At 35.7% G+C, this 72,089-nt stretch overlaps 2 protein-coding genes across 3 annotated transcripts; both read left to right on the top strand.

The window, feature by feature from the left end:
* Window positions 1–19,607: 19,607 nt before the first annotated feature.
* LOC123528950 (muskelin-like) lies at window positions 19,608–47,773 on the top strand. The gene is made up of 20 exons (XM_053521467.1): window positions 19,608–19,708; window positions 25,933–26,002; window positions 26,535–26,677; window positions 27,300–27,388; window positions 27,723–27,832; window positions 28,182–28,374; window positions 28,806–28,880; window positions 31,729–31,797; window positions 32,507–32,619; window positions 34,463–34,576; window positions 35,182–35,339; window positions 36,020–36,161; window positions 36,444–36,648; window positions 37,344–37,411; window positions 38,230–38,306; window positions 38,789–38,900; window positions 39,394–39,471; window positions 39,851–40,015; window positions 42,978–43,050; window positions 43,776–47,773. The coding sequence occupies exons 1-20, from the start codon at window positions 19,635–19,637 to the stop codon at window positions 43,901–43,903; spliced, it is 2,256 nt and encodes a 751-aa protein (XP_053377442.1). The 5' UTR covers window positions 19,608–19,634; the 3' UTR covers window positions 43,904–47,773.
* A 1,796-nt stretch (window positions 47,774–49,569) lies between these two features.
* On the top strand, window positions 49,570–61,039 carry LOC123528952 (dentin sialophosphoprotein-like). Of its 2 annotated transcripts, none has more exons than XM_045309044.2 (6): window positions 49,570–49,621; window positions 51,109–52,186; window positions 52,845–53,083; window positions 53,605–53,688; window positions 54,854–54,930; window positions 58,685–61,039. In XM_045309044.2, the coding sequence occupies exons 2-6, from the start codon at window positions 51,166–51,168 to the stop codon at window positions 58,740–58,742; spliced, it is 1,479 nt and encodes a 492-aa protein (XP_045164979.1). In that variant the 5' UTR covers window positions 49,570–49,621; window positions 51,109–51,165; the 3' UTR covers window positions 58,743–61,039. The 2 variants fall into 2 exon arrangements, with proteins under 2 accessions (XP_045164979.1, XP_045164978.1); XM_045309043.2 differs by lacking the exon at window positions 49,570–49,621 and adding an exon at window positions 49,628–49,818.
* The last annotated feature ends 11,050 nt before the right edge of the window (window positions 61,040–72,089 follow it).

Genomic DNA, 72,089 nt, shown 5'->3' with positions numbered 1-72,089 from the left:
AAATATTTTGAGCTAGGGGGTCACGAACTCGGATGGACGGACGGGCGGGCGGATTGACGACGGTTTTACGGCGGGCGCACGCAAGACAAAACATATGCCCCCCCCCACCTTGGGGGGGACAATTAAGAAATTAAAAGAAATCTGAGGCCATTTCTAACAAAACACAATTTTTTAGTTTGTTGCTTCGAATATTTATTTACCCCACCCACTTTTCCCCCGTTTTGAGATGTACCACTCTTTCCCAAATTAATCAGAGTAACTGATAACGTCTTTTATTTTTTTTTGTTTACAATATCTTCTGAAAATAACACCTTAATATCTCAACTAAAAAAAATTTTATTTTTGTAAAAATTCGTCCATTTAAAAAACAGTAAATTTTATTAGACCCCTTTTGTGGCCTGTGCTAAAAAAAAATCAGTATTCATTTTTAAAAGCAACACTTTTTGTGAATTCCCCTTGCATATTTTTTTTAAACATGAAATTTCAGGAAAAAATTTGAACCATTTTTAAAAAAATAACAAAATTGTGTTCCGGCTGGTCAGATGCAATTACCCCCCCACTTTAAAGGGAAAAATCAAAGTATTCAAAACTGGGAACGTAAAACTTGTTAAAGAAAATTAATACATGTAATAATTTCCACAAATTATAAAAAAAAATTAAAAAAAATTTTGGCAACACCTAACGGGGCCCCCACCTTGAACTGGGTCAACTGCGTCAAAACTAGGGCATAGGTCTAAAAAATTTTTAAAAATTTTTGACCCCTCTAGAGGCCTATTTTTTTCAATGGATCTTCGAAAATTGATCTAGTTCCCTTGGATATCTAGGTCATTTCGAAACTGGGTCACGTGCGGGCAAAAAAAAGTAAAAAAAAAAAAAACCGTGACCCTCTAGAGGGCCATATTTTCTGAATCTTTAGAAAGTTAGTGAGAATTTCACCGATGTTATCAGGTAAAATTTAAACAGGGGCACTACCTTCGAAAAATAGGGCAATAGGTCAAAAAATAAAAAACCTTTGACCTATCAGAGACTATATTTTTCAATGGATCTTTATGAAAATTGGCAGAATTTTTTTCTTGATAAACTAGGTAACTTCAAAACTGGGGCACATAGCCAAAAAAAACTATCACTAGAAATAAAGAAAAAACCCCCACTCATAACCAAACTGGGTCATGTGGGAAGAGGTACGTTTTAGGACCTCATGGCCCCTTTTTTACTATTTCAGGGGGGTAAATCTGGAAATAGGTGGGAGATCCAGATAAAAAAGGAGGTGCGCAATTCATATCATGATTAAGACTCCCCAAGGTTTCAGAAACTAAATCAAATACTTTTTTAGCTAGGGGGGTCAAAGGGGAAAAAATGCATTTTTTTTACTATTTTTAGGGGCCAAACTCTAAAAAATGGGGGGGAGCCAAAACAAAAAAAAAGGAGGTGCGCAAATTCAACCATGATAAAGATTCTTTTAAGGTTTCATCAATTTTTTTTCAAAAACTTTTTGAGCTAGGCGTGTCACAAGGGGGAAAAAGGGCATTTCTGACTATTTCAGGGGCCTAACTCAGAAAAGGGGGAGGCCCAAATGAAAAAAGGAGGGGGCGCAATTCATATCATATTAAGACTCCGCAAAGGGTTTTAAAGAACTATATCAAAAAATTTTTGAGCTAGGTGTGTCACAAAAGGGGAAAAGTGCTTTTTGACTTTTCAGGGGGGCCCAAAAATCAAAAAAAGGGGGGGGAGCCAAACAAAAAAAAGGAGTGCACAAGTTCCCCTACCAAAGATAAAGACTCATGCAAGGTTTTCATAATTTTTAAAAAAATTTTTTTTGAGCTAGGGGTGTCCAGGTGAAAATTGCATTTTTGACCATTTCGGGCCATAACCTAAAAATAGGGGGGGAGCCAAGAAAAATAAAGGTGTGCAATTCAATCATGATAAAGACTATCAAGGTTTTTATTAATTTAATCAAATACTTTTTTGAGCTAGGGGTGTCACGATCTTGGACGGACGCAAAGGACAAGAGAAATCATATCCCCCCCACCCTCATGGGGGGGCACAAAAAGAAAAGTGTAAAAAAAAACTTTAACCAAGTAGGACGGGAAAACCCCGACGCCGGGTTTTGAGGGTACTGTCCAATATTTCATACAGTCGAGCTAAAAATGTAAAACAGCCAATTTAATAGTCTAACAATTCACTTGCAAGTTTTTTAATTTCTTTGGATAGACAACTCAACATTTTAAAAAAAAGAAAAATATGTCTTCTATTCTCGACTTCTTATGGTACTCTGAAAACGGGATGCTTTCTTTCTTCGGAATCTCCTGAAAAAAAAAAGGAAATTTTGTCAAGACCATAGGAATTTTTGTCAAGACCTGGGAACATCCTTCATTTTAAAATATATTGACGGTCTTCCCTGCTAGATAGCCTTCTGCATATTTTTTTATTGTAAAAAATTTTAAAAATATGTACAAGAGGGTCATGTTACCCTGAATCGCTCACCTGATATATGAGCCAAAATGTTTAAAAAAGGCAAAATGATGCTAAAATATTGGAAAGTAGGGGCTATTCAAGGTCAAAAAGTCAGTTTTGATCGGGTAAAACTGTACAATCATCCAAATTTCTTAAAAAACAGGTGGTCGTAGGTCAAGGTCCAGTCAATGCCCCCAATCGTGTGGGGTCATCAGGGAATTATATTTTAAAATCTAGAAATATGATCTGATAATTTTTGATGTATTTATTCCTATATAACAAGTGAATGAAGTATTGCCATGCAATACAAAGTCCCCTACTGGAAGGCACCTTATTGTTTCTACTGCAGTATAACATAATGAATTGATATAATATGTCAATAATGTATAAACAGTATTGTACTTTATATACAATATGTTATAACAAAACACTTGGATTAAAATTTTTCATACATAAAAACCTATAGTTGCTTTCATATGTATTTATTTTAGCCAATTATGAAAAAGTTATATAAGTTATCTATAGTAACAACAAGCAAATTCGATGAATTGGAATCCCCCCCCCCCCCCCCCCCGAAAGGGTCAGAGTTGAGGAACGGCAAAAAAATATATCCAGCAAAAAGTTAAGAATGTTACCAAGAAGCAAATAATTTCATTAGTCAAAATCAAATTAAAAGAAAATGAATGGTTTGTTTGGGTGGGGGGTGGGGTGAAGATACAACAGTTTACATGTTGATTATAAATATTGATAGAAAACGAAAAATGAAAAAAAAAAAAAAAAAAAAAAAAAGGGGGGGGGGGGGGGGGGGGAGGGGGACGGGGGTGACCAAGGTAAGGTGGTGACCAGGTGTAGGTACACAACATCACATGTTTATAATAAATGTTCATGGAAAAGAATGAAAGAAGTTTAATGAAATTCTTCCAATTGGTTGGTTTGTTATGTACAGATCTGTGGATTTTTAAACAATTAAAGGGCAATAACTATATGGAAAATTGACCAATCGAAAAAAAACTTGAAGGGCATCGTCGCAGTATCTTGGTTCATGTCTATTTCAAGTTTGATGAAATTCTACCGGCTAGTTACTGAGAAATGGCTGCAGACGGACATTTTTCATTAAATCAAGGGCAATGACTCTGAGGGAAATTGACCTATCAAAAAAAAACTTGACGGGCATCAGCGCAGTATCTTGGTTCATGTCTATTTCAGATTTGATGAAATTCTACCTGTTAGTTACTGAGAAATGGCTGCAGATGGACATTTTTTATTAAATCAAGGGCAATAACTCTGAGGGAAATTGACCAATCAAAAAAAAAACTTGACGGGCATCATCGCAGTATGTTGGTTCATGTTTATTTCAAGTTTCATGAAATTCTACCAAGTAGTTACTGAGAAATGGCTGCGGACGGACAGACGGACGGACGGACGGACGGACTGACAGACTGACGGACGGACAACGCCATTTCAATACCCCCCTCCCGATTTCATCGGCGGGGGATAACAAAGGGAAATTAATAAAAACAATCTATTAGAAAAATATATTACAAGTCCACACAAAACTCTTTACCAGGTAGAGATAGGTCAAAATACATCTAAAAATTCAATGTAACATGCATGTTGTACCACTGAAAAGTGGTCACGATTTTTCCCTACGGCCAGTAATAAACAAGAGGACCATGATGGTCCTGAATCGCTCACCTTTTTCCACATGACCCAGTTTTGAGTATGACGTCGTTTTTTCTATTATTTGACATAGTGACCTAGTTTTTGAGCTCATGTGACCCAGTTTTGAACTTGACCTAGATATTATCAAGATAAAAATTCTGACCAATTTTCATGAAGATTCATTGAAAAATATGGTCTCTAGAGAGGTCAAAAGATTTTAATAATTTTAGACCTACTGACCTAGTTTTTGACCGCAGTTGACCCAGTTTCAAACTTGACCTAGATATCATCAAGATGAACATTCAGACCAACTTTCATACAGATCCCATGAAAAGTATGGCCTCTAGAGAGGCCACAAGGTTTTTTTATTATTTGACCTACTGACCTAGTTTTTTACGGCACATGACCCAGTTTCAAACTTGACCTAGATATCATCAAGGTGAACATTCTGACCAATTTTTATGGAGATCCATTCACAAGTATGGTCTCTAGAGAGGTCACAAGGTTTTTCTATTTTTAGACCTAATGACCTAGTTTTTGATCGCACATGACCCTGTTTCCAACTTGACCTAGATATCATCAAGATGAACATTCAGACCAATTTTCATACAGATCCCATGAAAAATATGGCCTTTAGAGAGGTCACAAGGTTTTTCTATTATTTGACCTACTGACCTAGTTTTTGATGGCACGTGACCCACTTTCAAATTTGACCTAGATATCATCAAGATGAACATTCAGACCAATTTTCATACAGATCCCATCAAAAATATGGCCTCTAGAGAGGTCACAAGGTTTTTCTATTATTTGACCTACTGACCTAGTTTTTGACCGCACGTGACCCACTTTCGAACTTGACCTAGATACCATCAAGCTGAACATTCTCACCAATTTTCATGAAGATCTCATGAAATATATGGCCTCTAGTGAGGTCACAAGGTTTTACTATTTTTAGACCTACTGACCTAGTTTTTTACCGCACATGACCCAGTTTCGAACTTGACCTAGATATCATCAAGATGAACATTCAGACCAACTTTCATATAGATCCCATGAAAAATATGGCCTCTAGAGAGGTCACAAGGTTTTTCTATTACTTGACCTACTGACCTAGTTTTTGAAGGCACGTGACCCAGTTTCGAACTTGACCTAGATACTATCAAGGTGAACATTCTGACCAATTTTCATGAAGATCTTGTGAAATATATGGCCTCTAGAGAGGTCACAAGGTTTTTCTATTTTTAGACCTACTGACCTAGTTTTTGACGGCATGTGACCCAGTTTCGAACTTGACCTAGATATCATCAAGGTGAACATTCTGACCAAGTTTCATGAAGCTCTTGTGAAATATATGGCCTCTAGAGAGGTCACAAGGTTTTTCTATTTTTAGACCTACTGACCTAGTTTTTGACGGCACGTGACCCAGTTTCAAACTTGACCTAGATATCATCAAGATGAACATTCTGACCAACTTTCATAAAGATCCCATGAAAAATGTGCCCTTTAGAGTGGTCACAAGCAAAAGTTTACGGACGGACGCACGCACGGACGGACGCAGGGACGGACGACGGACACCGCGTGATCACAAAAGCTCACCTTGTCACTTTGTGACAGGTGAGCTAAAAAGTAATGAAATAATCTATTATAGTAATAACAAAGGGAGGTAATTCTTAAAACAAGGGTGCCTCATGGCAATGAACATTTGTGCCAAGTTATATCAAAATCTCTCCATGCATGGAGAAGAAATGCTCTGGACAAAGTCATTTTTAAATTTAATCTTTGACCTCTAAGTATGACCTTGACCTTAAACCTAGACCTGGTTCTTGTGTATGACATCTGTCTCATAGTGGTGAACATTTGTGCCAAGTTTCATCAAAATCCCTCCATGCATGAAGAAGAAATGCTCTTGACAAAGTCATTTTTGTGTCTGACCTTTGGCCTCCAAGTGTGACCTTGACCTTAGATTTAGGGCCCGGGTTTTGCACATGACATGTTGTCTCATCCAGGGAAATATTTGTGCCAACAGATATTTAAATCCTGCCTTGCATGACAAAATTATAGACCGGACAGGAAAAAAATCCTACTGACCTTTAATCTCAGTGTGACCTTGACCTTTAAGCCAGGGTTCTGGGTTTTGCGCATGACACATCATCTCATCATGGGGAACATTTGTGCCAAGTAATATTAAAATCCCTTCATGGATGGCAGAGTTATGGAACGGACAGGAAAAAAGCCCTGTTGACATTTGACCTCCAACTGTGACCTTGACCTTTGAGCTAGGGGTCTGGGTCTTGCACATGACATATCATCTCCTCATGGGGAACATTTGTGCCAAGAGATATTAAAATCCCTTAATGAATGACAGAGTTATGGACCGGACACGAAGCAGACCCTGTTCATGCCATGCTAACATTTGTCTGCCAAGTGTGACCTTGACCTTTGAGCTAGGGGTCTGAAAGTTGGGCATGACACATCGTCTTATTATGAGGTACATTTGTGCCAAGTAATATTAAAATCCCTTCATGGATAGGGGAGTTATGGACCGGACAGGAGAAAGCCCTGTTGACCTTTGACCTCCAATTGTGACCTTGACCTTTGAGCTAGGGATCTGGGTCTTGGGCATGACACGTCGTCTCCTCATGGGGAACATTTGTGCCAATTGATATTAAAATCCCTTAATGAATGACAGAGTTTTGGACCGGACAAGAAGCAGACCCTGTTCATGCCATACTAACATTTGACTGCTAAGTGTGACCTTGACCTTTGAGCTAGGGGTCTGAAAGTTGGGCATGACACATCGTCTGATTATGAGGTACATTTGTGCCAAGTAATATTAAAATCCCTTCAAGGATGGGAGAGTTATGGACCGGAAAGGAGAAAAGCCCTGTTGAACTTTGACCTCAAATTGTGACCTTGACCTTTGAGGTAGGGGTCCGGGTCTTGCGCACGACACGTCGTCTCATCATAGGGAACATTTGTGCCAAGTAATATTTAAATCCCTTCATGGATGACAGAGTTATGGACGGGACAAGAAATTCAGACGGACGGATGGAATGACGGAAAAGCGCATTCCTATAGTCCCCAAAACTGGTTTTCAACCAGTAGGGGACTAACAAGTGAATGAAGTCTTGCCATGCAATACTAAGTCCACTACTGGAAGGCACCTACTTTTCTCTACTGCAGTATAACATAATGAGCTGATATCTGTCAATGATGTATAAACAATATTGTACTACATATACAATATGTTATAACAACAAGAGCGCTATAATGGCCCTATATCGCTCACCTTTTATCATTGCACTTAAGGACAAGAATGTCAAAAAATCATGATCAAGATCAATCAAAAGAATCATGAGAAAATATAGTTGAAATTTTCTTAAAGTTACTTCAAATAAATTATTTTCAAATCATGCCCGAAGGATTACATCTGAGGAGGATAGGAGCAAAATTTTGACTGATGAAGCCTAAATGACAGGAACAACATAGGGAAGAAATTAAAAATAAATCTAAGTCCTCAGAAAAAATATTTAAGTCCAAAGGGAAAAAAAAAAGATTCTTACAAGGTACAGATATGTCAAAATACACCTAAAAATTGGAGGTACCATCCATGTTGACCCCTAAGTGTGACCTTGACCTTGAAGCAAGACATCCAAAACATGTGCTCTGCACGTCGTTTCAGTGTAGTGAACATTTGTGTCAAGTTTCTTTGAAATCCTTCTAGGGGTTCAAGATTTAAAGAGCGGACAGGAAATTGCTAACAGGCGGACAGACACTTATAGTAAAACAAAGGGACATAATTCTAAAAACAAGGGTGCCTCATGGTGGTGAACTTTTATGCCAAGTTACATCAAAATCCCTCCATGCATGAAGAAGAAATGTGGTCTCGGTTTTTCCCTATGGCCAATAATAAAAAAGTTACTAAATAAGCTATTTATAGTAACATAAGAGGGAAGTAATTAGAAAAAATTATTGTAAGTGAACAAATGAAGGATCTGCCAAATAAAAACAAGAGCACTGCAATGCAATGCAAATGCAGAGCTATATACACACAAAACAAAGTCATATGAACTTTGACCCCTAAGTGTGACCTTGACCTTGAAGTGAGCCATCCGAAACATGCGCTCTGCACATTGTTTCAATGTGGAACATTTGTGCCAGGTTTCTTTAAAATCCTTCAAGGGGTTCAAGAGTTATAGAGCGGAAGGGAAATTGCTAACCAACATCCAGACAGACAGACGGCCACCGAGGCGATAACATAATACATCCCTCCAGGCGTATAAAAAGGAATCAAGATCTTATGGTGATACAAGTTGTGTGCAAGTTTGGTTAAAATCAAATCATAAATGAAGCTGCTATTGTGCAGACAAGGTCAAAATAGCTGATTTTGGCCCTTTCAGGGGCCATAACTCTGGAAACCATTATGGGATCTGGCCAGTTCAAGAGAGGAACCGAGATCTTATGGTGACACAAGTTGCGTGCAAGTTTAATTAAATTCAAGTCATAAATGAAGCTGCTGTTGTGCAGACAAGGTCAAAATAGCTAATTCTGGCCCTATCAGGGCCCATAACTCTGGAACAGAGCGGACATGAAACAAACTGATAAGACCTTTGACCCCTAAGTGTGACCTTGACCTTGAAGCGAGACATCCAAAACATGCGCTCTGCACGTCGTCTCAGTGTAGTGAACATTTGTGTCAAGTTTCTTTGAAATCCTTCTAGGGGTTCAAGAGTTAAAGAGCGGACAGGAAATTGCTAACGGGCGGACGGACACTTATAGTAAAACAAAGGGACATAATTCTAAAAACAAGGGTGCCTCATGGTGGTGAACATTTATGCCAAGTTACATCAAAATCCCTCCATGCATGAAGAAGAAATGTGGTCTCGGTCTTTTCCTATGGCCAAGAATAAAAAAGTTACTAAATAAGCTATTTATAGTAACATAAAAGGGAAGTAACTAGAAAATGCTTTTGTAAAAAAGCGCATGTCTCCCCCAATGCAAAGTCCTATAGGCAAGAAGTCAATAGGGGTCAGGAGCGAAAGTCAAAGAGACACTGATGGTTGGCTGCAATAGGGATCATCTACTTGGCATGTCCAGTCATCCCGCTAAATTTCAACACTCGTGGCCTAGTGGTTCTCAAGTCACTGTTCAGGCTCCTGTGACCTTGACCTTTGATCAAGTGACCTCAAAAAAATAGGGGTCATCTACTCTGCATGTCCAATCATCCTATTAAGTTTCAACATTGTAGGTCAAGTGGTTCTCAAGTTATTTCCAAAAAATGATTTTACATGAACAGACCACTGTGACCTTGACCTTTAATAGACTGACCCCAAAATCAATAGGGGTCAATCATCCTATGAAGTTTCAACATTCTTGGTCAAGTGGTTCTCAAGTTATTGATCAGAACTGGTTATCAATGTTCAGGCCCCTGAGACCTTGACCTTTAACGGAGTGACCCCAAAAACAATAAGGGTCATTTACTCTGCATGAACAATCATCCTATGAAGTTTCAACATTCTGGGTCGAGAGGTTCTCAAGTTATTGACTGGAAATGGTTTTCCATGTTCAGGCCCCTGTGGCCTTGACCTTTAACAGAGTGACCCCAAAATCGTTAGGGGTCATCTACTCTTTATGATCAATCATCCTATTAAGTTTCATCATTCTGGGTCAAGTGGTTCTCAAGTTACTGACCGGAAATGGTTTTCAATGTTCAGGTCCCTGTGACCTTGACCTTTAATGGAGTGACCCCAAAATCGATAGGGGTCATCTACTTTGCATGTACAATCATCCTATGAAGTTTCAACATTCTGGGTCAAGTGGTTCTCTAGTTATTGATCAGAAATGGTTTTCAATGTTCAGGCCCTGTGACCTTGACCTTTGACAGAGTGATCCCCTAATCAATAAGGGTCATCTACTCTTTATGACCAATCATCCTATCAAGTTTCAACATTCTGGGTCAGGTGGTTCTCAAGTTATTGATCGGAAATGGTTTTCAATGTTCAGGCCCCTGTGACCTTGACCTTTGACAGAGTGACCCCAAAATCAATAGGGGTCATCTACTCTTCATGACCAATCATCCTATGAAGTTTCAACATTCTGGGTCAAGTGGTTCTCTAGTTATTGATTGGAAATGGTTTTCAATGTTCAGGCCCCTGTGACCTTGACCTTTGACAGAGTGACCCCAAATCAATAGGGGTCATCTACTCTTCATGACCAATCATCCTATGAAGTTTCAACATTCTGGGTCAAGTGGTTCTCTAGTTATTGATCGGAAATGGTTTTCAATGATCAGGCCCTGTGACCTTGACCTTTGACAGAGTGATCCAAAATCAATAGGGGTCATCTACTCTTCATGACCAATCATCCTATGAAGTTTCAACATTCTGGGTCAAGTGGTTCTCTAGTTATTGATCGGAAATGGTTTTCAATGTTCTGGCTCCTGTGACCTTGACCTTTGATCAAGTGACCCCAAAATCAATAGGGGTCATCTACTCTTCATGACCAATCATCCTATGAAGTTTCAACTATCTGGGTCAAGTGGTTCTCTAGTTATTGATCGGAAATGGTTTTCAATGTTCAGGCCCCTGTGACCTTGACCTTTGACGGAGTGACCCCAAAATCAATAGGGGTCATCTACTCTTCATGACCAATCATCCTATGAAGTTTCAACATTCTGGGTCAAGTGGTTCTCTAGTTATTGATCGGAAATGGTTTTCAATGATCAGGCCCCTGTGACCTTGACCTTTGACGGAGTGACCCCAAAAACAATAGGGGTCGTCTACTCCAGCAGCCCTACAACCCTATGAAGTTTGAAGGTTCTAGGTCAAATGGTTCTCCAGTTATTGCTCGGAAATGAAGTGTGACGTACGGAAGGACGGACGGACAGACGGACGGATGGACAGGGCAAAAACAATATGTCTCCTGAGGGAGACATAATTAAAAAAAATTATTGTAAGTGAACAAAAGAAGGATCTGCCAAATAAAAACAAGAGCACTGCAATGCAATGCAAATGCAGAGCTATATACACACAAAACAAAGTCATATGACCTTTGACCCCTAAGTGTGACCTTGACCTTGAAGTGAGCCATCCGAAACATGCGCTCTGCACATTGTTTCAATGTGGAACATTTATGTCAAGTTTCTTTGAAATCCTTCTAGGGGTTCAGGAAATTGCTAAAGGGCGGATGGACACTTATAGTAAAACAAAGGGACGTAATTCTAAAAACAAGTGTACCATGATGGTCCTGAATCGCTCACCTCTTCCCACATGACCCAGTTTTGGTTTAAACATATTCTATTCAACTATATACAGCTACATGAAAACATATTGAACACAAAAAAAATGACAAGGATTAAGCTGAAAGCAAATTAATGCTTATTGAAGCTTTTTCCAAGTTCCCAGTTTTGAGTATGACGTCGTTTTTTCTATTATTTGACATAGTGACCTAGTTTTTGAGCTCATGTGACCCAGTTTTGAACTTGACCTAGATATTATCAAGATAAAAATTCTGACCAATTTTCATGAAAATCCATTGAAAAATATGGTCTCTAGAGAGGTCGTAAGGTTTTTCTATTATCTGACCTATTGACCTAGTTTTCGAATGTACGTGACCCTGTTTGGAACTTTATCTAGATAACATCAAGGTGAACATTCTCAGTAATTTTCATGAAGATCTCATGAAAAATATGGCCTCTAGAGAGGTCACAAGGTTTTTCTATTTTTATACCTACTGGCCTAGTTTTTGACCGCACGTGACCCAGTTTCGAACTTAACCTAGATATCATCAAGGTGAACATTCAGATCAATTTTCATGAAGTTCCATTGAAACATATGGCCTCTAGAGAGGTCAAAAGATTTTAATAATTTTAGACCTACTGACCTAGTTTTTGAACACAGTTGACCCAGTTTCGAACTTGACCTAGATATCATTAAGATGAACAATCAGACCAACTTTCATACAGATCCATGAAAAGTATGGCCTCTAGAGAGGTCACAAGGTTCTTTTTATTATTTGACCTACTGATCTAGTTTTTGAAGGCACGTGACCCAGTTTCAAATTTGGCCTAGATATCATCAAGGTGAACATTCTGACCAATTTTTATGGAGATCCATTCACAAGTATGGCCTCTAGAGAGGTCACAAGGTTTTTCTATTTCTATATCTACTGACCTAGTTTTTGACCGCACATGACCCTGTTTCGAACTTGATTTAGATATCATCAAGATGAACATTCAGACTAATTTTCATACAGATCCCATGAAAAATATGGCCTTTAGAGAGGTCACAAAGTTTTTCTATTATTTGACCTACTGACCTAGTTTTAAATGGCACGTGACCCAGTTTCGAACTTGACCTAGATATCATCAAGGTGAACATTCTGGCCAATTTTCATGAAGATCTTGTGAAATATATGGCCTCTAGAGAGGTCACAAGGTTTTTCTATTTTTAGACCTACTGACCTATATTTTGATGACACGTGACCCAGTTTCGAAATTGACCTAGATATCATCAAGGCAAACATTCTGACCAATTTTCATGAAGATCTTGAGAAATATATGGCCTCTAGAGAGGTCACAAGGTTTTTCTATTTTTAGACCTACTGACCTAGTTTTTGACGGCACATGACCCAGTTTCGAACCTGACCTAGATATCATCAAGGTGAACATTCTGACCAATTTTCATGAAGATCTTGTGAAATATATGGCCTCTAGAGAGGTCACAAGGTTTTTCTATTTTTAGACCTACTGACCTTGTTTTTGATGGTACGTGACCCAGTTTCGAACTTGACCTAGATATCATCAAGGTGAACATTCTGACCAATTTTCATGAAGATCTTTTGAAATATATGGCCTCTAGAGAGGTCACAAGGTTTTTCTATTTTAAGACCTACTGACCTAGTTTTTGATGGCACGTGACCCAGTTTCGAACTGGACCTAGATATCATCAAGATGAACATTCTGACCAACTTTCATAAAGATCCCATGAAAAATGTGACCTCTAGAGTGGTCACAAGCAAAAGTTTACGGACGCACGCACGGACGGACGACAGACGACGGACACCGCGCGATCACAAAAGCTCACCTTTACACTTTGTGACAGGTGAGCTAACAAGGGTGCCTCATGGTGGTTAACATTTATGCCAAGTTACATCAAAATCCCTCCATGCATGAAGAAGAAATGCTCTGGACAAAGTCATTCTTAAATTCAACCTTTGACCTCTAAGTATGACCTTGACCTTAGACCTAGGGACCTGATTCCTGCGCATGACAATCCGTCTCATGATGGTGAACATTTGTGCCAATTTGCATCAAAAACCCTCCATGCATGAAGAAGAAATGCACTGGACAAAGTCATTTTTGTATCTGAAAGTTGATCTCAAAGTGTGACCTTGACCTTTAAGCTAGGGGTCTGGGTGTTGCACATGACACGTTGTCTCATCATTGGGAATATTTATGCCAAGTAATATCACACCCTATAAACGACTGTATTCCCCCTCTTCCTGTTGCGACCGATCAAAACAATAAACTGACAGCTAAAAGTTGAACAAGAGCTGTCTCCATAGGATGACACATGCCCCCGATGGCACTTTGAATGAATAATTATGGCCGGTGTTAGAGTTTAGGACCTTTGACCTACGGACCTGGGTCTTGCACGCAACATGTCGTCTTACTGTGCCACACATTCATGCGTAGTTATTTTAAAATCTATGCATGAATGACAAAGATATGGACTGGACACGTCCATCAATGCACTATCATGAAATATGACCTTTAACGTCTAAATGTGACCTTGACCTCTGAGCTACAGACCTGGGTCTTGTGCGCGACACGTCGTCTTACTGTGCCACACATTTATGCATAGTTACTTGAAAATCCATCCATGGATGAGGCCTAAATTAAAATTAAGTTTGTTTGACCTTTAACGACCCAGTATTTTTTCAGTGGGTAGGTAGGTAGGTAAATAATTTTATTATATTTTAGTTTTTTTAAATGTTTGTTGTCTCAGTAATAAAGTCCATTTATTAAAACCTATTGCTTGTAGATAATCTCTGAAGATGCTCTGTTAAATGTATGCTTGTAATAAACCCCTAGCCCTATTCATGCACACACAATATGGGCACAGACTTAATTTGCACATAAGGCAAAGTTCACCAAGTCTTTAAGTATCTTTCATGTCTATACTTTTTCTTTATATATATATCAAAAGTGTTTTCACTACATGTGCACTTAAAAGTACAAAACAATATAGTCGCGAAAATACGCGATATTTGGCATCTAAACACACTATTGAATTACACCTTATTTTCAACAAGTGTTTGATGCTTAATTCAATAGATAATAACTTTTTTATTAGTTTTAGAAGGCTTTTACAACGGTTATGGCAGTATGCAAGCAAAAGTAATGATTTTTTTTAGCTTCAAGCTACTTGCACGTATTGGTCATGTTACTAAAAACAGAAACAAGATTGGGTTTCCCCGACATCAGACATTTATTATACCCATTATGCCATTGTCCTGGCAAAAGAAGTATAAGAGTTTTATAGCTCTTTGTTCTGGCATAACAACATTAAAATATTAAAACTATCTACACTGTAATATTTCAACACATTTAGGTTCTTGTCAAATTCTTGAAATTCGAAAACTGAGATTTTCTCACTTCGAACAAATGCATTTCAAAACAATCTCTGATTAAAGACATTTTGAAATCAACAATTAAGTCAGTTTATAATATATTTTCACAGATAATTAAATTTCCCACCACTCGCCTGTCAATTGCCGTAATACTGTCGCTATTATGAAAGCAGTATTATGTACAAGCAAATTTCAAATATAATACATAGTAGACAAATAATATTCTCATGTACACTATGTCTCCTTTGTAATCAATCATATTTGTTCTTCTTAAATTTCCTTTTCACAGCAGACATTTTTTTTCCACTGTATTTTTGCAATCTCCACCACCTAGTTGCTCTCCATAACAACTGCATCGATAGTATTAATAATCACAGTCTAGCCCCTACCGTATTTTCCAAAAGTGTTAGGACTAGTTATTTTCACTTTCTCAAGACTTATTTCCCGAAAAATGATTATTTTGTAAAGTGTCCCAAAAATATGGACACAATAACCATTATCCACCCAATGTTGAAAGCGAAATAAAAAGCGTAAATGATTATCGGTAATTATTCTGTTGATAAACTTAGTCATTGTCCTTGTTTTCATCATCAGTTAACACCTCCCTCAAAGAGCTAAAAGAAGTGTGTCGGTATCATGGCATCTGAAGTGGAGATCAAAGCGGTATAGTTGCCCGAGATTGTCATGGAATTACGTCATGTTTATGCGCCATATGACACATCACTGTTTTATCGTACCGCCTCGGTTCTTTAAATTAATCAATAAAAAGTTTCTTCTTTAAAGCGGATTCAATATCCTGTATAAACTGACAGGTAAATGTGTCAAACGATAATTGTGGATATCCTACCTTTGTGAGCTATTTTGCCACACTAATATAAATCTGTTTGCCAAAGTCGTTTTACGCCATGTATATTTAAATTGCTGACGCTTTTTCATTATTTAAGTTTTTTTATTCGTTATTTTTGTACTTTCTGGTCAAAAGTCTGAACTGTATGCCCATAGAGTTTATCATTTATTTACTCTTAGAAAGAAATAAGTGATTAAGATCGCACTGTTTGAAATTTTACAAAGAACTAAATTTAAATTTGACCGTTTTTATAGAATTTTGCCTACATTCCTGTCGATATCTTATCAAAATCGTTATAGAATTCAAACTATATTAGTTCTTAAGCGGTGCTAAAAATATTGATGCAATAATAACAAGGCAGTCTGAAAGACAGCTAAATCCCCCACCACTGCTATGGATAGTGAAAGGGTAAAACCTTTGATTTTAGCTGTGACCTTGACCTTGAACTGACATGGCTGACTCATGAATTCTGCACAACGTCTTGATGAGGTGATCATTTGACCAAAGTTTCATGAAAATCCTTCAAGGGGTTTAGGAGATACAGAGCTGAAACCTTTGACCTTCAGTTGTGACCTTGACCTTGAGTTGACATGGCTGACTCATGAGTTCTTGATGAGGTGATCATTTGACCCAAGTTTGATGAAAATCCTTCAAGGGGTTAAGGAGATACAGAGTGGACAACAAATGGAAGGCTCAAACCTTCGACCCTTAGTTGTGACCTTGACCTTGAGCTGGCATGGTTGACTCATAATTTCTGCACATTGTTCTGATGAGGTAATCATTTGACCCAAGTTTTATAAAATTTGTTCAAGGGGTTTAGGATATATAGAGCGGACACAAAATGGAAGGCTCAAACCTTTGACCTTCAATTGTGACCTTGACCTTGAGCCGACATGGCTGACTCATGGGTTCTGCACATCGTCTTGATGAGGTGATCATTTGACCCAAGTTTTATAAAATTCCTTCAAGAGGTTTAAGAGATATAGAGCGGACACAAAATGGAAGGCTCAAACCTTTGACCTTGAGTTGTGACCTTGACCTTGAGCCGGCATGGCTGACTCATGGGTTCTGCACATCGTCTTGATGAGGTGATCATTTGACCCAAGTTTTATAAAATTCCTTCAAGGGGTTTAGGAGATATAGAGCGGACACAAAATGGCAGGCTCAAACATTTGACCTTGAGTTGTGACCTTGACCTTGAACCGACAAGGCTGACTCATGGGTTCTGCACATCGTCTTGATGAGGTGATCATTTGACCAAAGTTTCATGAAAACCCTTCAAGGGGTTTAGGAGATATGGACCGGACACGATTTTGTTACGGACGGAAAGACGCACGGACGGACAGAAGGACGGACGGACGGAAGGACGGACAAAGACCATTCCTATAATCCCTCCGCCATGGCGGGGGATTAACAAAAAATGAATGCACTACGCGCGTTTTTTGTGTATGTGTAAACAAAAGTAACGTCGAGCGATGGAAATTAGATATTACGATAGGTCGCACATGCTCGTGGAATGGAAAATTACCGGCATGACGTTTTGGTATCTTTACGTTCCGCGGGTAAATTAGATACTAGATTTTTAAAATTACGTCCTTTTGTCAGATTGCCTTCCGGTTATAAGCGGTTTGATTGTCGTCTGCATCCTATGGCCTTAGGCAACGTTATCGGCACAGTTGACAAGTTTTCGGAATACACGAGATAATAAACAGTCCGCTTTATCATTTCTCACTTGCTATAATTATTTATATGCATTTATTAAATAAAATAATCGCCAGTTTCAAGCACCAAAATAAGTTTTTTCCTCTGATAAGAAAATAAAAAATTTTTTTTCTCTGGAATGCAATAAAATTATTTGAGTCGGGGCAATTTTATCAGGTCGGTAGGTAAAGGTCAAACAAACTTAAATTTATTTTAAGCCTGACAAAGATATGGACCGGACACGCCCAACTATCATGAAAAATGACCTTTAACGTCTAAGTGTGACCTTGACCTTTGAGCTACGGACCTGGGTCTTGCTCGCGACACGTCGTCTTAATGTGGTACACGTTCATGCCAAGTTATTTGAAAATCCATCCATGGATGACAAAGATATGGACCGGACACGCCCAACTATCATGAAAAATGACCTTTAACGTCTAAATGACCTTGACCTTTGAGCTACGGACCTGGGTCTTGCGCGCAACATGTCATCTTACTGTGGTACACATTCATGCCAAGTTATTTAAAAATCCATCCATGGATGACAAAGATATGGTCCGGACACGAAAACTGCGGACAGACGGACAGACAGACGGTTCAAAAACTATATGCCTCCCTTCGGGAGCATAAAAACACCATTTTAAAGTGACTGATATGCTTTGATGGTACGTATATTTAAATTTTATTGGAAGCTGGACCTGATTTGTTTTTGTATATAATGGACATAATTTGTTTCTGTATAAAATGTGTTAGTCTGATTACACGTAAATTACAGCAAAAAACTCGACTGATCACTGATTTTGTCCAGATATTGTACATTGTTGGCGTCAAAAGTATATATTTGCGTGCTTGAAGAATGATCTACATGTAAATCCCACTATTTCATGGATAAAGGAACAATACTAGTTTGGTAAAATCAAATAAAATCATTGCTTAACTCTCCAATTTGTTTATAACCGCCAACGAAAGAAGATTCGGTGTGAATTCCTGACTGTATGCAAGTTTGCTTGAGTACTGCACAAATGTTTGTGACTTTCATAAAAGAGACCTAGTTTTTGATGGCACGTGACCATGTTTCGAACTTGACCTAGATATCATCAAGTTGAACATTCTGACCAATTTTCATGAAGATCCATTGAAAAGTATGGCCTCTAGAGAGGTCACAATGTTTTTCTATTTTTAGACCTACTGACCTAGTTTCTGATCGCAGTTGACCCAGTTTCGAACCTGACCTAGATATCATCAAGATGAACATTCAGACCGATTTTCATACAGATCCCATGAAAAATATGGCCTCTAGAGAGGTCACAAGGTTTTTCTATTATTTGGCCTACTGACCTAGTTTTTGACGGCACGTGACCCAGTTTCGAACTTGATCTAGATATCATCAAGGTGAACATTCTGACCAATTTTCATGAAGATCCATTGAACAGTATGGCCTCTAGAGAGGTCACAAGGTTCTTCTATTTTTAGACCTACTGACCTAGTTTTGGACCGCACGTGACCCAGTTTCGCATACCCAGAATCATCAAGATGAACATGAGATGGAACAGCCAGTATCGTATACATACGTTTTTTTCAAATGCAGCGTATAGTAACATTAGCTCTGTAAATCTGAAATTTTCTCCAAATTGATACCGTCACCCTGCCATAACCAGTGAACCGAATCGGCAGTGTGACCCCTCAAAATGTAGATCAGAACATAAGTTTCAAAGGCATATCTTCAGTGGTAGAGAGGGGCAAACACAAAAGTCACAGCAGCCCGACATTAAAACATGCTTGTAATGCGATTTCTGTATTAGCTGCGTTGAGTAGTATACGGGTGCGTTTTGTGAAAAGCTGATAAAAGATTAACAAGTGTAATATAGCTTTCATGCGCAACCTACAAAAGTCATAGCAGCCCGATATTAAACCATGGAACTGCATGCCAGTATCATATATTTTTTTCAAATCATGTGCAGCGTATAGTAAAACCATTTTCTAAAAACGCATTAGTGTTCTTTTTCAGTTCAGTGTTTTACCATCTATTTGCTTTTAACTAGCTTTTAGGCCTAGGCCAAGATTAACAGATCTATTTCAGGTTTAACAAATTTGTATGTATAACTCATGTACTATTTATAAACTTGATTTGCTAATGACATTATGTTGTGACTCTTTTAATAGGTACATATTTATTATGTTATTAAATATACTATTTGTTATTGATGTCGGTCAATACATAGCTAATGTTGTCTGTATATTTAACACCGACTTTAAATAAAATTTGTATCTTGTATCTTGTATCTTGTATCTATACCGATGCGATGACAACAATAAAGTAAATCGTTAGGATTTAAAAATGGCGTTCAAAATAGCGACGTTGAAATTTAACATTCACAAATGGTCCAGTTTCTCTTACAACTATGTCCCGGAGTAAGTTTATATTTAAAACATAAACACATCGTAAAATTCGTTGAACTTGCAATAAAAGTTACAGAGGAGAATGGTTGAAAAATTGATTTATCACTAGTATTCACGATACAATTTTTTTTTCACAAAATTTTTTATTATAAAACCAATAACTTTACATGACTGTGTACTGTGATTTATTCTCCATTATGTCGGTCCTACAAAATTTTGACGTTTAGATTGCCCTGTCACGAATATAAAACAATCTGAACATTGAATTATTTTGGTTAGGGGTCCGGTAACTCGCACTCCGAGTCCAGATATCTATCTGTCTATAAATACTGCATGACACCCTTGCGAGTATTTTATGCAGGTGCGCGTCAGAGCATAAGAGTTTAAAAGCAGGAATGTACAGGAGAATTAAAGTAATACATAAAGTATTTGTGAGAATTTGAGAAAAAGCTGATAGTGCTAATAAAAAGGCGAAATGTACAGTAAAAGGATTAAAAACAGCCTGGTTACTCAGAAGTCCTGGCCCAGTTTGGTTACCCCTTGCCTAAACTGGTCCAGGGTAGGTGCTTGAGCAATGTCAGCTGGCAAAGAATTCCAGAGAATGATGGTAGCCGGGTAGAAAGAGAACTTGTAATAATTACAGGGTGTTTGAATTTGCCGGAAAGATTGGGAATGCATGTGTCTAGTGAGCTGGGTAGGAGGTAAAATATAAGATGGCATTGGCACTGCAACCAGTTCATGGACAATCTTGTAAAACATCAGTAGCCTGGCATCATTTCTTCTGTTTGCAAGGGAACGCCACCCCAATTGCTTTAACATGTGTGTGACACTGCTGTAATTTGAATAGTCACTGGTGACCCATCGAGCGGCCCTGCGTTGGACCATCTCGATTTTATGTATGTATATCCAGTATAGACAACCCGTACAGGCCCTGGTCTGTGAACTGACTGGTCAGTAGTGTGTTGATTTGAGTGATCCGGTCAGTGTTTTGTCTTTACCCCCATACAGGGCAGGCTAGAGGTCCGGTAATCAATATATGAATATTGAGATTGTATACCTTATTCTCAATATTCCGTGGCTCTCAAATTACGCTTGTGCCGCTGCCGCGCATGCAAGTTTCTCGGAAAAGTAAACATAGATTTGTGAGCATCCAAAAATGCGCAATAAACAGGTAAGTATAGCATATTTACTTAAAAATATGGAAATGTGAAAAACAAACTTTTCAGTGCTAAGGAAAAAGAGGGTGGCATACAAAAACTTTAAATTTATTTAAATACAAGCATGCAAACCGATTGTGACAAAATTGTAGCAACACATTAAGCAGTCTCCTAACTAAATACTGAGCAGTGTAATTTGTCAAGGTACCCTTCACCATAGCGACCATCAGTTAGCCAATCAGAGCCAGGGATTCAACGAGAAGCTGCTAACTGATCCAGACCAATGTAGGTCAACATACATTGGTGAGATTTTTTAGTTTCTGTCATATCTTGTTGATTTTTTGACTTAGCATGTTTTTATTTTAGGTTGCAGCTACTTTTGGTTAAAGGCAAAGAAAATCTCCTATATAAGTGACCCCCCCCAAATACCAGACTTTTTAATCCCCAATATACAAGATCCTGTCTGGTCCAGTCTGATAAGGGTCCATAAAACCCCTGTAGACTTGACATGTAGCCTAATTATTGTCAGAGAATCATAAATTTTATTGCCTACAGGTAAATTGGTTATTTCCTGTGTTTTGCATTTTATTAATTGAAATGCTGTTGTTTTTTTAGTCTTTTTTCAGCATGTACACAAAATTATTTTAATTGATAAGATACTAATTTTGATTGCTCAGTCATGTTGAGTAATGTCCTGGCCAATTAAATTATAACTCTTATAGCAAAGCATTTCTCACCATAAAATAATTATTCAAAACTTAATAAGAGAAATTACAAGTTTGTTTATTCAATGATTATGATCTTTTTAACAAAAGTAACAAAATAAAAACGAAAAAAAAAGATAATTGCTGGATTTTATTACAAATTAAAGAAGCGTTCAGTTGCATTTTTAATAGATAAAGAAGGTATATAGACAGAAGGATGTTATATATTAAAAATGCTTAATTCCTCTTGTGTTGTCTAAATAATGTTAACTTTCTTTTATGTATAATAAAATCCAGCAATAAAGATAAATTATATCATTGTTCAAAATACACAATAATTTATTACTTCTAAAAGCTATGTGTCTGAATGCATTTTTTATATTTTTGATAATAAAAAAACAGCAATAATGAGATGTAATTGTTAAAAAACTGACTTTATTAAAAATATGATAAAACACTGTTGTATCTTATTACTTTGTTTATTTAGCCCTAATTCAATCAAGCTTTCTAAACTCGTTATAAAGGTGAGAACTGATTTGCTATAAAGGTGAGAAATATCACCTACAATTTATTTACTGCACAGTAGCTATAGGAGAGATCGCCGTGACGTCACGCGTTAACATCTGTTTATCTGGTGGTTGGCAAAACAAATGATTTTAACACCGTTTGCGTATTGAATCAGAATTTTTAATTTTTAATAACTTTTTTGCTCATTTATGGATTTTCAAAATTCAAAAAGATTTGAAATACTAACAATCTTCATATTTTTGTATCCAAATATCTTTTTTCAATGAATAACCGTTTTAAATGACATATAATTTTAAAAGCGGCGTAGTGATTTTCACAACCTTTAGAAAAACAGTGTAAGTTAAGCGTTCATAATTAATCCATTTTATTTCGAAATAACAATTAAAAGTAATCAATAAATTGCTTGTTTTATAACCTTTCCATTGATCAAAAAATTATTTATGTAATTTGTGTTTTAAGAAAGTTTAGACCGTTAGAAAAACATCACTGTTTACAAAAAACATGGACGGTCGGCTTCTGCCCACCCGATCACTGTCTTATCAGTTCTAAAAATAGAATTTGTATACAAACACGATCTCTCCTATACAGCAGCTTATTATGAAAAACAGAAGCAAGGCTACCAATGGTCCTGACTTGTGTATTGGCCCTTATCGCCAATACGCAGACCTTATGATCTCCATAGGCCACATACCAGGCATACCAGAATCAGTGTCTTTAAAAAACAACATGCAAATACGTAACATCAAACGCACCTGCGCAATTTTGGAAATTAAGAGCCATGGAATTATGAGAACACAGCATAATTTGTATTACAAAGAGCAGATTATATTTTATCTTTAAAAATGGGAGATGATTTCAAAAGTTTGTTCCTGTATTTTTCTCGTTGTTTTAAATACATGTAAGTCACAAGAAACAGAAGTATTTACAATTCTTTAATCCTGTGAAAACGACAAATAATTGATAGCAGTTTGTACGCAGTAATCGGAAGCGTGTATTGTTTTTCCGGGACTGGCAAATTAAAATAATAAGCTTTATGTTTTTCTTCAGTATTTAAGACATGTATGGATTTTGCCAGTGATTACCGGAAATCGCTGTTAAAATTTCATATTCAATATGCAGAGTAAGAGCTAATTATAAATACATAAAATATTTACAAAAATAAATGTAATAAAGGCAACTTTATGATAACTAATCATAACTTTTACCAGCAATTACCTTAAACATTAAGACTCTGGGTCTAGATGTCCGGTTGCCATTATCTTGTTTACTCAAGCAGTAAAACAAAGTCAACTGTTCATGAGTACAGTCCATGTCTTAAATACTTTTAAGAAAAAATTTATTATTTTAATTCATCAGTCCAGAGAAAAACAAGAAAAATAATAAAAGCTGATTACGGCGTACAAATTGCTACTAAGTATTTTGTTGAAATAATGTTTGTGTTTTTCCCGGGATTAAAGAATTATAAATACTTCTGTTTCCTACATGTCTGCGATGTTTTTAAAACAACAAGAAAAATATGAAAACAAATTTTTGAAATAATGCCCCATTTTTAAAGATAAAATATAGTCTTTTAACGCCTTGTAAATACCGTTCTCAGTATTCATATTGATTATCAGTATTCATATTGATTACCGGCTGTTGCTGGAAAAGTTGACCAAACAACTAATATGGTGAGAGACTAAGAACTGGTCAAAATTTTCAGGAAATATAATAGATTCAGGGAGATTTTATTAATATTGGTTAAATTGCTTCCTGCCCTGTAAAGGGACTTATCAGCTTCTATGTTATAAAGCAACACAGAATAAGAACATAAAAAAGCTACATGTTTATAACATTCAAAGCAACGGATGATCAGAGATGTCAATGATACAGGGTCAGCACAGAAGCGATTGTGGCTACATTGAATTCTTCTGGAAAAGCCTTTGGTTTCAACAGTGGAATATCAATAATAAACCATATTTGAACATCAGTTTTATTATGGTCACATTAATTTCAACAAACTCCTTGAACAACATTGTCAATCTAAATTGGCACTAATTGTGGCCCATATAGAATAAAATACAGTTGAACTTTTCCAAACTGTACACTTTTGGACCAGGGAAAAAGTTCATTTTAGAGGGGTTTTCAGTTTAGAAGGATTTTGTTAATGGGAAGACCTATGTCCAGTTTAAAAAAGATGTGCAGAAAAGAAAGAAAACTATGTATATAGTTTTTGTGTTTCAGTCTTTAGTAAATAACATAATCAACTGTGGATCTATTTCTAAAATTCATTTCATTTTGCATTTTTATAATGTTTTGTTAACATGCTTTTGAACAAAATAACAAATTTCTTTTTTCCTAAAGAACAAATTAAAGAACGTCCAACCCTTATGACTATGAGTAACCATAATTGACGAAAGTTGCAAGCAGTAAATTAAAACTGGAACTCAACATTGTTATTTGTTTGTCCTGTTTACAGGTGTTGATTTCCTGTGTTTTGTTTAAACATGCTGCTGTAGGAAAATAGTTGTAAAAAGAAAGTAGTTCATTTGATTTGATTTTTACTATTATTTCTTGAATTTGGTATGCAAGAAAAAGATTCTATCACTGGCTGTAAGTGCCTCGTTTCCGCCTTAAACAGTTACCCTGGAGGCAGGATATTCCCATCTGCACCTACAACCAGTGAAAGAATCATAATACAGCATGTGAAAGATGTGTACCATGTATTCAGTTTGGAATTTCTCACAGTGGGACCAAAATTAGTTGTGGTCCTTGACTTACCGGTAGTGAAAAATACAAATTAAGTGCTAAAGTTTGTGTGGTATCTTAAAAATATTTCACCTAGAGTAATGAAACCATGTGCAGTGAAAGGAAGTCAGTGCGCACATTTAGATTATCGAGGTGTAATGAGTTTTGCTTTCTTTTGATGTAACATATTAAATTATTGTTCAGTGTTTGTGTGGTGTTACTGTTGACACCTTGCCAGGATAGTCACTCATTATTATGCCCCCTTTGAAGGAGGGGTACATTGTATATTGTTTTGCAGATGTTGGTTGGTTGGTCTGTATTGTGGACGAATCCGTTCTGGATGATCACTCAAGAACGCTTGGGCCTAGGATCATGAAAGTTGATGGGGAGGTTGGTCATCACCAGCAGATGACCCCTATTGGTTTGAGATCAGTAGGTCAAAGGTCAAGGTCACAGTGACCCTGAACAGTTAAGCGGTTTCCGAATGATAACTCAAAAATGCTTGGGCCTGGGAACATGAAAGTTGAAAAGGGTGTTAATCATGACCAGTGGATGACCCCTATTAATTAAGGGATCAGTAGGTCAAAGTTTCAGTGACTCTAAATAGTTAAACCGTTTCCGGATGATAACTTGAGAACGCTTAGTCCTAGAACCACGAAACTTAATGGGGAGGTTGGTCATGATCAGCAGATGACCAATATTGATTTTGAGGTCAGTAGGTTTAAGGTGAAGGTCACAATGATCCGGAACAGTGAAACAGTTTCCGGATGATTACTCAAAAACGCTTGGGTCTAGGACCGTGAAACTGAATAGGGAGGTTGATCATGATCAGCAGGTGACAGATTTGAAGTCAGTAAGTCAAGGGTCAAGGTCACATTGACCCAGGATAGTAGAACTTTTGTGTACAGTGACCTAATAATTTCTGTTTCTTATGCAATTACTGAATGCATCAAGGGTGGCATTTCATGTTCTACGAGCTCTTGTTAACATGTTGTTCTGTTAATTCTTTTCGTACTTAAAGCAGACATTGAAAACTTGAGGTAGATTACTGTTGGTTTTAATTTTGGTGTTATCCAAAGCTTTCATTTGTTATATAGTTTGTTTGTATTGTATTTCACAGAAATATTTACGTTGATAAACCAGCAGATCAGTCTTCAAGGTGGTCGTCAGACTCCAATCATCCCCCACAGGTATGTTTCCAAAAGTGGAAGCCACAAAATGACATAAAATTCATTAAAATAAGAAAATTATCTGATATGCTGATAAGATTGGCGAATTTTCTTCATCAGAATAATTTTTAGTGTATTTTTCATTGCCTATTGATAATTATATAGATAAAAACAGCCTATGCTTGTGCTTATTAATAGAGAGTTTCAGGTGTAAACAGAGAGCTCTCGTTAGAGCTGTTTATCAGTTTTTAAGATATTCAGGACTAAAATTTCAAATACCTCGAAATATTTTTCAAAAAAAGCGTTATGTTTCATGTTAATGATCTTCAGAAGATGTTTTCAGTTATTACCGGTATCTGTTCAGACAGTTTTGTTGACGATCTGCATTCAATTCAAGAAGTAAAATTTGCATACTTTAATGTTTTGTTTAAGATTAGGGGATATACTTAATTCTAAGTAGGGATCAGATCTTAACTGGTAGCCATTTTGAGTACACAATAAAACGTTCAAGGTTGTGCACATGCATGCGTTTTAAGAATTTTTTTTCCCGCAGTTTTTGTTGTTGAAGCTAGACCAGCCGGCCATTGTTGATTCAATTACTTTTGGTAAATACGAGAAGACCCATGTATGCAACCTGAAAAAGTTCAAGGTGTTTGGTGGTCTCAGTGATGATCACATGGTTGAATTGCTGGAGAGGTATGTGTGTCATGTGACTTCTGTTTATAGTTTGTTAGCACTTAATCATCATATTAAATAGAGAAGATGACTGTTATCTTTCATAATTGCTGTGGAGGTTACACCTAGGTTAGAAAACAGGTAATACAATAATAAAGTAGTTAAGGTTGCTGACCTCGAATCACTTGCCCCTCACCGATGTGAGTTCAAGCCTCACGTGGGACATTGAATTCTTCATGTGAGGAAGCCATCCAGCTGGCTTACAAATGGCTGGTGGTTCTACACGGGTTGTTGCCACTAATGAAATAGTACATGAATGATGGAGGGGCACCTTGGGTCTTCATCAAAGCTGGAAAGTTGCCATATGACCTATATTTGTGTCGATGCAATGCTGAACAAAACAAAAACAAAGAACAGTAATTGAACGCTATACATTATATCTGTAACCTTAGAACATTTACTTTTAGCATTTTCAGACTTTTTTAAGGTACATTATCAATGGCTTGCTGATGAAAATTTGATATAAATTACAAGCAGTTTAAATTTAATTAAACAGATAGTACTTGTGTAATTACCAGTAGTACTGTAGACCTGAATCATATTTTTGTATCGTGTAATACATGTCTTTGTTTTTGTGTTTCAGTGGATTGAAGAATGACCATGTAGCAGAAACATTTCCTCTCAAAAACGAAATAGACTGCAATCATTTCCCTTGTAGATACATAAAAATTGGTAAGAGCTCATGTTGAGGGATCATTTTGTGAAGTTTGTGTGCTAGCTATGAGGAGTTAATACTGATATTTTCTGAAAGTGTCCATATACCGTAAGAAATAAGAAATCTACTCTTGTGTTTCAAACTTAGATAATTTATATATATTTGATTTCTATACTATTTTGGAGTCTGAAGTACTTCTGTTATTGTAAAACAGTATTAAAATTTCCTCAGATCATAGTGTTTACTGGGCTGATATTAATAGCTTACTAAAGTTGTAGAAGTACTGATTATTTTATGTACATGTATTGCAAAGGCGTTGTCTATAACTGATGCCCAGGTTGTATTTTTCAGTGCCACTACAGACTTGGGGTCCTAGTTTTAACTTCAGTATATGGCATGTTCAGCTTAATGGTATAGATGACCCAGAAATTGTGAAACCGTGTATGAACTGGTATAATACAGTAAGTGAATTTACAGATACTACCGATTTCATGGATATTAGTAGTTTTATTGTGTTCTGTTTAGGCTGTTAGATAACACATATAATAATAATGGTGTTTGCCAGAACTGTACATTGTAGTATGAAATGTAGTGTTACATGAATATTTTTCACGACGCAGCAAGAATGCGAGTAGTCATGACGTCTAATCAAAGTTAATTTTTATCGGAGACTGATATGCTATAAGTCTCAGTTAGTTACTTACTTACCATGTGCCTTGCATTGGGATTGAACTTTTTAAATCTTTTTATAGTCCTTACAGGGTAAAAGTGAAACTTTTGCAGTCACTGTTAGTATGGTTATATTTTTAGTATAGAGAAAAAGAAGCCATTCGATTATGCCTGAAACATTTTCGTCAGCGACAGTATGTGGAGGCGTATGAAGCGTTACAGAAGAAGACGCGTGTAGATCTCGAACATCCCATCCTTACAGAACTACATGGTCTGCTTGTTACACAGGGAAACTACGATGCCTGTGAAGATCTCATCACAAAAGCCTGTGAAGGTAATGTCTGCAGTTTTCCGCTAATCAAAAATTTAATCTTTTTAGTAACATATGCATGTTTGTGATGAATACTTCTTTGCTGTGTTGAAATAGTTGATAGAAATACACTTTAATTGATCTGCAGGGTAATTACTTGGTATAATAATGAAAGCACTTGCAATGAATGAATATATATATATTATATATATATATGGTATTAAAGGTTGTTGAGAATAAAAGTATAGAAGCAGTCAAAAATGCATATAATGAGACTATGAGACTTTTCGGGAATTGATTGCTAGTCTAGATACAGTAAGTTGTAGTAAAGTCTGTTAAAACAAATATATATATATATATATATATATATATATATATATAGTGATGATGACCTTCGTTATAAGCTTAGAAATGCAGAATAAATTGTTCATATTTAAAACAATGTATGTTTTCAGAAGGTTTATTTGAGCAGTATATCAGTGACCAGGATTACAAACCAAAGTGGACAGCTATAGAGCCAGTTACTCCAGGTTTGGAATCAGTTTGATAGTTATTATTCAGATGTATTATGTTGTTTATAAAACACTTAAACGCAATAGTGTTTAGTTTAGACATTGGCATTTTTGTTGAAATTCTTACTACATTTCTTACCCATGTAGTGTTGCAATAAGAGATTCCTAGGAGTTCCCGGTCATCAAGTATGTGGAATGTGTTTGATCGACCAGATACGTAACAAGAGTTTTTCTTACATTGCAGCTTTGTTTTGATTTTTATTTCGATGTAAATGAGATGTGAAACCAAAATTTGTAGTCCTGTTTGGCGCCATATAACCTATACTGTGTTGGTGCGCCATAAAAATCAAATAAATAAATAAATAAATTGTTTTGCAGTATACAGACATAAACTGTAAATCATTCTATGGGTCTGATAGTGGAAGTAGGATCTATTTGAATCTAAAGATATCTTGAATAAATGTTCAAAAAAATATGTAAAATGTTGCCTTTTTTCTGACAAAGATATCCTGAAAGTTTTATTGCAGTCCCACCTCAAAGTCAGAGTTTATAACATACCTCATAATTTTATTTTTATCTAATTAGATGAAGCCCTATATTATGTGTGCTGTGCTGGTGCGCCAACAAACCCAAATCAGATCAAATCAGACTAGAAATTCTAAATGTGGCTAGTGCCCAAAATGGCTGAAATTTATAATAATAAAAAACAAACAAAAAATATAATTCCAGTGTTTTTCATGGTTACGGTTTTTAGCTCGACTATTCGAAGAATAGTCTAGCTATTCTACTCACCCTGGCGTCGGCGTCGGCGTCGGCGTCACACCTTGGTTAAGTTTTTGCATGCAAGTACATACAGCTATCATTTAAAGGCATATAGCTTTGAAACTTATTTATTCTTTTTCTAGGTCAATTACCAACCTCACTGGGTCAAGTTCCATAACTCTAACATGTATTTTGAGCAAATTATGCCCCCTTTTGGACTTAGAAAATTTGGTTAAAGTTTTACATGCAAGTACTATCTCCAAAACTAATGCAGATATTGAATTGAAAATTTCCCAATGTGTCTTCGGGGTTAAAAAAACTAGTTGATAGCACCAAGTCCATAACTTGACCTTCATTTTGGCCAAATTATGCCCCTTTTGGACTTAGAAAATTCTGGTTAAAGTTTTGCGTGCAAGTACATACAGCTATTACTAAAAGGCATATAGATTTGAAACTTATTTTTTCTTTTTCTAGATCAATTACCTACCTCACTGGGTCAAGCCCCATAAACTCTGGCATGTATTTTGGCCAAATTATGCCCCCTTTTGGACTTAGAAAATTCTGGTTAAAGTTTTGCGTGCAAGTACATACAGCTATTACTAAAAGGCATATAGATTTGAAACTTATTTTTTCTTTTCTAGATCAATTACTACCTCACTGGGTCAAGTCCCATAACTCTGGCATGTATTTTGGCCAAATTATGCCCCCTTTTGGACTTAGAAAATTCTGGTTAAAGTTTTGCGTGCAAGTACATACAGCTATTACTAAAAGGCATATAGATTTGGAACTTATTTATTCTTTTTCTAGATCAATTACCTACCTCACTGGGTCAAGTTCCATAACTCTTAACATGTATTTTGAGCAAATTATGCCCCCTTTTGGACTTAGAAAATTCTGGTTAAAGTTTTACATGCAAGTTACTATCCCCAAAAACTAATGCAGATATTGATTGAAACTTAAATGTTTCTTCGGGGTTATAAAACTAGTTGATAGCATCAAGTCCCATAACTCTGATATGTCCCCTTTTGAACTTAAAACTCTTTTGATATTTAACATTTTGGGTAATAATTTCCAGCTTCTGTGACAATATTTCGAATAGTCGAGCTTGGCTGTCTTATGGACAGCTCTTGTTATTGTTGAGCCCGCTTGCAGTGATCGCGACTTAGTCGTCACTTTCGGCGGGTCGGTGTATGTGCGTCTGTCTGATTTTTTCCAGACCATAACTTTATCATGCATGGACCAAATCTTGTTTATATTTGGCATGAATGTTTACCACAATGAGAAGGAGTGTCATGTGCAAACCCCATATTCCTATCTCAAAGGTCAAGGTCACAGTTGGAGGTCATAGGTCAAATTGAAGTTTGTCCGGAGTATTTCTTCTTCATGCATAGTGGGATTTTGATGTAACTTGGCATGAATGTTTACCCTTATAAGACGACGTTTCATGCGCAAGAACCAGGTCTAAGGTCAAGGTCACACTTAGACAGCTTGCGGGCTCGACATTCTGCCGGTGGGCATTTGTGTTAGCATCAAAGGTCACATAGTCACATGTGATTTTTTTTCACATTAGATGAAACTGAAAGCCATGTGCTTGATAAAAACTTGAGGTACTCACAGAATTATAATATAAAATCATTTCATAAACAATAACAATACCTATTCCATGTTGCCAGTATTTAGACTTATTTCCAAACTAATTAAACTTTACCACAGCAACATAATTTAAGCTTGTTTTACAAGTTGTAACTGTATGAGATGCATACAACTTGCAGCTCAGATTCTTGTATCTGCATCAGCAGTATTTTTTAGCCTGTCTAAGAGTGAAGTAGTTACGACCCGTAGGTTGCAGAGATATGCTACTCAGAATCATGTTTTTCCAGTAATAATCACAAATGCACTAAATGTACATCAGTTCTAAATAAGTAGAGTAAATATAGAAAATGTGTTTCAGTGCTGTGAAAAAAATACTAAATGGTATGAAAATACATAATACAAACCTGTATGTTAGTTATTTATCAGACACAGTGATATACTGTGGTCTAGAATTAAATGGTTAAATAGTTTATTGTAGATTTTATGCTGTCCTGTTTATTATTCCTTGCAGTTACTGATGCTACAGATAGTCAGCCTGGCATGAGAGGTGGCCATCAAATGGCCTTGGATATATACAATGGTAGGACATAATTTATTGCGATTTGTGTCTGTGTGATGTAGGTTTAAGGCAGTTTTAAGCTTGAATATATTAGGGAGCTATCATACTCGCATTAGCCTCTGGGTCCAAACCTTGGTTAAAGTTTCAATGCACTTTCACTTTATCGGTTATTACTTGATGGATTTGCTTGAAACTTAAAATAGTTATTCCTCATTATGACCCGCATCATATGACACAAAGGCAATAACACTTGGCCAATAACCATATTTTCTGGATTCTACACTAGTTCTGTTTTGTTATGTAAAACTTTTCCATAAGGATCAGAGGTGAATGAAGAATGACTTCAGACACGATGTCCATTGATAAATTTACAATAAAGGAAAGTAATGTGGTAGATAAATAAAAAATACTGTGAAATCATTTCATTTTGTGGTTTTTGACCAAAACAGCTATTTCGTGGGGGTCAACTTTTATGGAAATCGTAAGTTTAAAGAGAAAGTGCATAGGAATTTTCTTTGTTCATTGGGATTTAATTTTATGGATTTATACAACCATGAAATTCACAAAAATTAAGTACTTCACAAAAATGAATAATTGAACATTAAATGCAAACATCACTCATTTTTTCCAGTATGTAACATTTGTATATATAGTAGTGAATGAAAATGTTACATATATTATAAATTTCAAAAAGTGTTTGCTTTAAAAAAAAAACTCATATATATTACAGAGAGCTTGTATCTGTATGGTGGTTGGGATGGCAACCAGGACTTGGCAGATTTATGGTGCTATAATTCTCCCACCAGACAGTGGACTTGTATATCTAGGAATGCTGCTGAAGAGGTTGGTCTGCATGTAGATTTGATAGATATAGGTATCAAAGCCTTCTGGTCATTGAGTGAGGAATAAGATTCTAGGAAAGGGAAAATTGTTTTGCTCATCAGGTAGTTTTACTTTTGAGTGAATGTTCAATGACTTAAAATAGTTTCAAGTTTGTATTTGTACACTGAAGTATGTAATAATGAATTTTTGTTGCGCCGACTTGCAGAAGCGAAGACATAGTCATCCAAATGGCTGTCGGTTTATGTGCGTGCGTCGTGTGTCCGTCTGTCCCAATTTGTTTGTCCAGACCATAACTGACATGCATGGAGAAATCTTGTTTGTAGTTGGCAGAATCTTAACCTCTGCGAGAGGGAGTGTCATGCGCAAACCCCAGGTTCCTATCTCAAATATCAAGGTCACAGTTGGAGGTCAAAGGTCATGTCAGATCTTGACAGCTTTTCCGGACCATAATGACATGCATGGAGCAATCTTGTTTATGTTTGGCACGAATGTTAACCTCAGTGAGATGGAGTGTCATGCACTAACCCCAGGTTCCTATCTCAAAGGTCAAGGTCACAGTTGGAGGTCAAAGGTCATGTCAAATCTTGACAGCTGGCGGGCTCGACATGTTGCTCGTAGGCATCTAGTGTTATTCTATTTTGTCAAAATGTTTCACATTTATTTGTTTCCTGTGAAGAAATAAAGTTCATGTGGTTTTATTGTTTTGGTAAAAATTTGTAAGCAATGCTACGAGGAATATTAACCATTACCTACCAGTAAGATAAACAGCCACAATATGCAATTTGTTTGTTAACAAAGCAAAATTTTACTGCTTAAGGTCAAGTTGCAAAATGAAAGTAATCGAAAAATACCTCATCTGCAAGCTCATGTTTTTGTGCCCCTCAGATTTTTTTGAGGTACTTAGATTTGCCCTTTTTCCTTTTACTTGTTTGTATGTCTGGTGCATATCTCAAAAAGTATGTGACCTAGACAGGATTGTTATTAAGCATGTGAAGTTGTGCACCTGATGTTTTAATTGGGAATTCACACAACCGGACAAGAGTGATGTCCCTGGACTTAGTGAAAAATACACATAAAGTGATTAAGTTTGTGTTGCATATGTCTTAAAAATATGTCACCTAGAGTCATGGATCCATATACAGTGACAGGAAGTTGGGGTTATCAGTGTTACATGGACACACATCTATTTTTAGCTCAACTATTCAAAGAATAGTTAGAGCAAATGGACTCACACATGCCTCGGCGTCAGCTTCTCGATTTGGTTAAGATTTTGTTTGTGAGCTGGTATCTCAGTAACCACTCGTGGGAATGGATTGAAACTTCACATACTTGTTCACTAGGATGATCTGACATGCACTGCACAGGTTTCTTAACTCAATTTTGCTGTTTTACAAAATTATGCCCCTTTTTGGACTTAGAAAATGTTGGTTAAGTTTTTGTATGTAAGCTGGTATCTCAGTACCCACTAATGGGAATGGATTGAAACTTCACACACTTGATTACTGTGATGATCTGACATGCATTGCACAGGTTCCATAACTCTACTTTGCATTTTTACAAAATTATGCCCGTTTTTGGACTTAGAAATTTTTTATTAAGCTGGTATCTCAGTACCCGCTAATGGTAATGAATTGAAATTTCACACAATTGTCTATTGTCATGAGCTGATATGCATTGTACAGATTTCTTAACCCTGTGTTGCAATTTTACAAAATTATGCCTCTTTTTGGACTTCAGTATTAATTGACAAGGCTGTTGTATAGTCAAGCGTTGCTGTCCTCCAACAGCTCTTACTATTGTTTTAGTTGTTTATTTCTTGTAATGCTTTGAAATGCATTTTCAGGGTGGCCCTTCAGCCAGATCTTGTCATAAAATGTGCCTTGATTATGAAAGAAAACAAATATTTACTCTTGGGAGGTATCTCGATTCCTCCATGAGAACTGAGGAAAATTTAAAGGTATTGAACTTTTTTGAATATTTTTTAATTGATTACTGTGTCTGATTTGAAATGTATACATGTATTGCAATACATGTATTGCAGAATGGATAGTATACTGATTATAAGTCTGTTCTATGATTAAAAGGTTGTGTAGTACTTTTATTTTCACAAATATATTTGTAACTGTTCTGACACGTAGTCTATAAAGCTACCATTGACAACTATACTGCAATTGTTGTGTTGAATCAGCATGCAGGCTAGCTGATGCTAGACAAACTGGCAGTCTCACAAGGGTGGTTTAAGCTATTGCACAAGTTTGACACAAATAAATACATTTAATTTTGTCTTCTCTTAGTTTGATGCTGAAACAGAATCGTAGATTATTTTACCATATTACAAAGAAGATACAACTTATAAGAAAGACATCATGTGGAAATGGCTACATCATTCTTTCAAATATTATACACTTATTATCTTCTATAAATTCTAATGCTATATTAGTGTGAAGAGAATTCATATGAAAATGAAAGTGTGAAAAATTTATCATCATTTCTCTTTTCTGTTGTACAGTAGACGAATAGTCAGAGTTTTCTTAAAGATCATATACATGAATATTTTTGCAGAGTGATTTTTACATGTATGATATAGAGAACAATAAGTGGATGTTAATCACTGAGGACACAGCTGCTATGGGAGGTCCTAAACTCATCTTTGACCATCAAATGGTGATTGACATTAAACAACAAACATTATATGTTTTTGGTGGAAGAGTCCTTACTTGGTATGTATTTTAACATAAAAAATAAATCTGTGTTATTATACCACAAAGGATAGGCATTTGTTACTACAGTTGAACCTATCTCAGTGATCACCTGTGTTAAGCAACCGCTTGCCTGAAGCAGCCACTGCCAGTCAGCCAACTTTCCAAAATTAAATTTTTATTCATATTTTAACAGGTCTAAAGCAGCCTCCTGCCTTTGACTGGATTTTATCACACTTGTGGCTGGCTGCTTAATACACATTTGACCATATTAATATTTATTATTGAGTTTAAATATACATGATTGAGCCGCACCATGAGAAAACCAACATAGTGCATTTGTGACCAGCATGGATCCAGACCAGCCTGCGCATCTGCGCAGTCTGGTCAGGATCCATGCTGTTCACTTTCAAAGCCTATTGCAGTTAGAGAAACTGTTAGCGAACAGCATGAATTAAGACCAGACTGTGCGGATGCGCAGGCTGGTCTGGATCCATGTTTGTCGCAAATGCACTATGTTGGTTTTCTCATGGTGCGGCTCAATTATATATTTCAAAAATCTCTTCAATAAATTGCTCACCTGAACTTTTTTCAGAATGAGGTAAAAATGTAAAAGGTATATATCATTTTCCATCATTTTGTGAAATAAACAATGTTAAATCTGCAACTTACCAGTATTGTTATTTGTTACGCTTTTTCAGTACGACAGAAGGGGAGAGAAGCACTACACCACAATTTAGTGGTTTATTTTCGTACCATATACCTACTAACACATGGACAAAGTTACGAGATGATTGTACAGAATTGAGGTCAAGAATAGGTCATTCTATGCTTTTTCATCCAGTAAGTGTTTTCCATATATATCATCCTGAAACATATTTTGATGGCATTGAATAAATTTTGTTTAACCATAGGCTATGTCTGTTATAATTACCTTAAAATCTGTAAAACCCTAACTACACAATCATTTAAACATTTACCTCTCTTGAGGATAGTTGATGGAAAAGGAATAAAGAAAAGAAAAAGATTTAGCGTTTCCTTAGTGTAAGGGAAAACTTTATCTAACAGTGTACCTACGTTAAGAGGCTATATAACTGATTTGACATTTTGTTTGTTTACCTTCAGAAAAAGAGAGCTCTGTTTATCTTTGCTGGTCAGAGATCTAAAGAGTACCTGAATGATTTTCTCATGTATCATGTGGATGACTGCAGGATTGAGATTATCTCAGATGGAACAAAGAAAGATGTTAGTGTGACAGGCAGACCTGATAATCCAGTGTCTGGGTATCAGCATATACGACATTTCCTCAAAGATCCTAGTAAAAGATCTGGTAAGGGTTGTTTACATATATCACTTGTTCAAAATGTTTGTTAAGGAAATTTAGGGACTAGTTAGTGGCAGTGTTAGTTTTATACCAAAGATAGCATATTTGATAGACATTTTATTACTTGTTTGCGATAAAATTACTTTGACCAATAAAAAACAGGACCATGGGGGAAATTCAGTAATGGCTGTTTCATTGCTAAAAGGCAGAGCTATTCCACTTGAAACATGCTTGCTTTGTATGAATGAATAACCTTCACAGATCTGTGGAATTGTTAAGACCAACAGGCTAGCTCAGAAGGGAGTGATATGTGGTACAATTTGACAAATGACTATTATTCCATAATTGTGTCCTTCACCTCTGTATCTTATGACATTATGTTTAACTTTAGTGATTTTCATTTAAATATAGTCCATTAAAGCACATTTTAAGCACTATCAGTGCATTATAAACAAATCTGTTAGCAAGTTAAAAAGTTGAAACATAAACTTGGTTTATGTCATATACATATTAGTGGTGCATTGCTGAGATGTTTGTAGCTACCCATTACATATTCATGTACAGTTTTACCATTGTCTGTTCTTAAATGACAACGAAAGAGCTTAAAGAAGATTTACCTTTTTGAAATCTAAACCTTAATTTTATACTAAAGCATTTATGAATATGGTACCAGGACTTAAACATTGCTTTGTATATTACAGTCCCAGCAGCAGGGTTTACACAGAGAGCAACACTTGATCCTGATACAAATGAGATACATGTACTTTCTGTAAGTCCATCATATTTTCAGTTTTTTTGAGGTTTTTTTTTTTTTGATAACTCTGATTAATTGGTCTTTGACCCATACTTATGTCTTCTGCAGAACTTTATACAAACAAAAAGAACTTATGAACCATGTTTGTTTATATATTTATAAATCAGCATTTTGTCCGCAACAAATATGCTTGCAAATGCCATTAATGATCAAAGAAATTGTATACTGTATCAATTTTTCATCAAGTGTACTCGACATCAGTGAAAACTTACGTGAAAATATTTCCTTTGTTCTAGAAAGATCACAAGAAGGTCTATTTTTTTACCCAAGAGTATAAAAAATGAGCCAGTAGGTAGTAGTCAAGTGAAATGGCTTTGCTTGTTTTAGAATAAATATAAACATGATTTGACAGAGAACATTTTCAAGAAAACACTTCTGTAAGTCAGTGTTCCATTAACACTTGATACTGTAAGTCAGTGTTCCATTAACACTTGATACTGTAAGTCAGTGTTCCATTAACATTTGATATATAACCTTCCTGTGCTTTTATCTGTTTACATGTATGACCTTTATTTGAGCAGCACCATGAGAAACCAACATAGTGCATTTGCGACCAGCGTGGATCCAGACCAGACTGCGCATCCGTGCAGTCTGGTCAGGATCCATGCTGTTGGGTAACAGTTTCTCTAATTGCAATAGGCTTTGAAAGCGAACAGCATGGATTCTGACCAGTCTGCGCATATGCGCAGGCTGGTCTGGATCCATGCTGGACGCAAATGCACTATGTTGGTTTTCTCATGGCGTGGCTCATTCATTGTTTTTGTTTATTTCAGGGTCTAAGTAAAGACAAAGATAAAAGAGATAATGTGAAAAATTCTTTTTGGGTCTATGATATAAATAAATGTAAATGGTAAGTTTTATTATCATCTTGTTTGGGTTCAACACAAGTTCCGTAATTCTGCTCTGTTGTTCTAGTCACCAGACTTCGGAAGATTAATGGGTGTTAAACATTTTTTGATCAGCTGACAGGCTCAAAACATGTATGAAAAATTACAAAAAGGGCTCAATAGTTTAAGAATATGATAACAGTTTTAAAGATGTTGAAAGTTGGTTGTATAAGGCTTGTTATGATAATAATTTTATCAGTGACACAAGCTTATCTTATATGTGTGTAACATCAGGAGCAACCTTTTTCATTTAAGACTGACACTTGTGAAGTTAATGAAAAATAAAATTGCAAGTGCAGTAGATGACTTTAAGTATTTTATGCAAGTTTGATACCAATATTTTAATACTGGATTTTTGTATACCTAAGAGGAGTTAGGTTCTTTGTTTACATTGAATTATCTTCATAGACTGTAGAAATGTATAGAATTGATATGTGTATTTCAGGTCATGTATATATAAGAATGAGAATACAGGTCAGCAATACTGGACTAAGATGCAGCATGTTGAACCAGTTCCCAGATTTGCTCACCAACTTGTTTATGATCATGTGAGAAAGGTATGGTAATGGTTTACCATATTTCTACGGATTGAATGATTTTTTGAAAAAAAAATTTTTTAGATAATGGACACCTTGTGTCGGAGACAGAAATTAATTGTTGCATTAATAAATCTAAATTGACTTGGTGCATCATCATGCCACATTTTAAGACTTGAAGAGTTTGCATAATTTTAGCTCACATTGGTGACAGACTGTTTTCACCTTGTGTCTTTTGTTTGTAACTTACAATTGGTTTGTTAACTTTCTAGAGGTCACAGTTTTGGTCTATTGACCAATCTTAATGAAGCTTGGTACAAAAGGCCATCTGGGATCAAATATCTAAGCTGTGAAACTCTTGGAATATCATGCACCTACTTCATAAATACAGGGCTTACATATGGGTTCACTGTCTTGTTTTCTTTTCAAGAAGTTAATAAAAATGTACATGAATGGCAAGATAGATGTTAATACCAGTATGTTTAAAGTTTGTATTTATCATGCTGTTTTGTAGGTGCATTATTTATTTGGAGGTAACCCAGGCAAGGAGAGTCTTCCTAAAATGAGATTAGATGATTTTTGGTGCTTAGAGGTATGTAAAAGGTTTTTGACTGTACAAAATTAAAGTCATTTCTTAAATGTAAGATGTCTGACACAAACATTTATACAGTTATCTCTGGTTGTTCAGTGCATTATATTCATCGTCCTGTCATTTTCAGCAGCTTAAAACTAAAACGTGGTAAGTCACAAGTTTTATGTGTTGAAATGGTAAGGGAGGATCAGTTATTAGATATTTTGCAAATGTACTTAAAAATAATTTTTGCTTAGTATAACACCATCAAATTGAAAATTCCTTCTATGTTTTTTTTTTTTTACTTTGAAATTTTGGGGCAAAAGTATGCTATTTAGTGTTAACTGACACTGAAAGAAATTAAAAAATTCTGATGAAACTTACTTATCTGGTTTTGCAGTTATGTCGGCCTTCTCCTATAAACTTGCTTCGACGTTGTAAATATTTGATGAGGAAGTACCGTTTTCAAGAGTTATCTAGTGAGGACCAGCAGCAAGCCATGTTATACCTTCAGAGAGATCTTGCAGCTGTCATAGACCATAACAGTGATAGTGAAACACAAGAGGTACTACATGGTTCACTACTTTGGCTTTATGGTCCACCATATTTCTACCTCTCAGTTTTCTCAAGTCTCTAGCAAATCCAAATACTTGACAGCATTGATTTAAAATAGGTACCAATAACTTGTCTATCTTGTGTTTTAGATGAGCTTTATAAATATTTACTATAACCCCCTTTGAGGAAGAGGGGATATTTTGTTTGTTGAGTGGTAAACAGTTGGTTTTTGGTCAATAATGGGAATGCTTAGTCTCTTAGCAGTTCAACTCCATAGGATGATTACCTTTGGTCTGTAGGTTACTCTGTTGTTTTTAGCCCACCATCATCAGATGGTGGGCTACTCAAATCACTCTGCGTCCGTGGTCCGACGTCCGTCCTTCCGTTAACAATTTCTCGTTATCGCATCTCCTCAGAAACTACCAGGGGGATTTTGACCAAACTTTGTCAGAATCATGTATTGGTACCCTAATTTTGTCCCCCTGAAAATCAGACTGGTTCAACAATTCTTTAGTGAGTTATGGCCCTTTGTTTATTTCTAAAATTTACATAGACTTATATATTGAAAAACTTGAAAATCTTCTTGTCCAAACCCACAGAGCCTAGAGCTTTGATATTTGGTATGAAGCATCATCTAGTGGTCCTCTACCAAAATAATATAATATCTTAAAAATACTTCACCTCGAGCCATGAAACCATGTGTAGTGACAGGAAGTTGGGGTTACCAGTGTTACATGGACACATATCTATATTTAGCTCGCCTGAGCCAAAGGCTCATGGTGAGCTTTTGTGACCGCTCAATGTCTGTCGTGTGTCATGTGTCCGTCAACATTTTCTAAACAAATCTTCTTCAAAAACCACTGGGCAGAATTACACCAAACTTCACTGGAATGATCCTTGGGTGGCCCCCTTTCAAAATTTTTCAAAGAATTGAATTCCATGCAGAACTCTGGTTGCCATGGCAACTGAAATGAAAAACTTTAAAAATCTTCTTGTCCAAAACCATAGGGCCTAGGGCTTTTGATATCTGGTGTGTAGCATCATCTAGTGGTCCTCTACCAAAATTATTCAAATTATCCCCCTAGGGTCAAATATGGCCCCGTCCCAGGGTACACATGGTTTATATAGACTTATATAGGGAAAACTTTGAAAATCTTCTTGTCCAAACCCACAGAGCCTAGAGCTTTGATATTTGGTATGAAGCATCATCTAGTGGTCCTTTACCAAAATAAATCAAATTATTTCCCTGGGGTCTAATATGGCCCCGCCCCGGGGGTCACATGGTTTATATAGACTTATATAGGGAAAAACTTTGAAAAACCTCTTATTCAAAAACACAGGGCAGAGGGCTTTGATATTTTGTATACGACATTATCTAGTGGTCTTCTACTAAGATTGTTCAAATTATTCCCCTAGGTTCAAATATGGCCCCGCCCCGGGGGTCACATTGTTTACATAGACTTATATAGGGAAAAACTTTGAAAATCTTCTTGTCCAAACCACAAAGCCTAGGGCTTTGGCATTTGTAATGTAGCATCATCTAGTGGTTCTCTACCAAGTTTGTTCAAATCATCCCCTAGGGTCAATTATGGCCCCGCCCTGGGGGTCACATGGTTCATATAGACCTGTATAGGGAAAAGCTTTTAGAATCTTCTTGTCAATAACCTACAACATTCAAGTTTGGACCACCTGTATGGTTTTGAGTGGCAAGATGAACCTTGACATGAATTGACCTTGATTTTGACCTAGTGACCTACTTTCACATTTCTGTAGCTACATCCTTCAAATTTGGACCACATGCATAGTTTTGTGCACTGAAAAAAACTTTGACCTTGATATTGACCTAGTGACCTACTTTCACATTTTTGAAGGTACAGGCTTCAAATTTGGACCACATGCATAGTTTTGTGTTCCGAAATGAAATTTGACCTTCATTTTGACCTAGTGACCTACTTTCACATTTCTCAAGCTACAGCCTTCAAATTTGGACCACATGCATAATTTTGTGTACCGAAACAAACTTTGACCTTTACATTGACCTAGTGACCTATTTTCACATTATTGAAGGTACAGGCCTCAAATTTGGACCACATGCATAGTTTTGTCTTCAAACTAAAATTTGACCTTGATTTTGACCTAGTTACCTACTTTCACATTTCTCGAGCTACGGCCATCAAATTTGGACCTCTTGTATAGTTTTGTGTACCGAAATGAACTTTGACCTTAAGATTTACCTAGTGACCTACTTTCACATTCCTGTAGGTACAGGCTTCAAGTTTAGACGTACATGCATAGGATTGTGTACCGAAGCAAACTTTGACCTTGACATTGACCTAGTGACCTACTTTCACATTTTTGAATATACAGGCTTTAAATTTGGACCACATGTATAGATTTGTATTCTGAAGTGTAATTTGACCTTGATTTTGACCTAGTGACCTACTTTCACATTTCTAAAGCTACAGCCTTCAAATTTGGACCACTTGCATAGTTTTGTGTACCAAAATAAACTTTGACCTTAAGATCGACCTGGTGACCTACTTTCAAATTTTATCAAATTACAGCCTTCAAACTTGATGCACATGCATAGTTTTGTGTACAAAGAACTTTGTCCTTGAAATTGATTATAGTGACCTACTTTCACATTTCTCAAGCTACAGGTTTCAAATTTTGACCACATGCACAGTGTTTTGTACGGAAATGAAATTTGACCTTGAGCTAGTCAATAAGTCTTAAAATTTTGGAATTCTCAAAAATGGCACATTGGTGGGCGCCAAGATCACTCTGTGATCTCTTGTTTGTTGTTGTTTTTTTTTTTTGAATGCGGGAGGGGGTCAAAGGTCAAGGTCAAAGTGACCTTGATACTGTAAACAGTTTCCATTCAGTAACTAAAGAATGTCTTAGCCTTCAGTTATCACACTTCATAGGATGAAGTTATTATGGTAAACCCTGAAAAATATCTTAAATTACAGTTTCATCTGCTGGCGTCCACCTTGTTCACAAGTGGTCAAGAGGATGAAGAAATGTATGAGTGCCAAAGTTCTTGTAAGTGACCGTATCATTTTGCTGAAAGTATTATAAATGAGTTGAACTATGTGTTTATCACTTGCAGTATTGTTGAACAGTTTGTATTTGTGGGAGTTGTTAAGACATGTCATTTTAAGATACTTTGAACATTTATTCACAAGTTTAATAATGCATTTACTCACAAGTTGTTCATATATGTAATCAAGAAGTGATATAATTATGCTTATTTGAATAGCCACATGCTTTTGTTTGTCTTAACTGGTTTTATAGAGACAAACTTTCCAGGTATAATCCTCAAAATAATTTAAGGACATTCAGTATGAAAAAAGAAGTGACAATTCAAGGTCATTTCAAAGAAGGTTTTAAAAGACACATCCAGAGTTTAAACCATTTAACGTTTTACGGATTAAAGAATTTTCTAAAAAAATCATTTATGTGTGTGCAAAATTTCTGTATGTATACCATTGTAATGTTAAAACTTTAATAATCTTGTCCTTGAACTATTTCAGGAGGATTTATAATAAAATTGATTTTCTGCTATAATATATAAAACACCCAAGAGAAATGTCAAGTAAAATTTCATAATCGTAAGCAAATGTAATGGAAGATACTTATAAAATTGATTCATTGAATATTAGAGTTGTTGCAGTTCTTTATCAAGTTATGATTTTGCTATAATACTATTGAGTTCTCATAGAAGTTTTGGTGAAAACTTGACCATATAATTTGCTTCTGTTTCACAGTCAGTGAATCCAATACATCAGAACATTATCACAGACGCACAGAACTGTTTGATCAACTTGTGGAATTCTTCCCGGAAAACATGACGCAACCCAAAGGCAACCTAGTGGACTTGATACCCCTGTGCTGAAGTGTATACCCCTGTGCTTAGGTGTAGGAATAGGAGAGATACTTAGATTTTAATTTCCACAATTGTTTTCTTCAGATAGTTAAGAGCTTCAAGCCAACTTTAAGTTGAAGATTTAAGTGTAAACTTATTTTTTGTATTCATTAGTCAAGGTCATAACGTTTTAAATCATATCCCATTCCCAGCCAGTCAAGCAAGTTTTTCTTAGAAGCGCAATACCATAGATTGTTTTGTAGAAATTTACGATACAGTTGGGTGTTTTCTGCATATAGCATGAAATTCTAGTACTGAGCAACAGCACGTTAGTTTCTTAAGGTAGTTCTGCACGTTTGGATAAAAAAAAACTCTACAATGTAGAATTTGATTAAACCCTGATTATTCAAAACTTCAGAATATACTTAGAAAATTCGCCAATAAAAAGATAGGGTTGTGTGCTTGATTTTTTTGCTAGACTGATCTGAAAATTTTTAACATCACACAAGTTTTCTTAATGGGAGTTTATGGGAAAATCACAATTTTGATAACATTTTCGTTAACAGAATTTTTCCTACAATGTAGATTTAAGTATAACTTCTCACCAGTCATAAATAAACATATGGCCTATAATATAGTGAAATAAAATGTATAGGTCTATGTGCTTGTTTCCGAGATATTTCCCCATGATTTAAGAGATCCGTGCATTTAAACTAATTTTAAAACTTATTTTTCGGAATTATTTAAAGTGTCAGATGTTTTAATATCATATTTTATCTTTAGAAAGATAGTGATGTTGCCCTTGTAATAATTTCACTCACCTGTTGCCATAAATTCATTTTCATTTCTGTATGCCTAATCCGGGCTTAATTTTATGTTTTCTGGATAAATGATGTTATGCTATTGCTTCCAGATGAGCAAATGTGCAGAACTTCCTTAATGCTTAACATTTTTGAAGGATTATTCAGATTTTACATGGCTCATGTATTGTCTGTTTTCGCAACTTAACTAGTTCAGAACATGGGGAAAAAATCGGTATCTTTATTTACACAGGAGGGTCTCAGTATTTGAGTGATTAAGGTCACCGACTTGGAATCACTTGCCCGTCACTTCTGTGGGGTGGAACATTCATTTTGGGTGTAGTATGTGTAGAATTCTTTCATTGAAGGAAGTCAGCTGGCTTATGGAAGGCAGGTAGTTGTACCCAGGTAGACTGGGATGTTAAAACCCAATAGAAACACACACAAAAATTAAGCACACAAAATTTAACATAATGTATAACAAAAGAAGTGAACAAAGTATCAGATATTAGTAAAAAAAAAAAAACATGAAGAATTTTGATTAATGGCATCTCTGAAGATTTACTCCTTTAACTTTGCCTAATGTTTTACCAGTTTTGAGAGGATTCATGTGAAAGAGATACTTCAAAATTTGCTCGATTATACATGTGCAATAATATAAGGAGATTTTAGAGTAAAACAGTAGGTGTAGTTTTGGTATTTTTAACTGGACTAAAAAAACATAACCAAAGAGCTTACCTACTTGCCCTGGCATCAAGTTGTTTCCCATTTTTAGACAGTTAGTTAAAGTTTTTTTTATATTCCGCTTTTTCTCTCTCTCGATGGGTTTGTTTCATACTGACATTACAAGAAGTTTTCTCGCAACAACATCATAAATATCCTTATATTATATTCAAGGATATTACAAAAGACTTTCAAGCAGTTGTCTGCTTTTCACCCTGCCCCCTTTTACTGTCCAGGATGGAAATAGTCCAGTATGATGTCTTATCAGTTATGCCTCTTGTCACTCTCCAGCATGGTAATAGTATGTCATGTCTCCTCAGTTGTGCCCCTTTTCACAGACAGCATGGAAATAGTCCAGCGTACTGTCCCCCCATTTATATTCTTTTCATTTTCCAGCATGGAAATAGTCCAGCATGCTGTCTCCTCGGTTATGCCACTTGCCACTTTCCAGCATGGATAAAGTCCAGCATGATATCTCCTCAGTTATGTCCCTTTTCACTTTCCAGCATGGAAATAATCCAGCATGCTGTCTCCATAATTATGCCTCTTGTCACTTTTTAGCATTGAAATAGTCTGGCATGCTGTCTCCATAATTATATCCCTTGTCATTCTGCAGCTTGGAAATAGTCTGGCATGTCTCCTCAGTTATGCCCCTTTTCACTGGCAGCATGGGAACAGTCCAGCATATTGTCTCTTCTGACACCTACCAGCTTTTGATTTTCAGTGAATGTCTGATTGCCTTTGAATCATTTCTGTAATATTCATTTTTGAAAATTTAATGCAGGGGCACATTTACATACTGTAAATATTTGATAAACTGTAATAGGGCATTTCATGAGATATTTTTTAAATACATGATGAAAATACATGGATTTCAAAACTTTACAAAAAATGTTGTAAAAAAATTACAGCGTGGAGATAGGACTTTTTATTTTTCAAATGATGTTGAATGGCTTTTATTTTACCATAAAAATAAGTTTGATTGGATATTTTCTTTAGCAGATTCCAGCAGTTTTGTTAAGAACAATTTTGACTCCATTATGTGGTGGATTCTTAAAAACCATTTAGGATATCTTAGCCATATAGTTGGAATTAAAATTATACGTTCGTAAGAAGATACATGTATTTATTCAACATTCTGATTTAAATTTGAAATGGTTTAAGATGTCTTGAAAATTATTATACCAGATTTGTTGAGCGCCCTTTTCATATGCAATATACGTTCAAAGGCGCTTAAAATCAAAGAAGTTTGTACTTTCTTTTCTTGATACATTTTCAGTTTTAGACATACTCAGTTAAAATAACAGTTTTATTGATATTTACCCCTTTGGTTTATCTGAAGAGTTTTACAAGCCCCTGCTTGAAATAATATGTGAACAGGAACCTTGGATCTGCCACAGCAATTTATATTGGAAAAATATGACATAAATAATGCTGGTGTGACTTAAAATCCAGCAACACATCGAAACTGATTTTTTTGCAATGAATTGGTGATTTGTCTGGTTTAATATGAAATTTATTTTACTGAAAGTTAAAAACAGTGGATTGGTGATTTGTCTTGTTTCATATGAAATTTATTTCACTGAAAGTTAAAAACAGTGAATTGGTGATTTGTCTTGTTTCATATGAAATTTATTTCACTGAAAGTTAAAAACAGTGAATTGGTGATTTGTCTTGTTTCATATGAAATTTATTTCACGGAAAGTTAAAAACAGTGAATTGGTGATTTGTCTTGTTTCATATGAAATTTATTTCACTGAAAGTTAAAAACAGTGAATTGGTGATTTGTCTTGTTTCATATGAAATTTATTTCACCGAAAGTTAAAAACAGTGAATTGATGATTTGTCTTGTTCAATTTGAGATTTATTTAACCAAAAGTTAAAAACGATGAATTGGTGATTTTTCTTGATTAATATAAATTTATTTAACCGAAAGTTATTTTTATGAAAAATGAATTGCATTTATAAATGTTGTAAACTGCTTTTGTAACATAGATCTTTAATTAAATAAAGATTATGATTTCAAGTGATCATGTGACTTTATTTTCATTATTTTGTCTAGTATTGAGTATTTGTGTGTATTACGTTTTGCTTTTGTCATAAATACTTCCTTTACTACAGAAAGCCAAGAGTCGTTGTATATTTTGTAAATAAATATCTGTACCTGTACATATACATTACTATTGTGCTTTCATATTACTCTACCAGTGGCTTTTGCTGCGGTTGAAGTTTACACATTGTTATATTAGTGTGTAGAATTTGTTGTTATATATGCCATTGCATATGTAATGCTTTGTGGACAATTAGATAAATGTGATGTATTATACAAAGATATACAATTCATAAACAAAGAAGTATTAAAAATGCTTTAAATTGACATTCGTTTGCTTATCAGTAATTCATGATACTATCCACAATTTAGTTTAGTTAGGATAGGTGGGCATTTCAGGTTTCATCATCCATTCTGCAGCATTAGCAATTTTCTGCAATCAGCTTTTTAGCTCATCTTAACACAGAGCTTTTAGCGTTAGCTTTTAGGCTAGTTGATTGTTCGTCTAACCATCAGTCGTCCACAATTTCTTAAAAGAACATCTCAAGTCAGTTTCAACCAAACTTCACAGGAATGTTCCTTGGGCGTTCCCCTTAAAGATTCCTTCAAATGTAGGCCAACAGTGCAGAATTCTATTTGCCTGACAACTTTGAAAATCTTCTCAGAAACTGCTGGTCCTATTTAGACCTAATTTCACAGAAATATTTCCTAGGGTTACCAAACTCCTTCAAATAATTTAGTTTTGTTAGGAAATGTAGCCAACAGGAAGCAGGGCTAGTTTACCATATACGGTTTTATGACGATTTCTTTTAAACAGCTGGCTCAATTTTAAAATAATTTCACAGCAATGTTCGTTACGTATGTACCAAATTCCTTCTTATCATTCTGTTTCATTAACCCTTATCATGCTGGACACGACTGATTCTGCCTTTGCGACCAGTGTAGATCTTGATCAGCCTGCACATCTGTGCAGTCTGATCAAGATCTGCACTGTTCGCCATTCAGTCAGTACATTTTTAGTAAGCACCCCTTTTAACAGTTAATGGTATTTTCCAAACTGAATGATGGACAAGTTCATTATTGAAATTTAGCAGGGTAAGGGTTAAAAAAGCATTGCTTGAACATGGCTGTAAGAGTGATTGATTGTTCTATTGTACAACAAAATATGAATAAAATTAAGCGAGTTAGTAAATGAAGGCAGAAAAAGATATATTCTTAAGGAAACAGACACTTCGAAAGCAACTTTAAAAGTCTAGCTTAGTGCAATTTATCATGCAGGTTGTACTTTGGGACTGGCATGTATCTGCGAACACTGACTTGGCTGATCCTGGCGACTGAGAATGGACCAAGGGAACTGGCACTTGGTTTCCGTTACATTATACACTTCCGAAAGCTGTTATCAGCTGCCGGGATTTCATCAGTGTAACTTCGAGAATACATACACAGGCAAAGATAAATGTATCAAAGCAAATTATAACTGCCTCGATAGCCTAGTGGTAGAGCGCCTGCTTTGAATGCGCGAGGTTGTGGGTTCAATCCCCGGCAGCGTCATACCAAAGACGTGATAAATGGTACCAGTAGCTCACTTGCTAGTCGCTCAGCATTAAAAGGGAAACTGGCTTCTCTTCTGTCATACCCTCGTAGCAATGGATTCCATCAGGAATGAGGTGTCAAGAGTGCAGCATTGTAGACCGGTTACTCCACTACCAATACAGCATTGTAGACCAGTGCAGCATTGTAGACCAGTTACTCCAACACTACCGACACAGCATTGTAGACCTGTTACTCCAACAAGTGAATACCAATAGGCCACAAACAGTATACAAAGACAGACTTACTATTCAGATGATCAGGCAGTTGTGAGAGACATGTGCTTTTCTCAAAAGCACCTCTAGTTGTAGTTCTTTTTAACTTTGCACCTAATGATCTTGCTCATCTTTTAACTGTCTGTCCCAGACAAGCGCCTCCCGGTACTGGAATTTCCATTTACTAAAATAATATAAAAATGCCATGACGAATCTGGAATGAGCAAAGACCGTTTCTGTATCGATCATGTTTATGCCTTTTCCGCAGAAAAGGCACTTTGTGGTATTTAGTCATAACGGTGTTTGCCCTAAAAATATACTAATTATTATTTATTTTCTTTCTCACGAACACCGCTTGTATTCCTCCCAAGTAATTTCTTTTTTTAATATAATATTATAGAGCAACTTCGGGTATATTCGACACTTTTAGCATTCAGAATGACCGACATAAACATTTAATGAAAGCAAAAGTAGGCCTTTTCTGCGTCTTCGGTATAAAACCCTGCCCAGTGATCATAATTTATCAGTTCCGACACATTCTGAAATAAAGCTTGGTAGACCTACAGTGTGAGTATGTTCAGAAACTCTATTTTTTTCTATTGGGTCATGTAAAGCAAATATTTCCTCGCCAAACGAATACACGTTTACAAAACAAAAGAAGTATAAACAGTCCATAAAATAAACAAACGTGTTTGTAAACATGGACGGTTCCAAACGGAAGGGGAAGAAGCATCTTATCAGAAATACCCATAGCAAAATACAATACATATCTGTAGCCCTGACCAACCTATATGTCTATTTTATAAGTACATCAACACGGCTGACCCATTTAAATGAGCTGTAGGTTTAAATCACCAGAAAATTCATAATTTTGGCTAACCAAATATACCTGAGCGTCCATGACCGTTCTTGTAGGATATTTAAGTGCGGATTTCGTCCAAATTGGTTTTGAAGGTCGAAGCACCCCAATGAGTGTATTTGTAAAAGTTACAGTGCCTGGGTGATCATCCAAATTGGTTTTGAAGGTCGAAGCACCCCAATGAGTGTATTGGTAAAAGTTACAGTGCCTGGGTGATCTGGATGTTCTCATCATGTCATATATAAATATAATATCATAGAAATGACTTGAAAAAAGTAATAAATGTATTATCTATAGCAAATTAGAATATTTCTTTCATTTTTCATACTGTGAAGCTTATAATTTATGTTCGTATATTAATCACTAATGATTACGCCTGTTTCCAGACGTGGCTGAGTTAGACGTAATATCAGATTGAAATGAAATGAAAGTGATAATTATGTCACAAGTTGGACTAGAAATTGCCCTGCTGACCTTTTTTGAATGTATATTTTGTATTCTGTTCCTGCAATTTAGTGTAAATCAACAGTCCGTTATGTATTGAAACCGGTGTTACTGTTAGGGGTAGATCTCCCCTCGCACTTGATCACAGATTCAGAAGTCTTAGTTAAAATTATGCATTATGTACTCTTATCATTTAAAGTTTCTACATAAAATTTAGTGTTTAATTTATTGGAGCAAATAAGTCTGACTTTATGAATGATTGGATTATTGAATTTCTTCGTTATTCTAACAGTAAAGTGCACATTCAGGTAAGGCTTAGAGTGATGGCAACTATAAAATATCAGATTATGAAATAAGCCATCCCATTAAACTAAACAAATAAGGCTAAGGCAGGATAGCCCAGAATCCAGCCCACGCACTGTACGTAGCAGGTCCATCTATCCATCGATCTATACTGCCAACCGCTTTTGTCTGTTATCTTTACTCTTAAATAGAGACTAAAAATAATATTGTATGAATGTTTTTATACTTATACTTATTTCGATATATTGTAGGATGTGTGAAGCTTTCTAGACATTGAAATAGTTCTTTGGTTTAAAGAGCTATTGAAGATGGAGACACCACTTACTGCTGATAAGGAAAAGGATGAAAATAGACATCACACAGTGAAGTTTTCAGAGGATTTATCTGCAGAAAGCAATAGCACACATTCTGATAAACAAAGTAATTTGCATTTTCCATTTGAAAATGGAACAGATGGAACAGACATTGAAAAAAAAGAATTAGAAAGTTCTTCTATGTCAGCCAACAAACCTACTGACCTTAGTATCAGTGATAGTGGCCAGGCAGGAGATAATGATTTAAGACAGAATAATGGGATGAACGAGTCGCACGCAGAGAGTGGGTATTTGACAGATTCTGTGATATCTAGAGAGAGAGATTCCACTCAGGATAGTGTAGGATCATCTAATAATTCAGAACAGGATATCACACCTTGTGCCGAGAATTTAATAACATTCAGCACTGACAGCAGTAATGCAGGAAGCAGTTTGACAAGTCCAGTTTCACCATACTCTGAAGTATCTAATGACACTGATAACAGTACGTCTTGTAACACAGATCAAATTCGTTCTGATTCGGATCAAGTGTCTTCTGAAGCAGAAGATCACGTTGGCCAGGTGAACAAGATTTATGATGAATGTACAGCTATAATAAACCAGACTTCAAGGATAGAGCAACTTGATAGTCTTGCGAGAATGAGTTTAAACTGTGATAGAAAAGACCTGATGAGTATTGACGATATAATTGCTACTAACTTTGTACCTGTCAGACCAGAAAGATTAATTATGAATAGTGAAATCAGTGGTTCTAGGGGCAGGAGTCAAAGTGAAGCATTAGAATCATATACAGACTCGTTTCATTTGTCTTGTGATAAGACAGATGGTAGAAAACGTAGTAAAAGTTCAGGATTTCCCATTCCAAGACAGAAGGAAGGTGTTTTGATATCAGAGGACATGTTGTCTAAGAGCTTACCACATGGCAAAGTGGTGAGAAGTGATAGTGGACTCATAGAGTTTATCGCAGATGACTTACAGGAGAAAATACGCAGAAGCAGTCCTATGTCTAAAACAGGTACAGTGAAAATTTTGTCCTTACAATATAACCTAAAAATGTTGCATGATCATTGATATTAATAATGACAAAATTGTTAAAAATGACATTTTTTTAAAATTATATAGGAGTGAGCTTGTTGGTCTGTTGGTTAGTCAGTTGGATTTCATGGTTTCCAGACAATAACTTGTGAAAGGCATGACAGATTTAAATAAATTTTGGTACACAGGTGTAAGTTGTAACATCATAAAATACAGGTAAAGTTCAACTTTGCCTACAGACCACATTTGATGCATCAAATTAGCCCTTGTTTGAAGACAGACTTTGGATAGGTGTCAGTTCATTGCATCTTACTTATAAAATGAAATATGATGGTCTTTTAGAAATAGATTTGTTTGATTAACCTTTAGCCTGCTGACGGCAGGTGATTTTGTCTTCGCGAGCAGTGCAGTCCAAGAATCCAAGAACAGACTGCTGTCCATGCAGATTGACCACGGTCTGCCCTGTTTGCTACGCAGTCAGTAAATTCTCAGTGAACTGTGGTACTGCCCAAATTGGATGATGGACAAGTCCATTTTAGAAATTTTGCAGAGTAAAGGGTAACATCCAGTACATTTTAGAAATGTAATAAAAAGTTGTTTGTAGGTAATTCATTGATAGGGTGTATTACCATCTTCAGCCTCAAGTGATGTAAGCAGTCGAAGATCAAGTATACTCAGTTTGACAAGTGTTGACAGTATGGCATCGTCGTCCATGGCAACCTCAATGACATCTGGAATGTCAAGGTCATATCCACAGAGTCCAGACTGTATCCCACCTATTGACCCAATGGCTGTACATGAGATAGAGAACCAGGCTAGACTAGTTGCTGATAGTCTGGATCACATGATGGGAAATCTGAGAAATAATCTTCATCAGGTAATGAAAAGAGACAGAGCGATGGTCTAGTGGATAAGGTGTCGGCTGCTCAGTCCAGGCGTCTTGGGTTCGAACCTCATTGGGGTCATGACCATGACTTCTCATATGACAAGTACTGGTTTTTCCAGGATGAATCAAAAGTAGTTCCAATAAGCTTGAAGCGTTCATCACAATTAAGCTAAAACAAATTAGTATAAACTAAAAGAGACAGAAAATGTCAGTAGTAGATCAATACATTTTAAATATGTAGTATACATATGAAACTGTATGAATTCTTCATTGAACTTTGACAGTTGAATTAAAATCTTGAACATTTAAATATACAAATGAATATTTATAAGTTATAAAAAAATAAAATAAAAGGAATACCACAACAACAACAATACACCTATACTGAAAAACTCATTGTTACAGCCATGATCTTGTTGAATGTGCATCATTTAGGTATTTGGACTGTAGACCTCAGTAATTAGAAGTTACACAGTGATAAATTTGCAATTTAGGGATATTTATTTTTGTAGATGTCCGCAATCAGTGTTGGGTGTGAAGAGGCCTATAAAACATCTGTAGATGTAACCTGTGATTCAGTGGATGCCAGTATAAAGGTAAGCAATTTAAAATGACACACCTGAGTGAATCACTTTTTGATTAACTCTCTGTGTACATGTGTATATGCAGGTGTTAAATACCGGTATACAGGTTCATGCATGCATGAGTACAAGTAAATTGCCTTGCACCAAGCTTTTCAGTATTTATTTATGACGTTCTACTCTTCTGCATTTTAGCAGTGTAGGATTACATTTAGGAGAATACTTTAATGATAAAATAGATGAACCGCATGATGGATTTTACATCAGCATGATTTTTCTAACACCACACCTTATTGAAACTTATGGCTCAATGAGATTATATCAGATTGAGTATCCTTTAACTGGGGACAAAAAATTTTCCAGAGACAACTCATCCTGCAGGACTAGTTACTTAAAATTGTTAATCATTTTTAACAGAATTCACTATTTAGGCAATTTAAAGTTGCTGACATATTTTTGTTTTACGACACATGTATGTTCATATGTATATTCAGTGTATTGAATACTACAAAAATTTGTGATGAAACTGATAAGAAGTATGTTTTTCGTCATATGCGTCATAGCTATACACTGACTTGATTCCTGTGTCATTTTGGATGGATGATACATGTCGAATTGGTAATAAATGGACCATAATCTATGAAATTATGGCAGTCTTGCTATATTTGGTACATTCATTGCATAACTGATCTCTGCAGGAAAATATGTACTCATCCTGCAGGACCACATAAAATTCCACTTGTCCTCTAGCCTTTTCTACTTGCCAATTCCAGTGGACAAGTAGAATTTTTGTTCCCTGCTAAAGTATAGCATAAAGGCTATGATAAAATCTTCTGTTTTAAGAAACCACAATGGAGAGAGCATAGCAACTGACCATGGTTTCTTCATGATGATGATTTTTCTTCATAGCCTCTTAGGGACTTGATGTTTTTATTACTTTTCAGTGCAGCCATAAGTAGATCAGTCTCTCAATAACTCCTTTCACATACATGTACACTGTACCAATAATTCTTACAAAAAAATGGAAGTTGTCCTGCATGTGATGCGTTTAATTCTAATTCAGATGACAATTAATTAGTGTGTCTTAATTTTCCCTGAAATATGTCATAAATGGTTAATGTTACATAGAATGATGTATAGTGTGGTATAGTTAAGTATATGATATTTTTTCCTATTTCAGTCTATGTATGCCATGATGGCTAAATGTGAGGAGTTGTCAATGGCCATGGAACCTGTTTATAAATTAGCTGATCAAATGTATCCTTTCTTAACCCTAACTGTAGGCTGTGACTTGATATCTATGTCACATGTATGCACTGGAGGGTGGTATAGGTGATATTGTGAAATCAAGAAAAATGATGTTTAGGTTGGCATAACAGTTAAGGTGTCGGCCCAGTACAATTTCTCCTTCTTTGATGTATAGTAAAACAAGCAATTTTGGACATGGATTGTGAATTTCACAACAAAATTGCAGCATTGACAGCTCTGTATTTCTGAAGAGTAATACTATCCCAGTCAATATATCACAGAAAAACACCACCATCAACAATGAACTTTTTCGCTACACATCAAAGTATCTAGTCCATGTTTAAATTTCCCACTGACATCTGTCATGGCCGCCAGTCTGGTGTAGTTTTTTAGCTCGACTATTCGAAGAATAAGTAGAGCTATCCTACTCACCACGGCGTCGGCGTCGGCGTCACACCTTGGTTAAGTTTTTCGTACCAGTCTACATTTTGACAAAGTCTTTTGAGATAAAGCTTTGAAACTTTCAACACTTGTTTACCATCATCATGGCCATTTATAGGCAAGAGCACATAACTCCATCAAGGATTTTGGCTGAATTATGGCCCCTTTTGACTTAGAAATCATGGTTAAGTTTTTCGTACTAGTTCATATTTTGACAAAGTCTTTTAAGATAAAGCTTTGAAACTTTCAACACTTGTTTACCATCACCATGGCCAGTTATAGGCAAGAGTACATAACTCCATCAGGGATTTTGGCTGAATTATGGCCCCTTTTGACTTAGAAATCTTGGTTAAGTTTTTCGTACCAGTTCATATTTAGACAAAGTCTTTTAAGATAAAGCTTTGAAACTTTCAACACTTGTTTACAATCACCATGGCCAGTTATAGGCAAGAGTACATAACTCCATCAGGGATTTTGGCTGAATTATGGCCGCTTTCGACTTAGAAATCTTGGTTAAGTTTTTCGTACCAGTTCATATTTAGACAAAGTCTTCTGAGATAAAGCTTTGAAACGTTCAACACTTGTTTACCATCACCATGTCCGGTTATATGCAAGAGCACATAACTCCATCAAGGATTTTGGCTGAATTATGGCCCTTTTTGACTTAGAAATCGGTTAATATTTCGTACCAGTTCATATTTTGACAAAGTCTTTTGAGGTAAAGCTTTGAAACTTTCAACGCCTGTTTACAATCACCATGTCCAGTTATAGGCAAGAGTACATAACTCCATCAAAGATTTTGGCTGAATTATGGCCCCTTTTGACTTAGAAATCTTGGTTAAGTTTTTCATACCAGTTCATATTTTTTGTAGTGTTTGACATATGGCTTTTAAACTTTTATCACTTGTTTAGTATAATAGTCTCTATCTGTAGGAAAGAGAACATAACTCTGTCATCTATTTTGGCTGAATTATGGCCCTTTTTGGACTTTGAAATTGGTTCTGTTTTCATACAAGTCCATGTTTTGTCAAAACTATTTAACATATGGCTTTTAAACTTTGAACACTTGTTCATCATTATGATTTCCGTCAGTAGGCAAGAGTACATAACTATTTTGGCTGAATTATGGCCCTTTTTGGACTTTGAAATTGGCTCATATATTGCCATTTAGTGCATGACTTATCGAAATCAAAGTAATACAGGAACATTGTTTGTCTAATCTATTTATTTCTTTTGTCTGAATATCCATGGAAATATTTTGACCCCATTCTTCAATCAATTCTTCGAATAGTGGAGCGTGCTGTCATCAGACAGCTCTTGTTAATCCTTCTGCACAGAAATATAGTCCTGAAAAACACACATAAAACCACTGTTAAAAACATCAGAAATGACAAAAAATGTACACAGTATCAATAAATACATTAGGAATTTAACATGTCAAAGTAGGGATAGCGTTAAATTGGGAACTTCAAAATTTCAAAGAACTACTTCCTAGGATACGACCCGGAAGTACTTTAATACCAGGGTGACACCTTAAAGACTTTATATAATTTTCTGATACCCTTGTGTGAATATGACATTTATTCTATTACGCCAACTTTCTAAGAGAAGAAGGTATATTGTTTTTAGCTGACACGTCATCACAGGGTGAGCTTTTGTGATCGCCCTTTGTCCATCCGTCCACAATTTCTTGTGAACACGATAGAGACCACATTTTGCAATCAATTTTAAACTTGCACACAACGTGTATTGGCATAATATCTCGGTTTGTTTTGAAAACTGGCCAGAACCCATCATGGGTTCCAGAATTATGGCCCCTTAAAGGGCCAAAATTTGTTATTTTTGGCTTGTGAACACAATAGAGACCACATTTTGCAATCAATTTTAATCATAGTTCAAAGGTCAAGGTCACACTGACCTTGAGATTGAAAATGTTCTCAGTAACTGAAGAATGCTTGGCCTACAATAGTCAGACTTCAAAGAATTGTTTTCTGTGATATTTAGATGAGTCCTTTTGTTTTAGGGGTCAGTAGGTTAAAAGTCAAGGTGACATTGACCTGCAGACTGAAATTGTTTTTGTGCAGTAGAACACTTTGTCCTTCAAGTCATTAAATGTCATAGGATGTATGTCTCTGGAATTTGAAGAATTTGTCGAGCCCTGATCATAATGGGCATATGTGATATACAAATAGCTCTTGTTATGCTTAAAAATGTTTCCACTCGATAACTTTGAACTGTGATCCTCAAACCTTATATAAACATTGCACAGTGGCATTGCATGATCCTTATTGATTTTGAGGTCAGGAGGCCAAAGGTCAAGGTCACAGTGACTGGTCTGTACTTTAAAAATTACCATCTGATCAATGTGTCGATCTCACTTCTGAGCAAATGCAAAATCATTATTTGTGTGGGACTAATTTTTGTGGTTGAGTAAATCCAAAAAAATTAAATTCCAACAAAAAAAAAAAATTCCCATTTATTTTATGTTCAGAAGTTGAAATCCTTAAATTATTATGCCAACGAAATAGCTGTTTTGGTAAAAGAATCATGAAATTTCATGCCGAGAAAATTAAATCATTTTACAATTAAAGTGAAAATAGGTATCTGTTATTCAGTTTTCACGGTACACCAAAAATAAACACTTGTCCAGTTTTATTCCAGTTTGAAAGTTGATTGTTTTTTTCCAATGTTAAATTTTTTCCAATGTTAAAAGTCATTGCTGGACCCTCCCCCCACTCCCCCTCCCAACAACCCAGTTTTCCTCAACCCCGCCTCGGTAGCCTAATGGTAGAGCGCCCGCTTTGAGTTCGTGAGGTCATGGGTTTGATCCCTGGGCGCGTCATGCCAGAGACATAAAAAAATGATACTAGTACCTGCCTGGCTTGGTGCTCAGCATTATGAGGACAGTGCTAGGACTGGTCAGCCCAGTGTCAGTATAATGTGACTGGGTTGGATATAATGTTGTATGTCTACAGCGTGATATTCCAGTGAGGCAGCACTATAAAGCTAGGCATTGTACTCTCTGCTACAAGTAGACATCGTCGTTTATATGACTGAAAAATTGTTGAAAAAGAAGTTAAAACCAAACACACACACACTCAACCCCTTTTGCTTATAACAGTTGTGTAGCCGTTTGTATGAATATGTTGAAAAGAAAGTTTAATAGTCTGTTAATGATTGTCATAATACTTAACTTAAGTTTACTTAAGTTTTTTCTTGGGTTTTAGGTTCATATTTTGTAAGTGTGAATATAGAGAAGTCAATGGTTATTCTGTATTGATTAATATTATATTACATACCATTGCCCTTAACTGTTTATCAGCAAAGAAATTAAGCGTTTACTGGACAGATTTGAAAGCCAGATTGGAGAGAAGCCATGAAGTACACAACACCTGGTTTATGAAATATTAGATCAGCAGCATTTCATGTGATGTTCAAAAGATATCAATAAACACAAAAAGTATAAGGGAGATTTGGATAAGTACAAGACTTTGTGTGGACATGAAAAGTTTTGAAATACCTAACAATATGTCTACTTTTGTAGCACCACAAAGTGGTAACTTGGCTATAGATTTGTCACTGTTGTATAGGTATATTCTCGAATTCTTGTTGACAAACTACTTATTTAGTTCTTCGTAGAATGAGTTCAAACCTCCACAGAGGATGGCTTGTGTGCTTTTCAGATTTTTAAGAAGAAATAGTTTCTCAAAATACCTTTATTCCCCACACCCACATCCAGTGACTACCTCTGAAAAGCCTGTAGATCTATAGCCATGTTGTGATAGTAGTTACATGAGAGGTTAGGTGCAGTAAGCATGCAAAGCTTGATTCAAACATGTTTTAACAAAAGTTGTTTCCCTTGTTGCCATAGTGATTAATTGATAATAATGATACATTCTGTTATATGCATGTTTTGGAAAACGAGACGTATTATGTGATGGTGCGTGCTCCTGTCTGTCTGTCATACTGTAATTTGCATCTGAAGCATAACTTAAAAACCATTGAAGGTATTGACTCAAACTTGGCATATGGGAAGGTGACCATGTGATGATAAGCAAAGCACTCATAGATAGGTACTGTAAGTCAAAGGTTAAGGTCACAAGATGACCTTTACGGTCAAATATGTCTGTCATATTTTATGTCCATATTATTCAACTTTGAACATAGGTAGGTGATGATGAGATGATGCATAGAGTTCAAAAACCAGGTCTGTAGGTAAAAGGTTAAGGTCAGATTGAGCTCGTAGGTTAAATCTGATGTCATATTTATGTTTTTGGAGCCTATGGTCTCTTTCGACAAGATACAACAACATCTCATTTGTTTTCAGATGAAATAAACTGTAATATTTGTGAAAAGATCTAAACATTACATCTAAAAAGTATTTTTAATTTATATAGTTAACAGTATAACACATCATTAAATCACACAAAATAAAATGAATGTTTTAATTATACTGTATCACTGTGATATAAACTTTTATTGTTAATTGTTAGTTCTTGGAGATTTACTGAATATATAGGTAATGTTTACATGACTAAATTTCACTTTGTCCATATCCTACTGTTGTAATGTTTATTCAGCTGCATTATTCTACCTGATATGTCTGATAATAGTTATTAGTCTTAGCTGTGGGAGAGTATACTAAATTGGTTTTGCGTCAACATTTTTACTTAAACATCATCTCCCCTGAAACTACAGTCCAGAGTAACACCAGACTTTGTCAGTAGCATCATGGCATGGCTCCTCTATCAAGTTTATTCAAATAGTTCACCATGGTCCTTTTTAGGGGTCGCCAGAGCTGAAAATAGAAAAAAAAATTTAAACAACTTTGCCTGAACCGCTTGATCTTTACCAGACTTGGTCTGAAGCTTAATTATAAGGTCCTCTCCAAAATTTGTTCAAGTGGGGGCACTTCTTTAAAGGGCTGATAAGGCTAAAAATAGAGATACCTTAAAACAACTTCTATACCTGCACGGAAGTCTGATCTTGGTCTGCACTGGTCGCAAAGGCAAAATCACTTGCCGCCAGCAGGCTAAAGGTTAACTGATTAATAAAATAAATTCTATAATCATGCTAAAACTTAAGCTCTGATATATGGCCACGTCCTTGGTGGGGGTGCTCGACTTCCTTTTATCTAAAACTTTGAGTGTATATTACCAGGCTTTGCAGAGCTCTTGTTAATGTTAATAAATATTTTCAAATTTTTGTGTTGTCTGAGAAAAAAGTGATTTATGAAGAATAGAAGAACAGAAACAAAAACAAGGTTTTTAAAATCTTATCTAGATAAGTCATACATATTTAAATCTGAATGCATTGCCAAGGGCGGCGGTTAAAAACGTCTTGTCAAAATTCCAATAAAGTTATATAATAAATGTTTTCAAATTGTTTGTTGCCTGAATCAAAATGTGGAGAGAAAAAAGGATTTGTTAGGGAGAATAGAAGAATGGACAAAATTATGTAAGAAATAGAACATAATTTTGTATACACTAATCATTCCATTTAACCTGTGTATAGTGACAGAAAATATGAACAATGATTTTAAATTGTATTCTGTATTGAGCATATGCTTAAAGTACAATAATAATAATTTTGTATATTTCACATTTGACTGTGCTAAAATTTTGGTATATAGCATTGAAACTGATAGTTATCAGACTTCAGTAAATGCCCTTTATGAGCTTTCTTTATTTGTTATATATTATCCTTCAGATTTTTATCTTGACTATTTGAAGAATAAGTAGAGCTATCCTACTCACTACGGCATAGGCGTCACTCCTTGGTTAAGTCTTTTTTTGTACCAGTTCACATTGTGACAAAACATTTTGAGATAAAGCTTTGAAACTTTCAACACTTGTGTACCATCACGATGTCCAGTTTTAGGCAAGAGTACATAACCCCATCAAGGATTTTGGCTGAATTATGGCCTCTTTCAATTTAAAATCCTGGTTAAGTTTTTCGTACCAGTTCCCATTTTGTGTAAAATGTTTTACATATGACTTTGAAACTTTTATCACTTGTTTATTATAACAGTTTCTATCTGTAGGGAAGAGGGCATAACTTTGGCTGAATCATGGCACTTTTTGGACTTGGAAATTGATACAAGTTTCGTACAAGTCCACTTTTTGTGAAAACTATTTTACGTGTGGCTTTGAAACTTGTATATTATTATGATTTCCATCTGTAGGCCCTTTTTGGACTTGGAAATTGATTCAAGTTTCAAACAAGTCCATGTTTTGTCAAAACTATTTGACATGTTATTCTTAATTTTAGGATTTATCTTTATATGAGAATGTCATCAAAAGTTTTGATTTTCCAATAGATCTCATAATGAAAACTTGGGGTCAGATTCCTTCAAACCAGGCAAGCTCGAACACGTTACCCAACCTTTATATTGAGTCAGTTTACTAACTATAGCATGATGTATTGAAAAAGAGTGAATCAAATTATATAAATCTTAACATCGGAGTTATATCCCTTTACTAATATGTTTTATAATCAGTGCAGATATATTAATCTGTGATAACATTTTTAAACTAGTATGATTTTTAGACAATTGAAATAGCCAGTTATCACGTTAGTCAAATCTTAAGAATCAATGCATATGCGCGTGTGGACTGTCCGTACCGCTATGTATTGCTTCATATATCATGTGAGTTATGTTTAAAACATGTTTTGAAAATACAATTTATAAGATACACACATGTTTTAAAGTGGTATTAGGAATTGATTAAGTGCCAAAATAGATATTGATATCACAAACCGCAATACTTGTACTTTATTGGGCTATCCCAGGTATAATTTATGGGATCACTACTATTTATCTCCGCAAAGACTTTTGTGCCATTAATTGACTATTAAAACTGTCTTGTTGGTACAAACATGTAATTTTGTATGTAACTTCAGAAAAAGAATCTATGTTTAGCCCACTTTTTTAATGTATTTTGTATTATTGATCATATCCCTAAATAAAATTGAATTGAATTGAATTGATTAGAAAATGCAGTTATGTGCATCCAGCATTATATTTGATTGATGTTGTATGTGAATGTTTTTTTTTTCATATGCTAATACTGCAAAATAATGTCTTTCCGCTTGTTCTACACACACTTTCTGACTACAGATACAGGTTGGAGGATTTATAATTATAAACTGTATTTCATAATACATTTTGCTAAAAAACACACCTTACCTTGACAGATTGAATAGATTAAAGGCAAAATACCTGTGGTGTTTGAATAGAATTAAGATAAAATACCTGTGGTGTTTACCTTTACATGTTACAGAAGTAAGTGATGAACTAAATGAGAAGATTGCTTCCTTGAACCTTAATGATCTTCACCTATAAGGTACATATAACCTGTTTACATAAAACTTCCTTATTTTTCTGTGTTTTAGATGCTACAGTGATTGATAAATAAAGTATTGCCAGGTGACAATAACTAGTTGGTACAATCATGTAGTTGCATTCTATGAAGATCTTGCCATACATTTAGATAAGAATACAATTACATGTATAGTAACTAGCTTCAGGTTTTACTCTGATTGAGCTGTGTTATGAATAGTTTATTATTATAGATATCTATATAAGGGTGACATTGTACCTAATTTTCAATATAATTTGAACATTAAAAAAGAAAAACAATTTTGTGGCAAACCAAAAAAAAATCTTCTTTTCTCTAGCTGTAAGGTATAGGTGAAGGAAAGTGGTACCTAGTCTTTAATTACTCTTATCTGCACTTAATTACAAGTTCTGTCATGAATGCATATTTTTTCTATCATAATTATTTTAATTATATTTAATAACATAATACTTTTTTCAAAATCTCTCTGTTGAGTGAAAAGGCACTTTTTAGCACTTCTTCTTTTCCAGACAAGTGATTTTGAGTCATATATGCTAATTATATTACCCACATGTAGTGGGGGAGACTTATTGATTTAGTGCTGTCCGTCCAACTGTCTTTTCAGAAAGTTTGTCCATGCAGATTCTCCGATACCACCAGACGGATTTACACCACACTTCCTAAGAGTGATCATTGCCAAGCCTAGTTGTGCATATCATCTGCATTTTTCAGTAAGATGATTTTCAGCAGAGTTATAGGCCTTTATTCATCAAATTTTATGATGTTTTGGCAACTTCTCTTATATTATTGGGCAGATTTCTACCAAACCTTGCAGGAGTGATCAGTGCCAAGCCTCATTGTGCACTTCTTCATTATTTTCCGGTTTGATGATTTCAACAGAGTTATGGCACTTGATTCATTAAAATTTATGATGTTTTGGCCACTTCTCTTATATTATTTAGTGGATTCCCACCAAATCGTACAAGAATAATCAGTGCCAAGCCTAATTATGCATATTATCAGCATGTTCAGGTTCAGTGATTTTCACGGTAGTTATGGCCCTTTTTTTTGGTCAAATTGTACAATATTTTTGCAACTTCTCTTTCATTATTGGGCAGATTTCCACCAAAACTTATGGAAGTTATCAGTGCCAAGCCTAGTTATACATATTATTAGCATGTTCCACTTCAGTGATTATTTGCAGAGTTCTGTCCCTTTATTTGTCCTGTTGTACAGAGTTCTCATTACTTGCTGTATAGAATCAGGCTGGATTTCACCACACCTCATGAGTGATTAGTGTGAGGCATAGTTGTGCATATCATGGTCGCGTTTTGATTTAATGGTTTTCAGCAGCATCACGGCCCTTGATTCGTCAAATTGTTTGATCTGTGCTACTTCTCTTATACCACTGATTGGAAGTCCACCAAACTTAACAGGATTTTCTTCTGCCCAGTCTGGTTGTCTTTTTGATTTAAATGTTATGGTTCAGTGATTTTCCCTGCAGTTATGACCCTTAATTTGTAGCATTTTACAATTTCTGCATAATAAGTGGGGGAGACATATGTTTTTCTGTAATTATTAATTCTAATTCAAATTTCATATATCATGTAGAATAGGAAATTTAAAATTGCATTGCAGTGTTTTTTCTTCATTGCACAGTATTTATTTTGTTACATTTATTGTTCTGCTTCATGTAGTGTGCAATACATTTAACTTTTGTAATGTATAATTTATATTTGCAGACCACAGATTTATTACTGTTGTTCCTGTTGTTGATTGAAATTTAAATACAATTTGTTCAAATAAAATTATATTGAAGAAATAGGTATTTTATTTTTTTAGGGAGAAAGCATTTTAATTTTAGTTCAACTTTGCAGAATGTATTGAGTTGTTGCACTCGACCGTTTGTGCACATCCGTATCCGTGTTTCAGAGCAGTTCTCTTAACAATGGCAACAAAACTTATTTATTGTGATGTCCTGACATGCAATGTACAGGTTCCATTATATATATTTCTTTTACTTTTGACAAATTTATGTCCCATCGTGACCTAGCAATTTTTCTTGTTTTGTTTTGTATGCTGGTATCTCAGAGAAACCACTTAAGGAAAAAGATTTCAAGTTTAATTTGTTTATTTACTGTGAGTCTTTTTATTTCCACAAAGTTGCTTCTTCCCCCCCCCCCCCCCACACACACACACACACTCCTTTTTGTTGGGGACGGGGGATGTGGTGCTCAAAGAGTTGACCTTGTCTTTTAGTTTGTTGGTCCGTCCATCCGTCCGAATTGGTGTCGTTCATATCTCAAAAGGTGTTTTGACTCAGTCGTCAAACGTTCATCATGTGAAATTGTGCACCAGACACAAGCGTGAATTTGGATTTGCTAGAGAAAACTAAAACTGTTTATATAGTATGGGTGCCTTGTCTGTGCTGCTCCATAATCTGAACGTTACAAAATTACTCACAAACAGGTAAACTCGAAACTTTTGAATAATTTTTAAAATTCGCACAAGGTCGAAGAATCTGCATTCCTGATCCCGAGTTCTGGTTGCCATACTCTGTCGGTAGGTAACGTTTTCTTAAAATAAATAATGGGAACCCTGTTGTTACGCGGTCATGTCGCTGTCTTTGCTGTGGATTTATAAACCCCTCTTTTTGTGAAGGTGCCAAGTTGACGTATCAGTCAACTGTAGGAACAAACTTGTACGGTGGCATAAAGTCGGTATTTGAATTTTGTTTATATTTTGGGGAAAAAATTCGCGACACCATCCACACTTGTTTCTGCATTTTTAGCCCACCATCAGATGGTGGGCTCTTCAAATTACTCTGCGTCCGTGGTCCGTCCGTCCGTCAGTCCGTCCGTTTGCAATTTCTCGTTATCGCATCTCCTCAGAAACTACTGGGGGGATTTTGACCAAACTTTGTCAGAATGATGTATTGGTACCCTAGTTGTGTCCCCCTGAAAATCAGACTGGTTCAACAATTTTTTAGTGAGTTATTGCCCTTTGTTTATTTCTATAATTTATATAGATTTATATAGGGAAAAACTATGAAAATCTTCTTGTCCAAAACCACAGGGCCTGGGGCTTTGATATTTGGTATGAAGCATCATCTAGTGGTCCTCTCCCAAGATGATTCAAATTATTTTCCTGGGGTCACATGGTTTATATAGACTTATATAGGGAAAAACTTTGAAAAACCTCTTGTCCAAAACCACAGGGCCTAGGGCTTTGATATTTTGTATGTGACATCATTTAGTGGTCTTCTACTAAGATTTTTCAAATTATCCCCCTAGGGTCAAATATGGCCCCGCCCGGGGATCACATGATTTACATAGACTTATATAGGGAAAAACCTTGAAAATCTTCTTGTCCAAACCGTAAAGCCTAGGGCTTTGATATTTGTAATGTAGCATCATCTAGTGGTTCTCTACAAAGTTTGTTCAAATTACCCCTCTAGGGTCTATGGCCCCGTCCTGGGGGTTACATGGTTCATATAGACTTATATAGGGAAAAGCTTTTAAAATCTTCTTGTCAATAACCTACAACATTCAAATTTGGACCACATGTATGGTTTTGAGTGACAAGATGAACCTTGGCATGAGTTGACCTTGATTTTGACCTAGTGACCTACTTTCACATTTCTGTAGCTACAGCCTTCAAATTTGGACCACATGCATAGTTTTGTACACTGAAAAATACTTTGACCATGACATTGGCCTAGTGACCTACTTTCACATTGTGAAGGTACAGGCATCAAATTTGGACCACATGCATAGTTTTGTGTTCCGAAATGAAATTTGACCTTGATTTTGACCTAGTGACCTACTTTCACATTTCTCAAGCTACAGCCGTCAAATTTGGACCACATGCATAGTTATGTGTACCAAAACAAACTTTGACCTTGACTGACCTACTTTAACATTTTTGAAGGTACAGGCTTCAAATTTGGACCACATGCATAGATTCGTGTTCTGAAATGAAATTTGACCTTGATTTTGACCTAGTGACCTACTTCTTGTGTACCGAAATAAACTTTGACCTTAAGATTGACCTAGTGACCTACTTTCAAATTTCTCAAACTACAGCCTTCAAACTTGATACACATGCATAGTTTTGTGTACAATGAACTTTGTCCTTGAAATTGATCTAGTGACCTACTTTCACATTTCAGAAGCTACAGCTTTCAAATTTGGATCACATGTATGTACCACATGCACATGAGTGTTGTGTACGGAAATGAAATTTGACCTTGAGCTAGTCAATAAGTCTTGAAATTTGGAACACTCAAAAATGGCACATTGGTTGGCGCCAAGATCACTCTGTGATCTCTTGTTTGTTTTTTTTTGTAAAAAAAAGAAAACTCGAGAAATTACCATGCCGGATTTGTCAATGTTTAAAGAATAATCACGAAAGTACCACAGTGATGTGCGATTGTTATTTGGTCAAATAGAAAAAAAACATGTCTTTACTACAGTAACTACACAAGAATGGAAGACGGGTGTTCTTTATCTAAAATAAGCTCCAATTTAATACGACGTTGTATCTTGCCTCCAGATCCTCTGAATTTTAGCGTTTGTCTTTCTGTCAAATGAGATATCTGTTATGGCTACTTGTATGCTCCTGATCTTAGTTGTTTGGAAGACATTTTACAGACTTAAATAGCAAAAGTATAAAATGGATTTATCTACGTACACATTCATATATTATAATTATGGTACTTGTAGGTACACCACATGCAGGGACTCCAGGAAGGGTCAAAGTGTTAAATAGTGTCTAATATACTTAATAGTACGCTATCATATGTCCATGTATGGGCTACCATGGGACTCTCTGGAGGACGGACCTTTGTTTTAGACTGTATCCAGGCCCTATACCTGTATGTCCATTTGTAGGATGCATGGGTACAACTTCGATCGTAAGGGCTCAGACAATGTCAAAACCTTCCAATTTCAAACATTACGCGAACTGTCCTCAGCTTTCGAGATACACAAGGTACCCGGTCATGGTCTCAAAATGGTAGCAAAGTGTTTATGCAGGGTATGGCTATATCTCCTTCCCATAGCGTTCGAACTTGGTTGGAAGCCATGGTTAAATAGTGATACTTTTTTAGCTCATCTGATTTTTTGAAAAAAAAATGATGAGTTATTGTCATCACTTAGTCGGCGTCAGCGTTGCCTGGTTAAGTTTTATGTTTAGGTCAGCTTTTATCCTAAACTATCAAAGGTATTGCTTTGAAAGTTGGAACACTTGTTCAGCATCATTAGCTGACCCTGTACACTAAGAAACAGAACTCCATCCTGCTTTTTGCAAGAATTATGGCCCCTTTTGGACTTACAAAATGTCAGATTTCTTGGTTAAGTTTTATGTTTAAGTCAGGGTTTTTTCCTAAGCTATCAAAGATATTGCTTTGAAACTTGCAACTGTCGTTCACCATCATAAGCTGACCCTGTGCAGCAAGGAACATAACTCCATTCTGCTTTTTGCAAGAATTATGGCCCCTTTTGGACTTAGAAAATCTGATTTCTTGGTTAAGTTTTATGTTTAGGTCAACTTTTCTCCTTAACTATCCAATGTATTGTTTTGAAACTTGCAACACTTGTTCACCATCATCAGCTGACCCTGTACAGCAAGAAATATAACTCCATTTTGCTTTTTGCAAGATTTATGGCCCCTTTTGGACTTAGAAAATATCAGATTTCTTGGTTAAGTTTTATGTTTAGGTCAACTTTTCCTCTTAAACTATCAAAGCTATTGCTTTGAAACTTGCAACACTTGTTCACCATCATAAGCTGACCCTGTACAGCAAGAAACATAAATCAATCCTGCTTTTTTGCAATAATTATTGCCCCTTTTGGACTTAGAAAATCAGTTTTCTTGGTTGAGTATTATGTTTAAGTCAGCTTTTCTCATTAACTATCAAAACTATTGCTTTAAAACTTGCAACAGTTTTTCACCATCATATTAGCGGACGCTGTACATGAAGAAACATAACTCTATCCTGCTTTTTGCAAGAATGATGGCCCTTTTTAGACTTAGAAAATCATGGGTAGGACAATATTTCTATTATACAAAAACATCAGATGAGCGTCAGCACCCGCAAGGCGGTGCTCTTGTTAAATATGAACACTGACCGGTCGCCAGCTAGGACCATCTAAGACAACCCGAGGTAATGATCAGGACCTATACATACATGTCCATATATGGTAATTATAACCAAAGTCGAAATTTGAGACAGTATATCAAAATTTTGAGTAAACAGATAACACTCACCTTAATGCCTAAAAAATTCCTTGTTTCCTTCTTTGTTTAAAAAAAAGATAGGGTAGGTAGGTCGGAATTTTTTTTTTTTGGAATATTTTTTATTAAGTGAGACTTTTCTTAAATTATTTTTGTGTCAAAAAATATGAATACAAATAAGGGTGGTTATGCCTTTATAGCATCAGTAAGTTGATTTCTGCATCAGTAAGTTGATTTCTAACACTGACCATGTTTAAAACAAAAAGTGCAGTTTTGCAACTTCTTGTTAAAAAGATGAAACAAATATTCTCCAAGGCCATAAAAACATTTAGGGTCAGGCCAAAAATTTCGGGTAGGTCGGGATACCGGAAACAGACATTTTTTTTACGCTTAAGTAGTTACTGTAAAGTCATACTACAACTTGGTTATTTCGTGATTTTTTATGTCACAGTGTACTTTATGCGCTGAGCGCGAAACTATTGTAACTGTATGTAAATAAAGAATAATGTACAATAGTTTCGCACTCAGTCCTCGACTTAGTCCTTTTCACGTTTAATATGAAAAATCGGCAAATGACATTAAATTATGTCAGTTTGACCTTAAACCAAATAAAAGTAAATGTTTCTGCGTGACCGAACTGCAATCATTAAATGAGAACATATTTATTTTATACGGCCTTCATCGATCGTGGCTAGCGAGAATAAACGTTTTAATCCCGATAACAGCGGAATGCAGTGTAAATATATACACACCACAAACGTGAAACTTTCATATCTTATATAAATATTGCAAAACATACATAAATGTTTTAACTGATAGAATCGAAAAATGTGATTTTTTTTAAATTCACAAGATGGACATTCGAGTGGATATTTGACCTTTAAAGGTATGGATCTATATACGTTCTGTTTCATGTTGAGATACGTTTTATGATTATCGATTGTGAATTGATAATCTGTATAAAAATAATTCACCTACATATATTTGATCGTTTTCATTATTTCATTAATATGGAAAGGAAATGGAAGTGTTGAATATATAGACTATGCATTACAGTAACCCTGTGTTTATGATTACTTGGGTAGCCATTTAGTTCCTATTCTATTCTTTTTCTAACTTTTTGTCACGAAAAAGCTTTCATAATTATAATGGATCAATTTTAACCGTGTACACTTAACAAGATAGAAAGAATGCAACATCAACCTGTATTCATTTTTAGCTCATCTGATTTTTTGAAAAAAAATGATGAGTTATTGTCATCACTTGAGCGGTTGTCGGCGTCGGCGTCGGTGTCGGCGTCGGCGTCTGCGTCGGCGTTGCTTGGTTAAGTTTTATGTTTAGGTCAGCTTTTCTCCTAAACTATCAAAGCTATTGCTTTGAAACTTGGAATACTTGTTCACCATCATAAGCTGACCCTGTATAGCAAGAAACATAACTCCATCTTGCATTTTGCAAGATTTATGGCCCCTTTTGTACTTAGAAAATATCAGATTTCTTGGTTAAGTTTTATGTTTAGGTCACATTTTTCTCCTAAACTATCAAAGCTATTGCTTTGAAACTTGGAATACTTGTTCACCATCATAAGCAGACCCTGTACATCAAGAAACATAACTCCATCTTGCTTTTTGCAAGAATTATTGCCCCTTTTGGACTTAGAAAATCAGTTTTCTTGGTTAAATTTTATGTTTAGGTCAACTTTTATCCTAAACTATCAAAGCTATTGCTTTAAAACTTGCAACAGTTTTTCACCATCATAAGTGGACCCTGTACAGCAAGAAACATAACTCCATCCTGCTTTTTGCAAGAATGATGGCCCCTTTTGGACTTAGAAAATATCAGATTTCTTGGTTAAGTTTTATGTTTAGGTCAACTTTTTCTCTTAAACCATCAAAGCTATTGCTTTAAAACTTGCAACTGTTGTTCACCATCATAAGCTGACCCTGTAAAGCAAGCAACGTAACTCCATCCTGCTTTTTGCAATAATTATTGCCCCTTTTGGACTTAGAAAAATCATTTTCTTGGTTGAATATTATGTTTAAGTCAACTTTTCTCTTAAACTATCAAAGCTTTTGCTTTAAAACTTGCAACAGTTTTTCACCATCATAAGTGGACACTGAACATCAAGAAACATAACTTTATCCTGCTTTTTGCAAGAATGATGGCCCTTTTTAGACTTAGAAAATCATGGGTAGGATAATATTTCTATTATACAAAAAAAATCAGATGAGCGTCAGCACCCGCAAGGCGGTGCTCTTGTTAAATTAGGTTCAAGTCACACCTATAATCTAAAATATAAATTACAATCGAAAGTACGCAACTGGATTCAAACGAAAATGCAATTAAAGAAAAAGGATTAGATATTAAATGTGAAATATTTTTTTTTTGTATAAAGCTGGATTAAAGTTGAGAAATAATTAGCATTTGACATGTTTGGTCTGTTTGATTCAATTTATGATCCCATTATAAATTTTACCGTTGCCAGCAGTTAGTTATATATCTATTTATTTATTTTGTTGGGTTTAATGTCGCACCGACACAATTATAGGTCATATGGCAACTTCCCAGCTTTAATGGCGGAGGAAGACCTCAGGTGCTTCTCCGTGCATTATTTTATCACGAGCGGGCACCTGGGTAGAACCACCGACCTTCTGTATGACCGCCTTCCTCATATGAAGAATTGAACACCCCGAGTAAGGCTCGAACTCACATCGATGAGGGGCAAGTGATTTGAAGTCAGCGGCCTTAACCACTCGGCCACAGAGGTCCCTGTTAGTTATACAATATATAAATGAAAAAAAATCAGCATGATTTAATGAATGTTTTTAAGCTTCTTTTTTATGACAAAAGCAACTAAGACATTTAACAAATATACATCGAAGTTCAAAAACCTGTACTACTACCTAACTAGCTTTAATAAATAATTCTTTTTATATGGTTACGCAAGTCAATGTATAAATCTTTTTTACATTTATCTATTACTAGTAATTTATCAAATCGTGTCGTTAGTATTTATTGACACAATGTGTTCTATAATGAAGTACATTCGATTTTCCGAAAACCTGAGGTTTCTTTGCACGAAAATAAAACTAAACATGAAAATTATCTGAACGTCAAGTGCTAATACGAATAATTATAAACATCTATACTTCA

Source organism: Mercenaria mercenaria, chromosome 13 (genome assembly GCF_021730395.1).
Source record: "Mercenaria mercenaria strain notata chromosome 13, MADL_Memer_1, whole genome shotgun sequence".
NCBI classification, from domain to species: Eukaryota; Metazoa; Mollusca; class Bivalvia; order Venerida; family Veneridae; genus Mercenaria; species Mercenaria mercenaria.
This window is presented reverse-complemented; position numbering and strand designations above follow the sequence as displayed.

What these genes read in the sequence shown, in the direction of transcription:
- LOC123528950 (XM_053521467.1), top strand. Translation starts at nt 19,635, where the DNA reads ATGGCGTTCAAAATAGCGACGTTGAAATTTAACATTCACAAATGGTCC. An exon ending in GATATAAATAAATGTAAATG is followed by an intron (nt 38,307 to 38,788) that starts GTAAGTTTTATT and finishes TGTGTATTTCAG; the next exon opens with GTCATGTATATATAAGAATG. An exon ending in GTGATAGTGAAACACAAGAG is followed by an intron (nt 40,016 to 42,977) that starts GTACTACATGGT and finishes CTTAAATTACAG; the next exon opens with TTTCATCTGCTGGCGTCCAC.
- LOC123528952 (XM_045309044.2), top strand. Translation starts at nt 51,166, where the DNA reads ATGGAGACACCACTTACTGCTGATAAGGAAAAGGATGAAAATAGACAT. An exon ending in CAGTCCTATGTCTAAAACAG is followed by an intron (nt 52,187 to 52,844) that starts GTACAGTGAAAA and finishes TACCATCTTCAG; the next exon opens with CCTCAAGTGATGTAAGCAGT. An exon ending in TGAGAAATAATCTTCATCAG is followed by an intron (nt 53,084 to 53,604) that starts GTAATGAAAAGA and finishes TTATTTTTGTAG; the next exon opens with ATGTCCGCAATCAGTGTTGG.